A 72,089-nucleotide genomic window follows, 5' to 3' on the forward strand; every position below is an offset into this window, starting at 1 on the left:
ATCCTCGGCACTCCTGAAAAAATTAAACCAAAGATATATCCTTCAAGCTATATTACATGTAATCTCATTAATAGGATTGAAAGAACAACTAATGAACATGATACCACTTGCTCTAGGTGATTTCTTTTAAAACTTTCACATACATCTACATTGAGATCAACATCCCATTTATAAATTACCAAAAATGAAAGAGATATGACACTAGCACAAATAGATTACACAAATTCCCACTAAATGACTTACACACTCTAGTTTAACACCAACAATCGATGCTGAAGGAAATATTGTCATCATGTACCATGGAGGGTCAAAACATAGGTCTATACTGTAACCAGGAACTGAGAGGTATTGAAGTAAGACTACAAACAGCAAGAATGGTTCGAATACAACATCTCAAGGTCGGTTCATTACGTATGTAATCTTGTTCATTACGTCACACTCCATTTCCTCTTCGTTAACGAATCATAACATTTTTGTCAATGGACTGGCCCAGGCCAGAAGCACGTACGATTGAATCCGAACTGAAAAAATAGAGACTTTTAGAGTATCTCTACCTCTACGTGGTGGTAGCATATTCTTTAAATTTGAAGTTGAAATTTGAAGAATTTGGAAGTAAATTTTGACCGACTCTAGGTGGTCGCAAATTCCATTAACAAAAAATAACCCACACGACATTACCACTGTCGCGCGACAGTTGGAGTGTCGCATGTACAATTCTAAAACAACCCACTCGAAAAAAAAAAAAAAAAAAAAAAAACCATGCGACATTAGGAGTGGCGCTGACGCGTGGTGCTGGTCAAAGTCAAAAAAAAATTGGGATGACATTTGTAATGGCACGTGACATTACCAATATCGCTCCGTATCTGCATCCAAATTGCCAAATTTGAACGAACAGGTTATACGACCGAATTTACTACCACCTATAGTTGGAATTCCGAAAAATTCCAAATTATTTCTTCAAAATTGAAGATTTTGACAAGTGATACTACCACCTAGAGATGCTCTTAGGACTTAAATCTTGTTAATCTACTACAAAATAAAACTTTTACAGAGAGAAAAAGGAGTAGAGACCAAATTTGCAATGAGCGATTTAGGGTTAAGTTTTTTGATGAAGACGAACGAAAATTTCACAAAGGCTTGCGACAAAATGGCATAATCAGTGAATACTACTTGCATGCTGGATTAAGCTATTTTAAGAGAGATATTTCGTTATTTGTTTTTCCTATGCAAATTAGTTTTTACATTTTATTTACAAAATCAGGAAATTATTATCCGGTTGAGGACGAGGAGGATATTGTCGCCGTACAAGTCCCCAATGTTGCCCTGTTGCATCAGCTGTCTCATTCTCAGATCCTTCTTCCTCGTCTTCCTCTCCTCCTTCATTCTCTTTGTCTTCCTCATTATCAACCACATCATTTGGCACTGGTACAGTGTTCTCCTCCTCAACAACATTCTCCTCATTATCAACCGCATCATTTTGGACTTGTACAGCGACAACATTCTTCTCGTCCTCAACTGGATAATAATCTCCTGATTTTATAAATAAAATGTAGAAACTGATTTGCATAGGAAAAAATAATAATGAAATACCTATGTTAAAATAGATTAATCCAGCATGCAAGTAGTATTCATTGATTATGCCCTTTTGTCGCAATCCTTCGTGAAATTTTCGTTTGTCTTCATCAAGAGAATTTTTTTTTATGGAAATCAATTTCGGACAAAAAACCCAACCCTAAATCCAGGGGCGGCTCAAGGCAATCGAGGGCTATGCAAAGTTCCAATAAAATTGTTACATTTTATAGATATGATTTGTTTACGTAATTTCATATGAATGCAAATACTTAGTTTATTTAACAAAAAATTTATAAGATAACAATTATTGTAAAAATTGATCGTATCATTTTCTTTTTTGAATAGTCTCTCCACAAATATTTTTTTTTATAACAAAAAAATTATAATATAACAATTATTGTAAAAATTGATCCTAACATTTTCTTTTTTCTTTCTTGAATAGTCTCTCCACAATTTTTTTTTTTTTTTTTTTTTTGAATTTTTTTATTGATAAAAAAAACAAGAATACAAAGTGGAGTAGAAACATAGGAGTGTTGTGAGGAATGAAGATCCTCACATACAGAGAGATCCAAGACAAAACACCATAAATATATGCAGAAGAGTGGAAGAATAAAAAAATGTCCTACACCTAATACCGTATCAGATCATGGCCAAACAATAATGTCACAAACTTGAAATTTCAATATATTTATTTAACAAAAAATTACACAAGAGAAAGAGAAATAAGAAGAAAAAGTAGAATTCTACACTAAATTAAACAATATAGAAAAACCAAATAAGACAAAAAAATAATAGAGATAAGATTGAAGTGTTGGCTTCAATGTTGATAAATTGTCATAGGGTGATGACGAAGTTTAATTAGTTATGGAGACGTGCCTGTTTATTTGTTAGAGAAAGCGAAAACGCGAGGGAAATGAAAGGGTTTAATGCGATTTTCTAATTTATAATTTTTCAATGTAAAACCGTTTATCTAACGGATTAAAATAAATGAAAAATAAATAGTGAGTTTTTTTTTTCACAATAAAACAATAATGGACTTAGGACTGTAGGTGGGCTATGATATAATGGGCCTCTAGGGTTGCAGGGCCTTAAGCGGCTGCTTATTTTGCTATAGGGTAGAATCGGCTCTGCCTAAATCGCTCATTGCAAACTTGTTCTCTACTCCTTCTTTCTCTTTCTTTTTGCAGTAGATTAACAAGATTTAAGTCCTAAGAGCATCTTTAGAAAAGACACTATCTTAGTATCAAACACTAAATTTTCAATAATTTATTGTTTTTTCATCTTTAGGAGAGACATGTTGATGAAAACACCAAATCGGTGAAAATTTGGTGTTTGCTTTGGTGTTGTATCAAATCTATCAGCTTTGGATAAACTGTGCGGTTTTGCGAACACCGCGTGGGTTTTGGTGTTAGTTTGGGTCTGTGTCTCGTAGTGTTTCGAACACCAAATTTTGATGTGTCGTAGTTTACCGAAAATCACGTGGGCTTGGCTTGTTCTCTTGTGCGGTTTTACAAAAGACATGTGTGGTTTGGTGGTCGAATATTTGATGTTTCTCCTGAAATTGTTTGGCGTTGGTTTGGTTTGGTTTGGTATTGGTTTGGTTTAAATATTTTGTGTTTTTCTTTAATGTTCTTTAGTTTAAAATCCCAGATCTATTGTTCTAACAGTTTTTTGAGAGATTTTGAAAAGAGTTTTGCTCACACAACTCTTCTCCTTTTGGATCTCTCATATGGTTTGAGTAGCTCTGGCTTTTGGTTGTTCAGATCTGGTACTCTTTGCAGTGGTTTGAAGTCGACTCCCAAGAGTTTGATATTTCATTTTCGTCATTGGAAGCAAGTTGTGTATGGGTTGTGTTTGCTGAGTTACCCCTATCATTTCCTATTGTTCAAATCTCAGGTTTCGTCTCCTCCATTCCTAACGCCATGGTGTATAGATACCTTGGTAAGGATTAATGTCAGGCCACCACCGCGCCGCATTAGTGCACTTGGTGGGACACTTCCTTTTGGAAGTGTTAATCTGACGATTTGGATCTTCGGGTCTTGGTTTGTGACCTTTGGGTTTTTGTTTCGGAAGATATGGGTTGGAGTTTTGTGCATTGGAGGGATGAGAGTGCTGGTTGCAAGGTGGATACAGATAATGCATTTCAAGCTTGATGGTGGCGGATTGGAGATGATGCTTTTAGGAGAAGTTTACTTGGGTTCACTTTTAGAGCATTTGCAATGCAGGGGAAAAAAGGGGGTTTGTGACTATTTTCCCCAGTTCAAAACAAGGTGAAACCTTCCACCGAGATAGTGACTGACTTGTTAACTTCGGACGGGATGTTGAATTCCGTCTGGATTACAAAACTCACCAGACGGAATCTAACATCCCGTCCGGAGTCCCAACGGCTAGTTTACCAACGGTCAAAAAGTCAGAACGGTAAAAAACGGTCAAAATAAAAAACTTTTATATATATACAACATTTGTTTCATTTCAACTCACACTTCCAACAATCATATATCATATTTCTTATTCTTTAAAATCAGTTCTTAAAAAAAACAAAATATCAAATGGCATCAACTCAAGCATCTCAAGCAAGTGGTAGCACTCAAGCAAAAGCGAAAACTCACTTTAGCATGTCCGATGATCAAGCTCTATGTCTTGCTTGGATAAAAATTAGTGAAGACTCCATTGTTGGTGCTTTCCAAAATGCAAAAGGATTTTGGAATCGTGTAACAAACGAGTTCAATCAAGCACGTGGGTCGGATAGGTCTTCCGATTCAATTAGCGGTAGGTGGAAATATATTTAAAAATGATGAACAAGTTTGTCGCAATTGTGAATGTGGTGGAGGCTCAACATGCAAGTGGTACAACAATACAAAGCCGGGTAATTACAACTTTGTCAATTTGGAATTTATTGATTATCTTAGTCTTAGTCTAATTATTTCCGTCTTAGTCTAATTATCTTAGTGTATTTATTATTTCCATTTTAGTTATAGTCTAATTATTATCTTAGTCTAATTATTATTTTAGTTTAATTATCTTAGTCTTAGTTATTATTTTAGTCTAATTACCACTATTTTATTTTTTAGTTGTCCAAGACAAGGATGACGTACCAACTACAAGAAAAATCGGCTTTTTCACTTGATCATTGTTACGTTATGCTCAAGGATAATCCAAAGTGGAGTAACATTTTTGAGGCAAGGTCAAGCCGCCCCACAAAGGGAAAAGGTCACAAAAATGATGGTGAAGATTCAACTTCTAATTCACCAAGTGTTGGTGGAGTTGAATTGGAGGGTTCTCAAGAAATAGAGCGTCCAAAAGAAATGGAGCGTCCTCTTACATCGAAGAAAGCCAAGTCCAAAAGGAACCAATAAAAATCAATTGGTATGTTGGAGGGTTACTTTACACGTTTAGAGGATACATTTTCACAGGATGCAAATGAAACACAAAAATGCTTAGAACTTAGGGAAAGGGAACTTGCATATGGTTAAAGAACTGTGATGGCAAAAGAAAAAAAAAATCGGATTCAAGCAGAAAAAAATCAAGTTCAATTGGGAAAAAATCGGCTTCAAAAGATGCAATATGAAGCTAAGATTTTATGGACCAATACAAGTGTCCTCCATCCCGATACCGCTTTTATAATCGAGCAACAACAAGCTGAAATACGTGCTGAATGGGCAAGGGCTAGAAGTGGTTCTAGCTCTAACTAAGCTTATGTAATATCTAGTATTTTATTTTAATTAAAGCACTATGTATTTTAATTAATGCACTATATATTTTAATTTCAATGTCTTTTTAATTAATGCACTATGTATTTTAATTTAATTGTATTTTTAATTAATGAACTATGTACTTTTATGTAACTATTTTTTTTTTAATTAATGCACTATGTATGTTATGTCCAATATAATTATTTTCATAGAAATACAATTACCAATAAAATTAAAATACATTGTAATATAGTTCATTAAAACACAACTCATTAAACACATAAGAACTTATAAAAAATACATAGGAAATACATAGGAAATACGTTGGAACTTAATAGTTCACGTTAGAAAATACATAGGAAATACACTTTCATTTCCATTTTAATTTTCGCCTCCTTCTCCCTCATCTGGATCCGACCAATTTGGATCATAAATTGGTACCGGATCTGCTGTTTCTTCAATACCAGTCCAATTAAAAACATGTTCAACTAAGTCCTTTTGAAGATTAGTATGTGTAACTTCATTTCTGATCTTATTTTTGCTTCAATCATCTGATAGACAAAATGAAAACCATCATCTTCTGAAAAAGAGCGCGGTATTGTTTCTTTCCTCTGACCTTTCCAATTCCAAACTCCACTTTCACGTTCATTCTCAACAATCATATTATGCATTATAATGCATGCCTTCATTATGTCTCCAAGAACAACAACACTATGACAATGCGTAGAAGCCTTAACAATATGCCATCGTACCTGCAAAACTCTAAATGTCCTTTCAACATCCTTTCTTGCAGCTTCTTGACATTGAGTAAAGATCTTTTCATGCTTATTTCTTGGATAACGAATGGCTTTAACAAATGTGCCCCCTTTTGGGTAAATACCATCAGCAAGATAATATCCCATATCATAGTCATTACCATTCACATTAAATACAACAGCAGGAGCCTCACCTTTCTATAATGATTCAAAAACATGAGAACGATGAAGCACGTTAATGTCATTATGCGAACCTGGTAAGCCGAAGAAGCAATGCCAGATCCAATAATGTTTGGCTGCAACGGTTTCAAGTATCAAAGTTGGTTCCTTCTTGTACCCTACCTGTGTTCCAACCCATCCACTTGAACAATTCTTCCACACTCAGTACATACAGTCGATTGATCCAAGCATTCCTGGAAAACCCCTTGCCGCATTTTCAGCTAATATCCTAGCAGTGTCTGCCTCAGTTGGTCGTCTTAAGTACTCTTCCTCAAACGCCGTGATTATTGCATTGCACCAACGCTTCATAGATACATTTGCTGTGGAATTTCCAATTTGTAAATACTCATCCGTTGAATCAGAAGAACAACCAGTTGCTAATTGTGCAACTGCAGCTAGTCCCTTCTATAACCTATAAATTGCTTGCCGATCCAATCCATCCACCTTGTCTTTAAAGTAATTGTCGAATGATGCAACAGTATGCAACATATACATAAAAAGCTCTCTTGTCATCCTGTACCTTCGTCTAAACTTATGAGGAGGCCACCTACAAAGTGTTGTGAAGTAATTCCTCATTATCTTTTGTTTACTGAAATCACCACCATTTCTAAATGTGTACTCTCTGCCCTTCACAGATCCACCGCGTTTGTCTGTATCCACACCTTCAATTTTAATGGCTGCTTGAGTCATTAATGCCCCAGTAGTAGATAATAACTGCAACCTCCTCCTCCTCCTTCGCCTTATCATATCATTATGTTCATCTCTTATTCTTTCCATGTAGTCATCTTCTTGAAAGTACCCGGAAGACGACCGGTAAAACCCAAGGCACTAACTTCTACTAGATCCTCCCCATAACCTTTGGTTATATGCAATTATTTCTTCTCTAGACATTTTTCCTATTTTTAGCTTGGTTGTGGGGAAGAAGATGGCTGTTTGTTTGTTTGATCTAAAAGAAAGAAGAGTAAAACGAAATATGAAATGTAAGGTCACATGTGATACTTCGATTTTGGTCCACTTACCAATTGACAATACATTTTATCATATTTTTGTTCACTCTCCAAGTGACAACACATTGTATCCAAATGTCTATCCAAATGTACCCTCAATAATTCCAATGGGCCACCATCCCCATCCATAATTCCAATGTTTGGAATAGTAAAAGATGTAGTGAGAAGGACTTAAAAACCAGATGGGATGTTACATTCCGTCTCGGTCTAAAAAAACCAGACGGGATGTTACATTCTGTCTCGGTATCCCCATACACTATTCCTGTCAGAACCAACCTACCTACAAAAATGAATGATATTCCATCAAAATTTTCTGTTTCAACAAAGACAGTAAATTAGTGAAACGAATGTAAATTTTTTGGAAACATACGAACTTATAAATTTTTAATTTTTTTTGCCATAACCTCATTTGTTTTATTGACATATTCATATCCAAAACCTACTAATATACTTTGAAAATAATAAATAAGACAAACAACAATCATGAACAACACCCAAGTCTAACACAGAAACTCGATAAAAAAACTAACTTGTAATTTCTAAAAAATTTGGACATAACCTCATTTGTTTAATGACATATTCATATCCAAAACTCATCAAAGAAAAACCTGCTAATAAAAAAGTGATTACAAACAACAATCTCAAACGCCATAAGACAAGTAATGGCGCACAGTTATTACAAACTACAAAAAAATATCTACTGAGACCTCCTCCCCCTACGAGAAGGCTCGGTCGAAGAGCTCTCCCCCATACGTCGTTGTCGCCTCTCTGGTTGAGGTTGAGCTTGAGCTTGAGGTACTCCACTTCCACCATTCTCCAACTCTTGCACACGTCTCTGAAGCTGCAAAGTTCGATTTCGCTCTTCTTGTAAGTATTCAAAACTGCGACGAGAAGACTCCATGAAGGACTCACGCATGACATAACTGAGAGAGCTATAGTTAAGGAGCTCCGACCTTACTTCATCATGTTTAACAAAACAAATGCATGTTAGGGGTTATAGTGAATACTAATAATAACAAATCATGAATAAATTCAAATCATACTAACCTCGGCTAACTGCTAAAACTATACTGACAAATCTGCTATCATTGCGGCATCTACTGGTGGAATAGGTATTCTCATATCTTGCCCCTGAGAAGTAATCATGCTCCAATGCCAAAGGTCATCATCATCAAATATCTGTGGAGTTATTTGCGGCATCTGAATATCATGAAACACCACGGGGGCGTGGATGGGGCAACTCCACTTCTCCCTGGGGAAATGAATGTCGGGCCTCAATGCTCCGTATAACCCTTCAAAATTGGTGCCCCGTATAACGCACCTAGCAAGAGACCTCGATCAACCCTCTTCCAATATAAGTCATAGTCTCCCCGTAAAATGAAAGGCGATCGTCCGGCCACTCATTTGGGTTTGCTCTATAGTGTGAAAGAAGCGGCGGGAAGAATATCGAGGTCATCATATCTATGGGTGGTGGGTAAGGTATAACAATCTCTCCAGATACTTACCGCCAACATCTGTCCCCAAGGTACCATGCAGTGACTGACCCTATAAGTATCATTCGCCGCTGATAAAGGAATCTTGCTCTATGACACATATAGGATAGTCTACGGTACTCAGTGTTCTCTGGAACATCTGGAATATCCGCATAAGTGATCTGAAAGATGAAGGACTCGACCCAAGGTTGCCACTCAATTCGGGTAGCTCCTAAAAGCTCAATCTGCTGACAAGTGTTATGAATATTATGCGATAGGTCTCCATACCCCCTCTACCTACGATGAAGCCCCCATGCTTGAATACGTGGAATCAGGTCATGAGTCTCATCCTCTTCCAACCTTTTCAACACATGATGCATCACACAAAAATGTTCGTACCACCAATACTGCCATCAATAGATAAAATACAATATCAATATATATATAAACATGTCAACATTAATAATTAGATATATAAAATGAAATGAAACAATAACTTAATAAATAAGACTTATCGGTATAATCCAAACAAAGCCGCACAAATTGCCTTTAGTGGCTTTCGTCTCAACTGCGAGGTCTAGCCAGCGGTAAAGGTATGCCAAGATGGATTGACCCGGTCCATAATCCCACATTCTCTCTACGCCCGGGCAGTGACCATCCACCCGATCGTAAATAACTATCGATATCCAAATAATACTGCACCAACAAAGTAGAAGAGGAAGGCATGTACATACTCGTGGATCGACTCCTCACCAATATGATAGTCTTTCGGCTTCTCCTTGAGTCTATTCAAATATCTCGAAGTAAACCAACTCATATTTATAGCTCCTCCCTTAAACTGCTCAGCCGATAATCTCAAAAACCCGTCTTGCTCATCATCTTCAACCAAATCAAAATCTTCAAAGAAACTCATTGCCGTAGTAAAAACCTCTAAAGTTTCATCAAAAGGAACGACATCTCCATAACCAATTGGGATACCCGTGAGCACTGTGAAATCAAGAGGGTAAATGGAATGTGTGGGTAGTTTGCCACCACCGCTCAACTATCCCAAACAACAACGCTTGATCATTTTGTCCCAAATTAGAATTCAAAAAGTTCTCAAATGGTGTGGCGGATATAATGTCGGTAACCGTGACAAAATTAGGATCTGTTTTTTATTTCATACAACGCCACCACGACACAACATTTGAAAGTGCACAACGCACTTTCCATAGGTGTACTTCCTACATTCAACCAACACACAATACGATATAATTACAACTATTTTTTTTTAAAACAATGCGACAAATTCAAACTAATTATACAACAACAAACTTGATATAAACTAACATAAATAATAATAATTAACATAAAAAAAAATCAAAAACTTACTTGAGATTCCGCCACTTGATTTGCTACGTGTCGGACCGATGTTGACACTAATGGTGGGTGTTCCTCGATTTCACAACGCGGTGGAAAATTGAACTCAAGTTCAATTTTGTCCTCCTCGCCCACATTACGTGTTCTTGACGACGATCCTTTTTGCCCATTTTTTTTTGGAAATTTTGACATTTTCAAACCATCGGGAATGCTCTTCATGTGGTGAGGTTGGTGGAGATGCATTGGGGATGGGGTGGAGAAGTCATTAGGAATGGAAGTTTGTGTCAAAAGCTTGTTAATGGAGGCTAGAAAATCGCAATTTTGGCTGGGAAGGAAGTGAAAATGGAGTATGTTCGCGTCTGTTCATAGAGTCATCAGGTGGGATGTTACATCCCGTCTTGTTATAAAATACCAGACAGGATGTTACATTCCGTCTCAATAAAAAACCTCCAGACGGAATCTAACATCCCGTCCGAGATAATTTATTCACCTTTGCATTGCACAGCTTTATCTTATTTTTGACCGTTTTGGTGAAAAGGGGGTAAATAAGTGATGAGATGTCGGTGAATAATGGGGGAACTTTCACCTGCATTGCAAATGCTCTTAATAATCTGCTTTGGCTTATTTGCTTGTTGTATTTGTTGTACTAGTTTATGAATAAAAAAAAAATCTCTCCTAATAAAGATGCTCTAAAAAAAGTAATAATAACTAACAACACTTCTGAAATCAATCAGCCATAAAATATGGATGCGCTGCAATGGGTGTCAGAGCCATTCTATTTCTTCCACTTTCTAACATTCTTCTCCTACTTCGTTTTCCGCATTTCCATTTCACAATACCTCTCTCCACATTTCTCTACTCGTCTTATTCACCGCGTAATTAATTAATTATTCACCACTCTTTTACTCTAAATCCACTTTGTTTACTTATTATTATCTGATATTGTGTTTTTTTTTGGTCTTCAGGAAATCCAATCACTTTTGACTTTTTTGGTGTTGACTGTAATTAAGGTAAGACTTTTAAGATTAAAAAAAAAAAAAAAAAATTTACAATGTATATGTAATTCAATGCTTTGGATTTGTAGCTAGTGAAAGAGGAGACGTGGGAGGGATTTATAGCTGATGCTTTGTTTTTCGCAAAGGTATTATTATTATTATTATTAGTCTATTGCTTTAGTATGAAAGTTATCGCGTTTTATGGACATGGATGGATGTTGTTACTTTTGTAGGGATTTCTTATTGTAGTGACTTTGATATTGGATTTTCACTTGGCTCTTTGTTATGGCGTCAGTTTCTTTGGTAAGCATTTATGCTTTATTTAAAGGATGTTTATTAAGAAAAAAATATAAGCAAACATGGTTAAGTGTATGGCGTTGTGGACGAAATACTGTGGAAATAGAGTGGAAGTATATATTATGTCTTGTCGCATAACATCTTGAGTAAGGATTTTTTCTACATTTAATGGTTTTTATTAATGAAATATGAAACATAAAAGTTAAAGTAAACTATAGATCAATCATTAATCTGTGATTTGATTGATTTTAGTGTAAGTGATGCATTCTAGGGTTCTCCATATTGGTTTGTGTGTTGATAGGCGTTTTTAGAATATTGTTTGATTGCTATTTTTGATGTTTTTACAATAGATTATTTTTAATTCCGAAAATTAGGTATTTTAGTTTCTAAAATTAAGTCAGAAGGCTAGCTTCTAAGTTCATAATTCCTTCAGTCTATATATTGAGTTGTAGGCCTTTGGCTACACTTGGTTGTTGATTAAATAAATTTTGTTTTTGTGTGAGGAAGGTTTCCTCTCTTGTGTGTGTGTTTTTGCTTGATTAATTGCAGCATCTCTTTTGTGATTCCCTTCTTAATTTGTGGGTTTCAAGTCCGGTTGTCACACACAACAATTGTAGTGGCTCACAAGCAACTAGTTTGTGATTCTTCAGCGTCACGTTCATAGCCTTATTGCACTCAAGTGCATCAGTAAGCAATCAAACTTAGTTGAAATGGATGACAACCCTGGGCAGGTAACTGTTGGTAGTTGTAGCCATGGAACTCTATTACTATTGATTGATTGCCTATGTGTGTTCATTTTTTTCCACCACACAAACAGTTGACTCGCCGTCTAAGTAAGTGCGTCTGGCAATTAGCAGACTGTTGCACTTCAATTAGCACCTGATGTCAGGCAGGAAACAGTTTGTGTTGTTTTCTGTAATTCTTTCCAGAAGTTGTTGGTCCCCTTCTTTGACTCTTGATCCTCGTGTCTCTTTCTAGTAGCACTTTTGGGGTAAATGGTAGTCCGGAAGATGTCCCTCAGAATTGCATCTTGTAGAAGTGAAGATTATAACATGGTGTAGATTGAAAATCCACCTATGTGGTCTATGAAATGATAAACGTTTTTGTTGCCTTTTAAAGAACGAACTGAATGTGAAGGGTTCACGATCTGTACACTACAACGTTTAAAATTGTAATGGCTGCAGTTTTGAATGAGGCCTGTTGTCGAAGTTCCCTTGCCTTCAAATTTTCTCGTGTCTATTAAGGAAAATGTACAATTTTTTGTAAACAAGTGGCCAAGGTAATATTTGGATCTTAGGGTGTGTTTGTTAACGGGCAAACTTCTAGTGGGAAAATATAAGATTTGTCAGTGTTTTCCCATTATAGATTTGCCAGGCAAATCTCTAGTGGGAAAATTTCAGTTTGCCAGTGTTTGTTTGCAAAAATTTATAGTGGAAAAATATGAGATTTGTTAGTTTTTCTAGTGTTTATTTACATGGTTTTTCTCTAGTGGCAAATGATATTTCAACTTTTTGGAGATATTTTTTTTGGATTTCAAACTCAAATGAAATATAACAAAAAAAAATAAAAATTACTAAATAATTTAAATTAAAGACAAATTTAGAATGATTATGAGAGAATGCGTAACATAATATTAGCATTGAGAAAAAAATCTTGTAAAAGTGTATTTGTTTGCAGAAGATTCATCTTCACCTTGGAAATATCTAGGAAAGGTGGTAATAAAATAAAAAGTATATGAACTCTTTTTGGAATTTTATCGAACAAATAATGCATAACAGTTTACCAAAACTTAGCAGAGTAGCAGCATACGTAAAGTGATAATAGAATCCTTACAAAGATATTCATTATGGTAATGCATATCGGATTTGTATTCATTTACTTCATCAAAACCACAACTAAGATATGCGGCCAGGCCACATGCACAGAGTGATAGAGCCCCTCATGATCCAAGTCACCCTATCAAGTTCTAAAAAAGGTTAAGCATTACAATGTTACACAATATAAGTGCTGACACTTCAGTCAACAATTGACATAGCCAGACACCTTCAGGCCGAAGAAGGGAGAAAACCAAAACGAATCAAGGCAATGATGCCCAATGAGACCATGCCCCTTATGGATGACTTACTATACAACCCAAACACAGAAAAAAACTCGAGGATTAGACTTAGTAGCACACACATTCACGCAATACACCAGCAGCAGCCCAGTAGCAGCAGCATCGCAACACATCACCAGCAGCAGCAGCGCGCAGCACACCACCACCACTCCACCACACTAGCACACACACCACCACCACTCCACCACACTAGCACACACCACAGTCCACCACTACCACACACATAGCAGCACACACACCACCTACTCCAGCCCACTACACACTCACACAAAGACTCAACAAGCACACACACAACCTACTGCACCAACATCAGCAAACACATATAAAATCACAAACATATACAATAAAATATCCAAAAGTAACAACAATGCCACTTGTTCTAGCATAGAAACCGAAAAACAAGGTTGCATCAAAAGTAACAACATATAGTTCAAACATAGAAACTGAACAAATTAATGAAGTATACAAATTCATGTACTCAATAAATGAAACAAACAAATTGATACAAACATACATGCATGAATAACAATCCATACAACTAATGTATTCAACCAACAAAGCAATAACAATCAACCATTCTAAAAATAATTATAACCATTAATCAAAACAAAACCAACATTAATTAATTAAACTAGTATGCAAGTCCATCTATTCCAACAAAAACCTCGACTTCTTAAACTTCCCCACGCGACAAAGTGCACAAATAATCGTATTATAAGCATACACATCAGGTTTACAATGGAACCGATTTCATATTGAAGAAATGACTAAACGAAGTCCAAAAATCAAACAAGAACAAAAAACAACAACCACTAATCATCGGTTTAACAGTCGTGAACTACACTACAATAAAAAAGGCCTTAACAACAACCCATTCAAGATTCTATCACTTTGCATTGGTTCTCAATCTCTCAAACATTGGTGGGGGCCTTTAAAATCAAAACCAAAATGAAAGCAAACTAAATTAAAACCTAAAAAATGAAATTAAAACCAAAACTTATCTGACAGCGCGCAGTGAGAGCTGGAGGTGGAGCTGGAGAACAAATATTAAATCTGAGAAAGATAGAAACAAAAAAAAAACAGTGAAAAAATGTGCGACAGAGAGATTGAGAGAAAGAGAGACCGAGAGTTTGAGAGTTTGAGAGAGAAAGAGAGACCAATAGTTTGAGAGAGAAAGAGAGACCGATAGTTTGAGAGAGAAAGAGAGATGTGAGATGAGAGATGAGAGCGTGAGAGAATACCTGAGAAGAGAGCAAGTTGATCAAGCGAGAGAGGCGACAATGAGAAAGAGAGAAGAGAGATCGAGGGAGAGGGAGAGGGAGAGGGAGAGGTGTTTCTATTTTCCTTGCACTAGTGGGAAAATACTGGGTGGCTAATCCAACTTTGGGGGGAGGTATTTTCTATTTTCCCACTTCTAGTGGGAAAATTTGATTTGCCGGCTAATTCTAAATAGTATTTGCCAATGCCTTTAAATACATCCAAACACTGGCAAATGGTGCTTCTAGTGGGAAAATACAATTAGCCACCCCCATTTGCCAGTTAACAAACACACCCTTAGTGGTTGGTTCCACAGATTAGGATAAATTGTATAAGTGTTCATGAAGTAGAAATAGCTTTGGTGGCACTAAGTAGCTAATTTTGGTGTGTATATGGTATAGAAAATAGTTGCTACAAAACAAAACTAGGTAGCTTTGTATGTGAAAGATATTTGTTTGTATCATTGCTTCGGTTTTATATCTTTTTACTCCTATGTTCAGCAAGAAACTATTTCGAGCTACTAGCTGTTCGCATAAAAAATTTCCTTATCTAAAATCTGTCACAAGTCTTTTAGCATGTTTGTACTACTTTCCTTCTTATCTTTACTCGTCAATTAGATTGTAGGAATATTGAACGTGGAATTATTAGTGAAAGTAAGTGAAAGATCTCCATAGTTGTGGAAAACTACACATTGTTTGTTTTTAAAAAAAAAATTATTTATTCCTTTTTATGAAATAAAACCTTTAATTTCATGCATGACATCCAACGCATAAGCGATGAGCTTAGCCAGACTGGACACCTTGAAGCACCAATTTCTAAGCATGGAAAAGGCATATAAGGCACATTCTTTTCGAAGAAAAGACTAATTACGTGCTTGATATGCCCAATTTCTGAAACTGCTTGCAAACATTGATCCCGCTGCAAGGTGCATATACGAGTGACTTTTGGAGGATGATAAGGCTGCTAAATCTACAATAACCTTTATGGATCTTGATCAGAAATTGTATATAAGCAGCAACCATCTTCTAAGGAAATGTCTGGGGCTGTTAGTCAAGCACTCAAGCATATGGAGGAAAATCTGAAACATACGTATAACTGCTAGTTGAGCAATTTAAGACTTTTAGGTTGAAAGAGCCAAAACCTGTTTTAGATCATAGTGGTCACATAACCACAAATGCAAAAGAATTAGCTAAAGATAGCTGGAATAATAACTGATTTATTAACATAAGAAACACTTGTGTTCTAGCGATTTTTTTTTTCTTCTCTAAATTGTACTTGACTTTGATAATGAGATAAGTGTTAGAGATCAGTAAGAGAAACAAAATCATATATTTGTAGGGTTATTTGTTCCCCTATACATTTGTAATTCAGAAACCTGAAATAAGTTTTCTCGGGCCTCTCAATCTTGGTGAGAATTGGTGCTTTGCCATTACGCCATTGCTTAATTCCTTCCACTAAGAGAGTCCCTTTTTTAGCACCCTTGTCTGCTCTTATCTTCACTTCTATCCATGTACTGGTGATGTGCATCCAGGCTTTTTGCTTCTTGATCGTATCTCACTTGGCTCTGACCTTCCAACTCACGTTGTTGCTTTGAAAAGCCTTAGCTGTCGCCACTGAAGCAGTTTCAATCCGCAAGTGATGCAACCACATTTCCATGGATTTACTGATCCTCTCAACAAGGGCTATACTTTCTGCTTCATAGCAAGTAGTCACCTCCATGTCTCCATGTATGTAGTACGTACCAAGCACCATACCTTGACTGTCTAGGTAAACTACCGTCACATCAGTAATACAAACGATACAAGCAACCAGTTTGTGCTCTAACAGAAAACCTTGTATAATATGCCTCTTCCATCATGGTGTGGCAGGTGGCTCAAATTTCACTTCGTATTTGGTGCAAACAACACATCTGTAGGAGAAATGTAATTTCACTTTGCAAAAGAATTTTCACGATTCCAGTGCCTACGGTATTACAAATTTGCAATACATCTTATCTGTTATATCAATTTTATGGTCTCCGGTTTTAAGCTCCTTGTTTTCAACCAAATAATATGTGAATTTTGTCACGAAGATGAAGCCATGTCTTTTCACCTAGCATTTGCATGACAATCAACTAGCAAGGATTGTGGAGCAACATATATTCATGAAGTTTAATGATTTACATTTTACCAGCAAATGAAAATACTTCATCTGTTTATTCTCAATTTAGAGACTTTTTCCAGCTGACTTTTCTTTGGTGTCATTTTGCAGTGATATATGCTCTAACTCAGCAACCACTTCATGAAGGACTAGGTATGTAGTAACTTTTACAAATGTACACCTGTTGTATTGGTTTCAATTTAAGGAATTAAAAGTACGATGAAGGGCATTTCTATTTCTCCTCCATCCCCTCCCTATATCTGTCATCTGGACTTCTATTTTGTATATAAGAAGCATTTCTTGTTGGAACAGTTAGTTATAAAAAGTTTCATTCTTTATTGTATTGACTTTTTAGGTAATTCGAGTAAGTTAACACCGTTGCAGTTGGAAGTCTTATTGACAGAAGGCAAGACATCCAGATTTTGGCTGGTTAGTCCCTCAGACTTGTTCCAAAGCTTCCTTATATTTCTTGGTCTCTCTGACAGTTGATAACCTGGGTGGGATTCATTTACCAATTGTTAGAGTTCCAAGACATCTCCCGACCCCCCCCCATACAAGGCCGTAATTCCTTTTTCTCTCCAAATTTTCTTCTTCATTAGCAATATTTTTTACTCCAATGAAAGAAATATTTTAATAGCTGGGTGGAGCTGTAGTAACTTTTTGTAATTTGATTACTTGTCACATGTTTCTCATGCATTGAATTTTATCTCACTGACTCGACGGTTTCTCATACGATCGTGTCATCCTTAAAAAGTGTTATTAGTTACTGGGGAAAGTTCTCTTAGTATTAATTTAACTATTTAAAGAATGTTTTTTTCTTTTTTCAACCTTATGTCCAAAAGTATTTAATTTCCAGCAGTATATCCTCTGAAACAGCCATGTATGCATTGACAATTCGAGGAACTGCTTCTCGTTGGAAGCAAATCAATTAAACATTTGAGTTCAAAAAATGTCTTCAGTATGTTTTGTAAAAAGGAAAAAAGACCTAGAAACTCATTTCTCACAGGTATAACACAAATGCTATAACAAAATGGAAAAAAAGGAAGCCAATAGTTATCCACGTGTGTTGATCAAACCGTGTAAAGAATCATCATTTGCATTAACAAAGCCTTACTCCATGCATTTGTGGAACAGGAGGTGAAATGATAAGATTCTCTTCCAGTCTTCCATCATCCGTATCTTCCCGTTTCTTTCTTTGGCAGTATTTTCATTCAAAACATATATGTTCATTCTTTTTCTTTCTATTTCTCTTAATGCTATTAATAGTCTATTGTATTACTGAGGATCTTGAACCTGCACCGATGCATTCAGAAAACAAAGGCTCTCCTCTACCTCCCTAACTTTGTTATCTTTCATTTTAGTATTTCTTGATCTTATAAATGGATGAATGAAGCTTTATGCGTAGGAGAGAGTGAACTTTGGCAAAGAAATAAAGAAGAAGAGAAGAGACTAGAAGGAGAGGAAGAAGAAAATTCAGAAAGAAGAATGCTAAACTTAGTTGCCTTAGGTTGCACATCTCTTTTATTGGTACTAGCGTAATAGTGGTCACATACACAATAAAGATAAATGTTAACAGAAAGGAATCTTCCTTTAGACCATCGGAACATCAAAATTATAAGAAAGAAGAGAACTAATACAGGAATGTATATAAAGTTGGCAGGATAGAGATATATATTTGAAACTTATTAAGGGTTTTGACCAACATAAACATGTATACATACGGATAGCTCAAGCGTACGTGGATATTAACAATCAATGGCATTCTCATTGCTTTCCAGGTTGAATTTCAAGCCTCATGGTCATCTGCCTGCACACGTACGAGCCAGTACTTTTCTGATCTCTCAATAACGTAAGTTTCTGGCATTATCCCGTGTAAAAAATATGCTTCAATCTATTCATGTAAGCATGTTGTGTCATCACCATCATCCTGCATGCCTTGTCCCAACAGTGGGTTTGCCTAATCAGAAACTTGCAAGATTTGACTAAATTGACTCTTCCATTAGATTTTATTTTACTCTTAGCATCTCAGTGTCATTGTCAGCACCGGCCCTCCATCTTAAGTAATGACTGATAATTCCACATTCTTATATTGATAACTTCTACCAGATACTCAAACAAAGATTTGTCTTTTGGGATAGTGGATCTTGGTCTATTCCCAAATGTTGCAGAAAAATTTGGAATATTTTTAGGAGGTAAGTGTTACTCATCTCATCATACTCTTAAGCTTTAACAGATTAACATGCATCTTTTAATTGTACCACCTTATTTGAATAGCCATGTTACTTCATTTGAATATACTGATACACTGACTTCCAAGTTTTTCATTGACATTTTTTTTTCCTTTTGTTCTCCTGTTTGCGATCCTGCGTATAATCTTGTAGTGAACATGGGACAACTTCCGACTTATATATTATTTGACAATGGAGTGGAGGTGGAACGTTTCCCTACTGTTGATTTTGAAGGAAAATCTTCTCACCCACCCATGACCAAGGTATGTTCTGCACTCACTTTTTAGTTTACCTTTGCATTTGTGACATATAATTAATGTAGATTTAATAGCTATATACTTTGTATCATTCTTTTGCACATGATAGACCCATCTTGATATATATGTATGTGGGAAAAGATGCAAATGAAAGGTGTCCCTTAATAATCTATGGAGACTTTCACACTCCATATTCCCAAAAACAAATCTGTGCCTATGCTTCAGCAAGTTGCTTATGGAAGAAGTATATACGTTTCAGGAGTTGGGTCAAGAAACGAGCACTCTTCTATATGATCATCCATATCAACATGTCCTACTGGCAGCCTATTTCCAGTCACAGGATATGAGGCTCTACTAGTTTATGGGAACACATTGCATTGATCTGAATATAGGATTTGGTTAGGCACTCTTGACTGCATTTATGGAAAAACCCATTAGGGGCATTGCCCTACCAAATGACCATAGGCATTCCACTACACTGTTATCAACCTTTTCTATTTGGAGAGAATGAAATCAGTGTTCTAGTCTAAATTCCAAGATGCCCTGTCTCTTTTCTGCCTCCCCTTCTAAGGATCCCACTCTTTAGACCTTCTCTTGGACGGTTCAGCCCACTTGGCCAGTTGGCCATGAACTTTTTGCTGACCCCGGCCTTCACACAGATATCAATGAAAACATGGAACACTCGAGCTTAAATGGGAATTGCTCTTCAATGATTAGAATCACCAGTCATTATTTAGGATGAGCAAGTGCTCTCGAGTGCATGTCAAATCCTGAATTTAGTTTGTAAACACGTGATACTTCAGAACTAGTTAACATGTAGTGTTCAGCTTGCATATCTATTCCCGCCTAATCTGTGTTCACTTTGGAGTATTCTTTTCTTTTCTGTTGGATTTGAGTGTGGGAACGATGAAACATAGTCTGACACCCCACTTTTTTATGCAGAGACTTCTTTGCCAACATTTTGAGCTCGATCGACACCTTATCGAGTACATAAACGTGAAATAGACGTTAGCTTTTGAAATGTGTACAGATTTGTGTAAGATTAAAAATGGTGAAACATCAATGAAGCAATTTTGTATTGTTTGGAAATCAATGTCTAACCTGTATTTATTTATATTTTTCGATAATCAGTGTCTAACCTGTATGGCTATATTGTGTTACTTATGATTCAGTAACTGTTACTGAAATAGGCTTGCTACAGAGTTCAGATGCTCATAGCTCTAAGAATATAATCAGTCATTACATCACATCATATTAATTGGGTCTTAGGGACATTATAGGACAGCTTTTAGGGCTAAGGAAATATATATATATCATCTTGCCTACAGGCAGAAATATTTTACTGCAATGTGGGGTGGTTTCACGGGAAGTCAGCTTACACTCCAAGCAAGGTGCGTGCAACGCATTCACTCCCAAAATGTTCCCAAACAACAAAAAAGGCCTATGAATTTACTGCTTCCCAGGCTCTTTATTATTATTATTTTGGTAAAAGCTTCCCATTGCAACAATAAAATCGGTGGACCTATTATGATTGCCACAGCCCACACGCGAACTTGTGACACATTTGATCTTTTTTCTTGTTAAAAAACTTACGGCCCTGCGGCTATCTTTTTCCCTTCTTGGTTTAATCTCTTCAGTTTTGCTTCATCAGTGTATGTGTTAGGAAGAATATACTTCAGTTCACCGTTTCTTTGTTGGGGTTAGAACTGTGTAACCAGAGCGATCCAAGACCGACAAGTGATCCCCACCCATCACCCCCAACCCCACAACCCCCTCCCCTCACCTTGTTTAGAAAGGTTCAGATCCTGGGTAGATGTCTGGTAGGAGTCTTGAAGTCGGGATGGAGTCTACACAAGAGAATATGTTGAGCTCTTCAGATCAAGAAGAATTAACCAAAGCTAAACTAGAACAACTACAAGTAGAGATGAAAAATTTGTTTAGCTCAAAAGAAAAACATGTAGTAAAGATAGAATGCAAAAATATGGAAGAGAACACTTATGACCACACAACCATGATAGGTAAATAGTATGGAAGTAAAGTCATATCGTTACAAGAGCCAAACAAGGGGTAATACAAAGGTGGAAGTGATATCCAAAAGTTACTACAAGTTGAAATTTGAAAAAGAGGAGTTTGAGCATGTCATGAAGAATGGCCCTTGGTTGATACAAAGTTTTATCTTCTCTATCAAGAAAGGTATACACTTTGATACAGTGACCACATCGCAGAAGTTTGATTTGGTGGATTTCTGGGTCCAAATTGCTGGTCTCCAAAGAGACAGAATAAACGAAGAGAATGTCAGAAAAGTGGGGTTAAGCATTGGTAAAGTTAAGAAGGTTGATCTGGCCTGCAGAGCTGAATTTAAAACTCTGGTAACTAAGGTAAGAGTGCGAATCGATATAAAGGAGAGGCTGATGAAAGGTATAGACCTTTGCACTGAGATGGGGGAAATGGTTCAAGTTACCTTCAAATATGAAAAATTAGATATATTTTGCTATTTTTGCGGGTGCATAGGCCATGATATCCAGTACTGCAGCAAGAGAGCAGCATATGGTGTGGAACTGCGCAAACATGGAGGTTCCCCTTGAGAGATCAAGAACAACTTCTCCTTCATGTTAAGGGCTAATGTGTTCTTTAACGGAGTAGCTAGTGCAGAACCAGCATGTATAACTATCTCTGGCACCCCACAAAAACCCCGACCAGATCAAACCTCGGCTAGAAACAGGGGGTCCCCGGTGAGACATCTTTGGAATGGGAAAGGGCTGTTGTCAACACCACCAAGAGCTACTCCGGTCGATAGGGAGGCAGGAGTCAGAGTTCGGGGTACGGAGGAGATGGAAATCACTGTGGCAAAAGTCAAAACGGTAAGATTAGAAAATGGAGAAGGGATGTCAGTTACCGTTGGGGTTTCCAATTCAAATTCTATGTGTGGAGGTCCATTGACCCAGGACACAGTACAAACTGGATTAGGACAGGGTAAAGGAAAGCCCAAAAAAGGACCTGAACTTGGGCCAGAAAGTGAGTGTGGTCTTGAAGCTCATAGAGGGGTTGTGGTGGTCTGGACCCCTGAACTGGGGCGGATGGACATGGCTCTTGAAATAGGCCCAAGGACCCAAGATTTTGTAATAGGCCCAAAGTTGGATGATGGGCTAAAAGGTGGACGAGAGGAGGGATGGGCAATGCTGGAAGATCAATCTGGAAACCTAGGGGACCTAGATGCAGAGAGTGGTTTTTTGGGAACTCGCAAAAATCTGTGGCTGAATCACGCCTCGCCGAAATTGGGCGATCCCCTTCCCCAAATCATTATTCCTCTTCTTGAAAACTACGCGATTGATGGGAGAGACCATGCGTCAGATGTTGTTGAGAATGGGAAACCCAACTTTCGATTTATTGGAATACCATCATGAGGGAGAGGTTACAAAGTGCCGGTCTCTAAAGGCTCCAGAAAGGATAGAACTAAAAAATATATACAAGAGGCGCATAGAATCAGTGTCGGAAGCAAAAGGAAAATGGTGTGTGGGGTGCGTGCTAACAAGGTAAACATGGATGATGATGGATGGCGTAGGCATAGTGAGAGGCTGGCTATTAGACAGTCAAAGAAAGCTAAGAGAGAGGCTGATGATTTGAGAGCAAAAGGTTTGGGCCACTTGTTGATCCCTGAGGAAGCACCGCTCATTGCTATTTCAAGTGATTCGATGGAGTCAGTGGAACCATCAATATCAAACCATTCTTTGGATTCAAGTGGACAATCAGGTGAGGGATGGGGACTAGAAATCCCAGAAGATGAAATCCCATCAGATGCCTTTACAGATGAGGAAGAGAAAGACCCTTCTGAAGAGGAAGATCTGGACATGGTGGTGTTTAATACTGAATCACCAAAGGAGGTATCAGTGGGAATTGCTCCTATGGACCTCCTCCAAGGAAGTCAGGATGGGGGTGGATATGAATCCAATAGGAGTGGGACTCAATCTCAATTTGTTCAACCTTAGCCATTGGCTATTGATGACTCTACTGTTGTGAAAAACCAGGATGGTAGAGGAAGTCAACACTGTAAAAGAGAGAAGTATAACAAGAAAGGAAGCAACTCTGAGGGATACAGTGGTGATGGAAGCTCAAATGGGGAAAGTCTTGGATAAGGTGATTCTAGTCAGGATAACCAAGGGGAAGACAGTACATCACAAAGAAAGAATACTGAAGCTAAGGATGAAGGTATAAGCAGTGGGGGTCTACATACATCTCTCCCAGGGTTCGCAGTGGCTGTCCCATCACAGCCACCTCAGTTTCCATGACGATACTTGCCTGGAATTGTCGGGGGATTGGTACCACCACGGCAGTTCAACAACTAAAGGACCTGATTGGAAAGTTTGATGTAGATATTATATGTTTGTCAGAAACCAAGGCTAGTAAGGAAAGTGTAAATAAGTTAGGTAAAAAGCTGAAGTTCAGTGGGATTTTTGCTATGCCAGCCTAAGGCCTAAGTGGAGGTTTGGCTATTTTGTGGAAGGAAGATGTGGAGCTGAAAATTTTGGGAGCTTCTCGCAATCAAGTCACATGTAAAGTTTTGAATTATTTTCATAAGGATCCTTGGTTCTTTACCTTTGTGTATGGGGAACCAGTTGCACATAATAGAAATAAAGTGTGGACTGAACTGAGGGAGGTTGCACCTTTAGTTCCAGGTCCCTGGTGCCTTTTTGGAGATTTCAATGCTATCTCTAGCTTAGATGAAAAAATTGGTGGCAGGAGTAGATTAACTAAAAACATGCATGAGTTTAATAACTTTATTAATGACTTGGGGCTGGTGGATTTGGGTTTTAAAGGACCCAAATACACTTGGAGTAATAATAGAAAGCCTAAAGATCACATTCTGGAAAGGCTGGACAGAGCCATGGCTACACCTGAATGGCTAGGGGCTTTCCCTAATGCCCAAATTAGAACTTGGGCTAATGCTATCTCTGACCATATCTCTCTGTTCATCAATCTGGATAAAACATATGAGAAGCTGTCAAGACCTTTTAAGTTTTTTGACATGTGGCTCAAGCATGAGACCTGTATGGAGGTCATTGAAAAAGCCTGGAATTCGATTTCCCATGATATCCCGGATATAAACTTTCTGAATAAAATGGAAAAAACTATGAAGGACTTAGCCATGTGGAATAAACATGTCTTTGGTAATATTTTTACCAACATCAAGGCTACCCAAGTTAAGTTGGACTCAGTGCTGGCTAAACCCTTTAGCATTGTTAATTACAACAAAGCTAAAGGGCTCAAAGATGAGCTGCTAAATTGGTATACCAAAGAGGAGGATTTCTAGAAATAGAAATCATCTAACTCTTGGTTAAAGGATGGGGCCAGGAACACTAAGTTCTTCCATATTTCCACCATCTATAGAAGAAGAAAGAACACCATTGAGAAGATTAGAAATAATGAGGGTGAATGGAAAGAAGGGAGGAATGAGGTGGGGATTTCCCTAAATCAGTACTTTTAGGGGATCTTCACCTCAGACCATCCTGAGAGAAATGATTCCATTCTCAATTTGTTCCAGCCTTATGTGACTGATAGAGAAAATGAGATCCTTACTGTTGTGTCTAACAATGGGGACATTTGGGCAGTGGTAAGGAAGATGGGCAGTTATAAGGCACCTGGACCTGATGGATTCCAAGGCATCTTTTATCAAAAATGTTGGGATATCATAGGTCCTGCTGTGAATGCTTTTGTGCAAGAGTTTTTCATCCAAGGGACTCTCAATCCTGAGTTAAATGAAACTCATCTCACCTTAATCCCTAAAATTGATAATCCTGATCATGCTTCCAAGTTCAGACCCATTAGCTTGTGCAACTTTGGCTACAAGATTATCTCCAAGATTCTGGCAAATAGGCTAAAAAGCCTTATGAATATAATTGTCTCCCTATTCCAAGGGGCTTTCATCAAAGGCAGAACCATTGGAGATAATGTAGGGCTAGCCTGTGAAGTCTTCCACAATATGAAAAATATGAGGAGTAAGGATGATGGGTGGTTGGCCCTAAAGTTAGATATGGCCAAAGCCTATGATAGAGTGGAGTGGTCCTTCTTAGATAATATATTGGAGAGGTTGGGGTTCAATCATAAGTGGAGACATATGGTGCAGCAATGTGTCTCTACAGTCTCCTTTCAGGTCATGCTAAATGGGTCTCCACTTGAGAGATTTATCCCCACCAGGCAAAGGGACCCTTTATCCCCCTATCTCTTTATTCTTGTCTCTGAGGCACTCTCTAGGATGGTGGCCAAAGCTGAGCAAGAAGAGAGGCTGCATGGGATTAAAATAAAAAGGTATTCCCCTGCTCTAACTCATTTGCTTTATGCTGATGACCTCATCCTATTCATTAAAGCAAATATGGTTGAGAGTGGGAATCTAAAAAGGATTCTGGATGAATATTGTGAAGCCTCTGGCCAAAAAATAAACTATGAAAAATCCAGTATCTTCTTCAGCAGGAATGTCTCCTATAGACAAAAGATCAAGTTAAAAAGGTTCTGGAAAGTGAGAAACTTTGCCCATCATGTTAACAAGGAAGAAGTTTGAGGACTTTGACTACTTGGTAGATAAGATTCATAATAAGATTAGAGGTTGGAAAGCTAAGGTCCTGTCACAGGCTGGAAGAACCACTCTTATCCAAGCTATGATTCAAGCCACCCCTCTATATGCCATGTCAACTTATTTGCTCTCAGTCTCTGTTTGCAATAAAGTTGATAAGGCATGTAGAGACTTCTGGTGGTCTGAAAAGGAGTCTTCAAAATGTGTCCACACCTTGGGGTGGGAGCACATCTGTAAGCCCAAGGAAATTGGGGGTTTGGGCCTAAGAAAGGCTAGAGAAATGAACAAAGCCATGTTGGCTAAGTTTCCTTGGAAAGCTGCCACTGATATCCACTCTTTATGGACAAGGACTATGTTCAGCATATATGGAAAGAATTGGATAGGGGATAGGAAAAAAAAACCCTGACAAAGCCTCCTTTTTTTGGAAAGGCATCCATAAAACTTTCAATGATATCAGTGGTGGCTTGATATAGGCTATTAGCAATGAGAATTCCACATCTATCATGATAGATCCTTGGATCAAATGCAATGATCATCCCATAACTCTTGAGGAGTTAGGAGTGCAAGCTCCTGGTTGGAATAACATGAAAGTTTCTGAGATGTTCAAGATAGATAAGAGTGGGTGGGATGAGGCCAAGCTGAGCCTGCATCTGGACCCTCTCATCTGTGCAAAGATCTTAGAGATCAAAATCATACCACAAGTGAACACTGCGGACAAAATGAGGTGGGATAAAGATAGATATGGTAATATCACTGTTAAATCAGTATACCACCTTCTGAATCCTAAGGATGAGGTAGGGCAAAGCTCTAGCTGTAACCCACTCACCCTGAAACATATCTGGAAAGCTCCTATCCCAGCACATACACAGATGTTTTTGTGGAAAATGTATATGCAAATGTTACCTATGGGGAACATTCTTGCTGAGAGAAGGATGATAGGAGACTTCTCCTGCCCTTACTGCCTCAAGGAGATGGAATGTGCAGAGCATCTGTTCTTCACCTGTGATTGGGTGAGGACTTTGTGGTTTGGCTCACAAGTGGGAGTAAGAATACAAAAGGAACAACATCTCTCTCTCAGAGAAAGACTGGACCTAATCATGACCTGGTGTTGCACAGCAGATAATGAAAAGAGATTGGCTGGCACTCATATTGTGTTCTTACTCCAGCAAATATGGAAGACCAGAAATGAGGTCAAGTTTGAGAATAGGCAAGCTAACCGCGAAAGAATGTTAAGAGAGAGTAGAGTGGGAGCAGACAAGTGCTATCTGGCATACAACGAAGACTTTCTCAACCATAAACCTATTTTATCTTGTGAATATAAGAGTTTTGAGAGAACTTTTCCTGTCATACATAATGATAGCATTGTAATTAGATTTTATGCATCCTATTGCAGACAGACAGGCTGGGCTGGAGCAGGGGCTATTGCAATTGATAATGAAGGGAGCATTATTGGAGCAACAGTGAGAAGGTTCAAGGTTGTGGAAGCAGCAGCAGCTGAGTTGGAAGCAGCTGAAGTGGCAAGTGCTCTGGCAAAACAGTTAGACAAGCAACATTTTGTGTTTGAAGGGGATAACAGGGAAGTTATTGGAGCCTTACAAGACTGCTCATGTAGATGGGAATGGGCAACAGTGAGAGAATCTATTATGCTGACGGTGGCTGAGTTCAGGTCTTGGGAGTTTAGATGGATAAGTAGAACTTTTAATGGGGATGCTGATAGGCTAGTTGCATGGGCACACCAGCAGTTAGGATATTCAACTCTTCCAAGTTGTATGTTGGTTGAAAACTGTCGACCTATGGTTGTGTGAAGTTTAACCTTTATATAATTATAGGTATGATTAGCATAAAAAAAAAAAACACATTTTACAAACTTTGAATTGGTAATTCATTATGTTAAATAGTGCCAGCTCTACGAGCATTAATGCTACTGTGCTTTCTAGATCAACCTGCTTAGAAAAATGACCAAGCCGAATTATCAAAAAGCGCTTACACCACAACTCAATGGTCCCCAATCTTGGGAATGAGGTCTGGAGGTGATAACCATATAAATACGGTTGCTTAATTTGTTATATGGATACACTTTGGCACATAAATCAAGTTCGCATTGATATCACAATTCAGACTCCATTTTCCACATACAAAAACTAATGGGACTTTGCCTCGTTCTTTTCTTTAACTCTAAGTTTAATCTGAACGACATGCTCCCTTCTGCCCTCCACAAAACTTTAACATGACTAGCAAAGATGCACGTGCTTTGCACGCGATGTCTAATTTTTTTTCAAGGTGGTAAAACTTACCGAAGAAGAGGCTATTAACGAAGACAATTGTCATTGAACGTTGTTATATATATATATATATATAATAATTAGACTGTCCAAAACCATCATTAAGCTTATTAAGTGCAACATATATGCATGTTACATTGCTGATATCAGATATATATAAAACAATATAATTAAGATACTCACTTTTGATGAAGCACTCTCATACTTCATGTTGTTCGACAGAAGTGGCTATTGACAAAAGATTCTAGAGAAAACCCGAGCGAAAATAATATCCGAAATAAGAGTCACTCAAATAAAGGTATACATATGAATCAAATTGAATAAAGCGTTGATGAAACCAGACTCTTGTTCATCCTCTTCTGCGGCCAAAGCAATAAGCAGTGGTTTCTCTTCCTCTTCTGCGGGAAGTCGTTGTAAAACTGTCATCAATCCTTGAAGAAAAAAAGATTTCGGGTGGCAAGTGCAATATATGTAAGAAAGTGACGTCACTGTAATTATTCAAATGAATGCATGTACAAAGAAATTAAAAATTATGTAACACTTGCGTGGCTATTAATTGTGCTTAAATGTTATTCTTGTGTGCTGTGAATATTTGGAGTTGAGGGTATGTAGTTTTTAGATATCAATGCTTAGACTCCCTCAATGAAGACCTATCAAGCACTTGGTATGGCTAGTTGTCTAACTCGTAGCCTTAAGCATACGTGGAAACTTAAACCCTAGAGTCTAGACTATTTTGCTCTACGTAAATAAAAGTTGATAATATCGTTCAACATTACACAAAATACATATGCCTAGCAGTCATTCTAATTCTAAGTTGAATATATAGAAAGGAATCAAAAATCAGAATTGAGCTAGGAACAACTTTGTTGCACTGGACTGCAAATTTGCATGTTCAAGAGTTCCATTTCATGATATATGATATATAGAAGTGTGAACACAAAGGTATAATTGGTGATTTCACACAGACACTCACTTAATTGCAAGTTAGTTAATTCCAATTAATTTGAAATGGGTACACAGTGATTTTCAAGCCATTGCAATTCATATTCGAGAGGAAACCCAATTATATTAGATCTGTTTTAGTAGAATCCAAGTTAAAGTGATAAATAGAACTAAAGAGTCCATCAAACATGTAGCTCCCCTCCAACTGATTTGTCTCTCAATCAAACTCTGAGTTGCATAGCATGTTAAAACAATCTGTACATATGATTCTAAATTACTAACCTATTCAACATAGTACATGGATGCATCCACTGGAATTCTATATCCAATACGACAATACAATAGTCTCTATGTCTCAAAGCACTAAACCAAATTTTGAGAACACCGCCAAAAGAATACAAAACCATTTATAACGTGATTTGAGAGCGAAATCACAACATAATGGAAGAGGGGAAGAGATCGAAGGGACCATCTATACCCAACCCAGCAACAAAACCGCACTAAAAGACGAACCCATTTTTATGCAACTACCAAACCAACGTTAAGATCAAGAATACCAAACCAGTAAAAAGGAAAAAAAGAACAAAAAAGAAAAAAAAGTAAAGAAAAGGTAAAAAAGTCTAAAATAAAATAAAAAACACAAATAAATGCACCATACCTTCAAGCACTCAAGGCGTACGAATAAGAAAAAATAAATATTTAACTGGTACCGCTATAGACAACATAAATAACGCTGTCATACCTGGTAAGTCACTGAAGTAGTATATAAATTAACTGAAGTTGCAGGACATAGTTTGAATTCCAAACTTTTGCCCCGGTTCAAAGGATATATCAGCTTTTACAGTGATATAGATAAAGAAAGGATGCAATAAGGCTACAGAAAGTTAAATAACAGTATGCATGTATAGAACCTTTTAATGGCTACAAAAGGGTATTTGCTCTTTTCTTTTCTCCTTTCCTCTTATATGAAGTGGAAGAGAAGACAGCACAAAGAGTGAGTGGTTATTATAGAGAGAGAAGAGGGAAAGAGTTGGGGTTCTCATTGGGTTTTGGGGGCATGTGAGGTGGCCACTGGGAGTTGTCTAATGGATTTAAACATAAACTACTTACACTTCAATAGTATATGTCTGAAAGTTCCAAACCAAAGTCCGGGGACAATACTGAAAGGAAACAACACTACTTAATATTTTTTTTTTCGGAAAAAAAAATGTACATTCGAATTCGAATATAGTTCACGCATAAATAAAGCATGCATTCAAACACCAAAGGGCCACGATTAAGACAAATTTAAAGATATAACTGGTAACACTATAGACAATTTGAAAAACAATACCGTGATCGGCCCCATCTTTGAGAGCAATTTTTATTGAGTTGCTTACGCAGTCACCTCTGCTAGCTTTATATTGGCTTCTACTTATATTTCCTTCTACTAAGTCACCTACACCATCACTATGCATAACCACTCTAGAAATTCAAACAGGCACATTTAAATTACTTTAGTGCGTATCATCAACCTCAAACGTAGTGAACTCAAAATAAGGTAGGAGAGAGATTATCACCAATAATACCTATTTTGACAATATCAGTGAGAGCACACCTATAAAAGCATGCTCACAAACAATAGACCAATAACACAGAAAGGCATATTGGATGTACATACAGTCCAAGGTGTCTTGGAAAGCCTTTTCATCTCTTTATCAACACCCCACACCAACTTATCATCCAAAAAACAAAAAAAATAGCAGACCAACTTCATTTTAGATCAAAGAGTTGAGAAAATAGGGAAACCACAACTTCAATTGCTCCCAATTAGTATACCATTAAGCACATATAGTTATGCTATTTCATCACTATCTAATGTAGAGACTCAAAATATAGTGCTAAATTTAAAAACATGCCTGATTTTGATATGAAATACTCTTCAAGAGATTATCAAACAACCATTTCGACATTCAGAGTATATGTAAGATTATAAAAAAATAAACCAAAGTACATATAAAATAAATAAAAAAACCCAAGGTGGATTAATGGCCTTAAAAATATGAAGATTATATGGCTTTCATTTACCTACAATGCCTTTGGCAGCCTTGCAAATAAATCACACCATCGAACCCACCCCTTGATCACTATATATGGAGTAGTATTTATTCTGGAAGACTCATATGCCGTTGAGGAGCTATTGACCCTGTAAATGGAAGGCGTTGAGATGCAATGCAATCTTATGTAACACTTTTATAAAAAGGCTCATAGTATTGAGATCAAAACATATATGAAAATAAGGATTTAACAAATATATGAATAATCAAAGCTACAATCTAAATAGAGAAATACCATTAACCGTTTGTTAATAAAGAGATCGCCGTGTGTGATAGAAACCGCCCTGCTTTGATCTGAACCTTTCCAGGTTTCCTTATATGCTTTGTACAACCTGATTGTTACCTATATGATTTTTATTGTCGATTAAAACATTAACTCTTGTGTTTGAGAAGTTCAATTGTATTGAGTTGTCAGGTACAACAAAAGGTACTCTGGACTTGAACAATGTGAATTGACAGATGTTTTTCCTATTGGTATGTATCAACACGAAATATGCATGATGTCAACACAGCGTACAAAAGCACATGGAATTTCTTTCTTCCAATTAAACGTAATTCGTGTAAACAATGTTAATGACTTAATGACCTTTAAGAAGCCAGACATTACAATTTAAATGGTCATCCAATGGGACTGAATGACTGATACCTTTTACGTAGCTAGTAGAAGTGATTAACTAACAGAAACAGAGCTAAAACATACATACATTATAGTAGAAAAGTTTTACCTCATTAGCAGATATGAAGAAGCCATTTTGATCTTTATCAAATATCCTGAAAGCTTTTTTCAGCTCTTTGTCAGTGGCTTAGAGCCGTTATACTTGGTTCAAATGATGGACTGCTTTCTACTACTTCACTTATGCTTGGTGTCGCAGCTGCAAGCAAGGATCGGTGGGATATGATCCTGGTAGGAGTTGTTGTTGCTGTTGCTGGTGCTTGTAGCATGGCTGTTGGAGAATATGTGTCATTTGCTACTCAGAGAGATATTGAGGGGGTAGGTCAGACGAAAAACTATGATCCTCACTTGTTTGGCCAAGAGAGTATCCAACCTGAATTCATTCCTAGTCCAGCTAATAAGAGGAACACCAATTCCATGCTTGTTTTCCTGACATTGGCGGCCTCAGCAAAGAAAAACCAAGGCAAATAAGCAACTAACCAAAAGAGGATCCATCTATGCTAGATCACCTGGAAAATCGCCGATGTTTTGTTTGCCTTTGTTTTTGTTTGTATCTGGGGATATGTAATTCACATTACATCGTTTCCATTTCAGGGTCATCTTAAAGCTGTTAAATTTGCACAGTTCATGACTAACTGCATCTCCTGAATTTTATCAACTCTGATTTACTTGCAGAGACCGTAGTAGCAGTATGGAGGATCCAGATGGGACATTGGCAAGTGTTGCCCAGTGCATTGAGCAGCTGCGTCAGAGTTCCTCAACTCTACATGAGAAAGAAAGCTCATTGAAGCAACTGATGAACCTTATTGATATACATGACAATGCTTTTAGTGCTGTTGGATCTCATTCTCAGGCTGTTCCTATACTTGTTTCACTCCTTAGATCAGGATCACTTGGAGTGAAGATGCAGGCTGCTACAGTTTTGGGCTCTCTCTGCAAGGGCGATGAACTACGGGTGAAAGTATTGCTGGGAGGTTGCATTCCGCCATTGCTCGGCCTTCTCATATCCAGCTCCGAAGAAGGACAAATTGCTGCTGCAAAGGCTATTTACGCTGTTTCTCAAGGTGGGGCTCGAGATCATGTTGGGTCAAAAATCTTCTCAACTGAAGGAGTTGTTCCAGTACTCTGGAAGCAGCTAGAAATCGGACCAAAAGCTGGTAAATTGGTTGATAACCTATTGACTGGAGCTTCAAGAAACCTCTCCAGCAGTACTGAGAAGTTCTGGTCGGCAACAGTAGAAGCAGGAGGAGTGGATGTCCTTGTGAAGTTGCTGACAACTGCACAGTCAAGTACTCAAGCAAATGTTTGCTTTCTTCTCGCATGTATGATGATGGAGGACGCATCTACGTGTCCTAGGGTATTAGCTACAGAATCTACTAAACTTCTTCTCAATTGGATCGATTGGACACATGTCACCAGTAATGGAATTGCTATATATGTCGCCTAAGAGGTCTCCATTGATGAGGGTGATTTCAGAGGAAGAAAGAGTAGTGACGATTGACAATGACTATGAAACCTTACCGAACCCTATGAAGGTGGCTTGTGCATCAGGTTTGGCATTCTTGTGTGGCTCACTTTGACCACTGCTGTCAGTCATGATTGGCATCAACAGAATTCTGAAGCTTGTCATATTAAAACTTCGCTAATCATCTGTTGGAGTTCCTCATGCGCTAGGTTTTGATCCAATGACTGTTGCTAGCTCCTCAATAGTAATGTAACCTAAAGAGCAGATCAATTCATTGGAAATAATTCAGAAATACCACAAAAAGAAGAGACAAATATAGTTGAATTCAGACATACTTGCTTAATTAACACATTTCATGTTCTGCTCTTATGTTATAGGGCTGAAGAAGACATAGAAGACACAGAGAACATGTAAACCTCAAACCCAAGACACTTGTTGCCAAATCTCACTTTATCCGTGCTTAAAAAAAAGCAATGGCACTTTTTTGGGGACAGAAAAGCTAATGTGTCACAATTTTTTTTGGCAATGCATTGATGATGCTCTATGTAAGCTCTTGGTAAGTTGAACATGTCTTACCCAAGTCGGAAAATCTTTCCTATGGTTAGTTGGACGACACAGTATATCCCAGTGCATCCATCCAAAGGTCAAGCATCAGGGTTGTAGGTTTGTGAAACCAAGCTTTGATAAAGAACCCAAATTGGGAATTAAACGCCAGTAATAAAGAAATAAAAATAATAAATGCTTGTCATTGTAAAGAAGCTCGGTTTAAATATAATATTTGTTGATAGCTTTCGCCTTTCGCTTACAGAATGTGGTATTTCTACAGAATGTTAGTATCTGGATATCGTAATACATGCATAAACTGATAAAAAGAACCAAAGGTATCACAGGACATTGCGAACCAATCACAATGTCTAAGCTGTTGCTGGTGAGATTTAGAAGTTAGTCTATCAAAACTGAAGGCGTGAAGGAACCCGGACCATCAGTGTCAAATATAAACCTGACTTTTGCAAACCAAGTGAAGCTCTAGTTGGTATAGGAACGGCCGAACGGTAGTTCGCACACCAAAATGGTAGCCCGCATGATATGACCGTTTAATGTAAACTGGCAAAAGAAAAAAGTTTATCATCAAGAGGAAGAACAGTAATGGCGCATTTAAGTGATGGAAACTGTTGCTGCACAACCTATTCTTTACAAAATGTATTTCTTCAATAATATTGCCAATGACTATATGATATATCACATGCCCTGGTACATCAGAGTATATGCAACTCAATGTCTTGCTTGCGTGACTCGTATAATTTACCAAAAACACCATAAAAGATAGCGGGCTGTCAGAAATTACAGGGTGCAGTCAGAAGAAATTCATACTTGTATGTTTGTTAGAAAACAACAATCATATTGTGTTAGTTAATTAGGCGATAAACATTTTTTAAAGCCGGTACCTTGAGTTTAGACCATTAAACCTTGTACTCGTTGACACGAATCCACTTTGTAGATGACCACTTGTTGCCCTTAATCACAGGGCATCCACCTGGAATTTAGCCATAACACAAATGCAGGTACATAGTGGATAATTAGGAGAGAGGAAACTCATTTCACAACATGATCGAAAAGCTTGAAGACTACTTCACATAACAGAAATGCAAGGAGACGGTTATTAAAAAAATTCTACGTGAAGGACACAAATAATGATGGATGATGAGCTTCTATTTCAAAGAAGGGTCCTAAGAGAATGCATGATTACAGTTGTACACTGAACCTTAAGACTTTTATTTGCAATGGAACAAAAAAAAAATACCATGCAAACTTGAAGGATCTAGAGTAGCATCAGGCCACATGCTCCAGAACAGTAAAGCATCTCCCATCTTTGGCTTTACAGAAAGGCCTTTCTTCCCACATTCAGATAATTCATTCCACCAAGGAACAGAACTGAAGTTCCCTTTGGCAGCAGGAAACACTGTCTCTCCTCCTTCTTCAACGTCCGAGCTGTTTCAATAGGGAAATACAAAGAAACATGAGGGAGGACTACTTAGCCTGTTGGGCTGCTTTACTTTTAATGTTCTGGTGTTTGTAGGCCCTGCTTTCTAACGATATTTCTTTTACCCAGCAAGGGGTGGGTGGGTGGGTGTTTCATCTTGCTTTCTAATGATATTTCTTTTACCCAGCAATAAAAAAAAAAGGTCCTAATAGCCTCAGCCGAAAAAACCCCCAGTTAATCATTTGTTCACTTAGAATTCTAGAGGTTGACACTTAAGGAAATATAGGGAAATACAAATTATAGAAGATGTTATACATAAATAATAGACAAACCTCAGACTCCTTAGCCGCCTTCGCTACTTGCACTCTACGTCTTTGAGTAGCCGCTGCCTTTTTCAGCTGTTGCTCCACTTCAGTAAGCTTTTCTTTATGCTCTGCTCACCCAATAACCAAAAAAAATAGAGAAGCTTAATGGGAAACCAACAGGTTCATCTAAAAAAATTCAAAGGACGACAAAAAAAAGGTTAAAAATTGTTACTTGTAGGTGGAGCAGGAGGCAATCCATTTGGGAATTCAATCAAACTTGTCGATGCATCTTTGCCCGACTGAAGCGCTCGTTGACGTCTTGTAAGAGACATTTCCTTTTTCGCCCCAACTGATGAATAAATATAATCCTTTTGTAAAACGTCTGATATAAGTTCTTCTTCCACAAGATCCTTATTCTCAGATTGTCTTTCTGACCTTGACTTCTTACCATCTCTTAAAACCTTCCTTTGATGCTTATCCTCACCATCTGCATAATTGAAGTCACAATCAGAAGTAACCTTAAGACTCCTGAGTTTCTCAAGATAGCGAATCTCCTCATCATTAACACCATCATCAAATTGTTCATCTAACACACGCCGCTTGGGGACACGCCTGCTCTTACGAACAGGCTCCGACTTGTCTGTTTTCTTCCCAGCTACACCGGCCATCTCCAAGCATCTTGTTTTTCGAAGACCCCTTCTTCCTGAGACTAAAGCTTCCTCCAGAGAAATCCTTCCATAGGACTCCTTGCAAACCAGACACTGGTTTTGAAGTGTTATCAATGTCCATTGTATCCTGAACCCAGAAAATATTCAAGCAAAAGATTTGCTAAGATTTATAGATCTTTTTCTTCATAATGTAATAAAAAATGATTGAGAAGATAAATTATATTTGCGTGAAACTTTCGGCATTTGGCATATAAAAGGCCGTGTTCCTCAGCTGTCTAATAAATTGGGATTAATATAGGTAATGCCAATATCCATAAAGAAATTAGACAGGGGACCCATTCAACCTACTCGGAATGGCCATAAAATCTGAAAACTATTACAACATGGCTAGGATCTCAACGTTTTTGGCACATAGCAATGCAATCGTAATCATTATATAGATACCTTAAAAAGTCAAAAGAAATTTTCAATTGCTGGAGTTAGAAACTCAAACTTAATCTCACACCTAGAAAGATGACCATCTTTCGAAATTGTACAAGGAGACCTTTTCCAATTCTGTATTCCATTTGCCTACATAATTTGTAATATTAAGATAGGGAGGTTTTGATCTAATACTAACAAAAGCAGGAGGCATACCCTTATCCTAAAAATGTCATTGTTCACCTCGAAATAGTCCAACAGGTGGCATAGGGAACCAGTTTCTGAACAAAACAATTCACTTTGAGATTTGTATTTCTTGTACTAAAACAATAATTTCAAAAGTATAGCCTCCCTTAACAATTCTAAATTGTGGGCGCCTTTTACTTTAACCTAAGTGCCTTGGACTTTTTATATTTTTGATCGGTAAAATGAGAATTATATTAATAAAGAAAAACTATTACACGAAGAATGAGATATCCTACAAATGCAAGAAACAAAAGAAATACTAAAAGCTACAACTTGGACTTTGGAAGCCGATGAATCTGCTGTCAAAGCTACAACTGTTTTAGCTGGGAATTTTCTAATGTAGGTTAGGTCCTTTAGGGTTTGGAGTTAAGTGGAGAGTTTGGATAAGGAAACTTGTCTCGTTCCTGTCTTTACATTCTATTCTTCCTGGTTATTGGCTTTCTTGGCTGGCCTTGCAGCTCAACTATTCACAGAAGCTCATCTAGAGAGGGCATGTCGGCGGCACGTTGTGAAGGTCAGCTGAAAAGTGTTGGCAGAAATTTCCAGAGCTAATCACTGTCAAGTTAGCTCTCGTCCATCCAGCGCCCATACATGGTCGCTTTACCCGCACCACGTGTATGTGACGAGGTATATGGTGTTGTGGCTGTGCAGAAGCCTAGCTGGATAGTATTCAGACCTCCAGACCACTCATATCTTGTTGTATGTTTTGTCAAGCTAGGATGCCAATTGGGCTTAGTATTATGCGCAAGTACAAATATACAATGTTAGGTATCTACCTAGTCCATAGGCGCATCTTACAACTCTGATTAGTTTGCCTACTTCAGCTTTGGTCCTTATCATCTGGAATTTGACCTTCCATATGTCAGAGTACTCGTATTGGTCATAACTTTACCCTCTGCCCACATGAAGTCTTTATATACTTAAGGGCAGACAAAAAAAATTAAACATTACCAAGTTTGAGTTAATCAAAATGAAATTAAAAAAAAAAACGCAATTCAAAGCCATCAAATTAAAACGATTATGAAAGCAAATCATCACATTTAGGAAGCGACAAATGAAACTTCAGCAGATATGGAGAAGCATTTAAAATGGAAGCAACATAGAGGAGATCGAAATCTGAAACTTACTTCATCATGAAATCAAGCCATGCTTGGGGGTTCTTCCGAAGAGCATTCACGACTGGTGCATACTCGTGGGGCTCAAGTCCATACTCTGACAGTAGCTCTCCAACCTCAGCAGCCTCTGCAGTTTACACAGAAAGAATTTTACATGCTTGAATAAATTGAAAGAGGATGCATATTTTTCCTGCCAAACTATGTGATTATAAGCCAAACTCGTTGCATTAAAAATAATGAATGTATTAAAAAAATATACAAAGGAGAAGAAAGAAAAAAGACCTGTATCAGGGACACTGATAACTCTTTCCCATCTCTATTCAAATCCCCAACACCCTCAAAACCCTTCCCTTCATCTTCTACATCATCTTTTTAGCAGTGAATTAATCCAAACAAAAATCTCAAAAAAATCAAAATCTGATGAATAAAAGGAAATTCTCGTGATTTAGAAAATTGAAAGTAACAATCATACCTAATTTAGAGAAATAGTCAGATGGTTTTCTTGTCCATGGCCTTATAATTTTTCAATAATGAGAGGAGATTGGAGAGAAAAAGAGAAGCTAGAACGATGTAACTGGTTTTCTAGTAATGAAGTCGGTATAAATGTTAATAAAAGTGGTATTAATGGTGCGTGCATTTTATTTCCAACTTGAATTTACACAACAACTTGTATATCTATGTTTACCTCGCGGACAATTGAAATGGTGCGTGCATTTTATTTCCAACTTGAATTTACACAACAATCCCTAAAGGTATTATGTAAACTTAAGGGTATAAACGGAAGCAAAAACTGAAATGACGAAATAGTCCATTTTAAGGGCATTGAATCATTTGTTTTAATATTTGATCAAGGGTATTTGGTGGTAGAAAAAAGGCTGGTCTAATTTAAAAGGCCAGGTTAATTATGGTGTATTTTACTAATAGAGATAAGTGATCCATGATTAGTCCCATTGCGTGCATAAAATATTTCAAAATTTGTAATTGAAGAGCGCTTACAAATTTTCAATTTTGAGTCCCATGATCTAAAAACTGGGAATTACAAAAATCAGCTTGAATTTTGGGTGTTGACCAACCTTTGTGCAGTCCTCACACCTGTTCGGTTAGATTATCGTCCAGGTGAGTGGGGAAATTGACGATTGCTTCAACTTCCCTCGGATGAAAGAAGTCTGACATAAAATATACGTGGGCATTGCTGTTTTTGTTTCTTCGACAAAAATGAAACACCTCCACACCAACACAAATTTTTTTGGAAACAGAGAATCTACTACAGATGTTAAACCCTATAACTTAACTCTTCAGCAAGTTAAGCATTGTAGCATACTACACAAAAGCATCAATTAAGTAGAACGCCAGCAAAAGGTCGGGAACTAGCGTCTGGTAGCTATTGGGATTCCCACCATACTATCAGAGTATTACATAATCAAAATAACTTGGAAAGAACAATATCGCAATTGACAAACTTAGAAATCAGGTTGTTTGGACAGTGAAATCATTTTTTTAACAGAGCACAGAACATCATATCTGCATATATGATGTATTACATCCCAAAATGTTAAACAGAATATAAATCAACAAAATCAGTATGCCCTGCTTAGCTCACCAGCCACAAATTGAATAGAGATTAAAAGGAATCCCCACCACAAATTATAGAAAAACTATTGAAATCGCATTACCCCCCTGGTTAGGAAAGAAAAAACCTTGAAGTAAAGTCCCCCCCCTGCTTAGGAGACTAAAACCTCAAGTAAAGTTTTACCCCCCTGCTTGGGAAAGAAAACTCCTGAAGGAAAGTTTTAAACCCCAGCTTAGGAGACAAATCCTGAAGTAAAATTTAATCCTTCCCCATGATTCTCCAATTTTGCTTTATAAAATATACCACAGCTATTACGTAGAATCCAAAACTCCTTGTTCAAGGATATACTATTTCTCAACAGAATGGTTTTCTCTGTAGGATTATAATCACTTGAGCAGAAACATAATGCTAACCTAAAGAGCTGAATTTACAGTCTTTATAAAAACTAGCAAAATGCACGTGCTATGCACGTGGTTAATATTGAAGAATAAAGAAGAAACACAACAAATATAATAGTTTTAGGTGGATAGTAGATACGTACTTGGAAACTCACATTATAGTTTGCTTATTTTGCTGCATATCCTATAAATGAGAACACGTTGATGTAATATATCTTTTCCAAAACAATAAATAAATAACACATTGATGTGTGTAAGCACATTATCTAAGATTGAAAAGTTGTATATTTGTATATCTATGTAACATTTTCCAAGATCCAATTCATTTTAATGCAACAACCAGAAGGTATAAAGAAAGTGTTAACAACACATTATCATTGGCATACATCTTACAATTAGTATGACGTCTTGAATATAGTTTGAATACACTATTACATCCTAAATCAGTATATTGCATCTTCCAATATCTATGTGCGGTTACTGTACAAAGTCAGTGTACTTTAGATCCCACATAATTTCTAAAGGATCATCAGTCCTGTATTAAATAGTCTTACTTGGCACACACGAAAAGGAGAAGTGTAGGCTTATTTTAGTTCCATGCCCTTGTTGGTGGAAAGGTTTCATGAGGTATGACCGACTACCTCATTACAATTTAAAAACAATTAAGTTTACCATCTGCTCAAAATTTTAGTGTAAAATCATGTTATATGAGATGGTAAGAATAACTAAACATAAACCAAGGTCTGCTTGTAGTAGGACTCGGGGTATTCTTTCGGTCACCCAAATACCCAATCAATTTTTTCATGTTACATTTTAACATCTATAATTACAACATAGGGAGTTGGGATGTTCTTCAGTTATGACGTCGACACATATCCTAATATGTTTATGGCCAACTACCTTGCATCTCTACTACTTATTAACATTAACAGGACTTCATCAGTAAACCTAGGCTGACCTTAGTTGTATTATCTAAAAAACTCAAATGAATTATCATTCAAATTAGAGTATGTAACAACCGAAAAATAGAAAAGAAAAAAAACGGGTGGAAACCTCAACTAAATAGTATAACAGAGTAACAGACCTTCATGTACACAAACTTAAGTATATATGATATTGTGCGTGAAGACACGGATTAGCACCAGTCTACACCCTAAAAAAATAATAATAATAAAAAAACTCAGTAACCACATTGGCATTTATGTAAAAAAAATTTAAAGTTTGAATTTTCATGCGTTAGAAAAATTTTATTGTGCTTTATTTGACGGGAACCATTGATAAGAATTTCAAATTGACAAAACTGGTTTAGTTATTACATGGATACTTTTTGATAAGCACTTCGAGCTTTTTAACAGTTATATGTATCTAATATATTATGTATAGATAGCAAATGCGCACGCCCTTTGGGTGCAAATAGAATGAGTCTTTAAGAAACTTGATTATTTGTAAGCCAACAGGGAGCCATAGAGAAAGAAAAGCATAAACACTACGCATATGCGCTTTTGCCAATTTTATAACCAAACATGGTAAAATAGAACAAAAACAATCACTATTTTAGAGCAAAATATTTGTTCGACCACGCTTTCTCCAATCATTTTACAACAACGAATACAAAACAAAGAGCATGCTCAAAAAATAAATAGATGAAGTCCTTCCTTTGTCAATTGTCATGTGATGAAGTTGCAGGAACATTTGGTGGTCTAATAAAGTAGCACTTGTGCTAAGTCCATTAGATGAACCTGCAGTCCCAAATGGAACAGTAGTGTACACACCCAGAGATGTATTGCTCGATTTCCACCTTCCTCTTTCCTGACTGGGGAGCTTCACACTATAAAAGCATGCATATGTATCGCCAGTCCCACGTCACTCCATAACCTATTGGTGCATTTTCTCTTATCTTTGTTGGTCCCTTTGTTTGTTTGTTCTTATTCACCACCTGCAAGTATATGTGCTAATTAGACTACCATGTAAATAATGTGAACAACTAAATGTGCAAATGACGTGTAGGTTTTTCTTCAGAAGGCCATTGCATCCGTCATTCCCTTCGACGTGATTCCAGACTAATAAAACTTGTTATAAGCTTTTTTTCTTTTTTCTTTTGCTTGAGGGTTTAAAAACGTAATGTTGAGTGTAGTGCTATGGCCTCAAACCCAAAGCTACACCAACCAGGCTCTGTCATAAGGCTGGTTGTCATACGAATATTTAATTCAATAGAAGCACATTATTACAATATGAACTTTGGGCCGTAGGCACCTGCTGTCATAAGTACATATTTAGAATTCAAATAATACCTAAATCAAATATGAATAAGTTCAATGACATGAATGTTTTCATGTTTGTAGCGGCATGTGAGATTGTGAGTACATAGACAATGAAGTAAAGAAGTAAATAACAATTTGAGGATTTTAAAAAAGGTAATACAAACAGAGGGATACATTCATAGATTTCTAAATCGCAGGAATGACATTGATCTCATATGTGATTGAAAGACAATAAAACAAAGCTACAAAGCTCCAAATGAGCATCCGCATGGGATTGAAAGGCTTAGGGAGAAAATAGTCTCCACAGAGATGGCCTTATAGGATTTAAAAATAAGAGGTTGTTGTATTATCACTGCATATAGTACAACATAATCAGTTCCGTTGTTTCACAGCCAAAGAAAGGAACACTGGCTTGAATAGATGGAGATTAAAACTTCCCTTAAGTCATAGATATACATGTTCTCCACAATATAAAATATGTTAAACACGCATGCACTAAGCATAACAAACAGAATTGAATAACAATACATACATGGTAGTGATTTCATCGAAAAGCTTATTTGATGGTATTGATCCATTGAAATGGGTTCCAAATTTGAGATCTCTGAAATTGAATGTCATAACCAAAGTAAACATTCCCATCATCAATCACTAAAATGCAGCTTATCTCCACCCTTGGAAGTGGTGAGATTTACCATTGATTCATTCTACGATAAGAAACTAAAGAAGTTACCAGCCAAACACACAAACTTACAAGTAGCCAAGATTGGGTATTCTGCTTAGGTCTGGAACTGGTCCTTGCAAGCTGCAGTTCCTAAGACTCCTGGTAAGCCAAAAGAAGGTCAAGTGAAACAGTTTTTAAAAGAAGATTTTAAACAAATGCACCGGATATTGCTTTGCTGCATCGGATATAGCTTTGATGCGATCCAAGCATATACATCGTTTATTTACAAAAATTTAAAAATCACAGAAACGACATTGATCTCATATGCAATTGAAAGACAATAAAAACATAGCTACAAAGCTCCAAATGAGCATCTGCATGGGACTGAAAGGCTTAGGGAGAAAATAATCTCTACAGAGATGGCCTTTTAGGATTTAAAAATCAATAAGAATTGCATGACAAAAATAAAATGTAGCAACATTCTCGTTGACTAAAACAGTAGTCCAAATAGAATGGACGTGGTTTTAACTGATTAAATCATACAACAATCGTAGTCAACAATTAAGCATAGTTTTCACGAAAGCAAGAACTAATCCTACATGCAGAATACTATCGTAAGAAAAGAAGAAAAAATACCAAGGTACAAACCTATGCAATAGTGATAGAAATCTTTAAGTTCCATTACAACTTCGATCCTATAAAGCGGAAACACTCATTTCAGGAAAATAAAAATAAAAATTCCTAACTAATCGGAGAAGAAAAAAAAAGATAAACCTTTAACTATTATCAGAAGAAGATTTAACAAAAGCAATCTATGCCAATGAGGATCTAGATCAAAAGTATTGCATAATGTCACCATACAGTCTAGAAGCCAATGGAGTTGATAAAAAAAAAACAATTAAATTAAGATAAACAAAGTGGTGGTCTTTTCATCAATATGATGGTTTTAAATTGTTTCATTTGCCCCAACCCAAGGACCACAACTACTGGTTCACTTGCAACAATGTCTACCATCTCATCAACTTTCTGCAAGTATTTCTAAACACATTCAGACATACCAATATCAAAGTATTTCAAAACACATTCAGACATACCACTATCACAGTTCAACTAACAAAGAGAGAGCAAATGAGACGATGAAGTCAGATACATTTTCTTTACCACATAGATGTAGGTATAGACATGAGAGAAAATAGCAATTCCTTTAACATACCACATACAACATGAAGGTTTGCTGAAATGAGGGGTTCCTTTGCCTCCAACTCTCTTCCTTCTACAAAACCAAGTCAAATCGGCCAGTGAGACCTGCTATATGCTATGGAGAAGGCTCAAATAGCAGCCTTGACTGTGTTGTATCATGGTAACCTTGTAGGATCTCATTGTAGAGATCAATTAGGTAGCTCTCCAGCTCAAATTCTTCATGAATTGAGAACCTATCCAGCTGAGGTTCTGCCTGAAAAAAATGCAAGTTTGTTACGACTCATTCTCTATGTGCTATTATGGCATGTCTTGCTCTTACATCTGTATCATCAAGGCAAGCTCCTATAACTTTGACAGAGAGTGTGTGCTGTTGATTATGTTTTGAACATTTTTCTTGAATGCAGCCAAATATGATATATGCCAAAAATCTCATATTTGATGGCAATGTATGACACTCAAATAATGGTATTGGACCTAAATAAGAAATCATAAAATCTTTTATAAATATCATAATTACAGCCAATAAAATAATCGTGGCCTTAACTATGATGCACCAAGTTTCAATCTCAATAGCGATATAAGCTACATTATAAAATAGTGCAATTTCTACGTAATATCAACAAATCAAGAAGATCATGACCTTAGCTTCTGAGGAGTGACAACGCATAATGATCAATCTGTACTTATCTCATTGCAAAGTGTGTGAAGCTGGTCATAATGCCATCAAAGTACAATATATATTTTGCTTCAGACTAATTTGTATGAATTGAAAAACCACATCATTGTTATATTGGTGTTAACACGTACGGTATAAGCAATAGTGTTTTAACACATTCGTTGCATCCCTTGAGCCAATCATGCAAAATATAATCTATGAAAATAAAAGGAAGCCAATACTGATGAGTCATGATGTTTTCTTCTATACCCTATTGATAAATATATGTATAACGCAATAGCTAAACCATGTATATGAGATAAGGAATTGTTGTCATTGTAAAGCTCCCCGCCTACAACCAATTTCAAGATGAAACTGAAAGAACTATAAACGGGAAAAAGAGACTTACATTGTGTCTATGATCATCACCAAGAACTCCGTTGCTAAGAAAGTAGCAGTAGTAACTTAACAACTCTCAAGAACTACCAAGCTTAAGAACCTTTGCACAACACACCTGCTGATAAATGGTTAGTATGTTTCCAGTTTTCCTTAACAAAGGATGACACATGTTTATAGTGCAATCAAAACACAATCATGATGCTCAAATTCACAAACAAATTATCAAACCCACTTACTAATTGAAAACCGTATATACATTTGAGACCGTACATTTGATAGTTGAAAATTTAGGACCTGTCATAGTTTATGCTACCTACATTTTTTCTTTTCCTTTCTCCTTTTACTTTGCTGCGTTTTCCTTCATTAATAGAATTCGCACTTATGTAGCCAAAAAAGAAAAACCCCCACTCACAATCCCCATCCATGACCTTATTCATTTAAATTTGACTTATTTATAAAACCTACACAGGAAAAGCACCACTGAAATTTGTTGGAGCAAGCATTGTTAAGACTTACATACTCTGAGGAAGTGTTGAATCATCGGTGCTTGCATACAAAAGCAATGACCCTCCACTAAAACAATCTCTACATATGATTCTAAATTACTAACCTATACAACATAGTACATGGATGCATCCGCTGGAATTCTATATCCAATACGACAATACAATAGTCTCTATGTCTCAAAGCATTAAACCAAATTTTGAGACCACTGTCGAAAGAATACAAAACCATTTATAACGTGATTTGAGAGCGAAATCACAACATAATGGAAGAGGGGAAGAGAAGGGACCATCTATACCCAACCCAGCAACAAAACCGCACTAAAAGACGAACCCATTTTTATGCAACTATCAAACCAACATTAAGATCAAGAATACCAAACCAGTAAAAAGGAAAAAAAGAACAAAAAAGAAAAAAAGAAAAGAAAAGGTACAAAAGTCTAAAATCGAATAAAAAACACAAATAAATGCACCATACCTTCAAGGTACGAATAAGAAAAAATAAATATTTGACTGGTACCGCTATATACAACATAAATAACACTGTCATACCTGGTAAGTCACTGAAGTAGTATATAAATTAACTGAAGCTGTAGGACATAGTTTGAATTCCAAACATTTGCCCATGTTCAAAGGATATATCAACTCTTTCAGTGATATAGATAAAGAAAGGATGCAATAAGGCTACAGAAAGTTAAATAACAATATGCATGTATAGAACCTTTTAATGGATTGGCTTCCACTTATATTTCCTTCTACTAAGTCACCTACACCATAACTATGCATAACCACTTTGGAAATTCAAACAGGCACATTCAAATTATTTTAGTGCGTATCATCATCCTCAAACTTAGTGAACCCAAAATAAGGTAGGAGAGAGATTATCACCAATAATACCTATTTTGACAATATCAGTGAGAACACACCTATAAAAGCATGCTCACAACAGTAAACCAATGACACAGAAAGGCATATCGGATGTACATACAGTCCAGGGTGTCCTGGAAAGCCTTTTCATCTTTTTATCAACACCCCACACCAACTTATCATCCAAAAAACAAAAAAAATGGCAGACCAACTTCATTTTGGATAAAAAAGTTGAGAAAATGGGGAAACCACAACTTCAGCCATTGCTCCCAATTAGTAAACCATTAAGCACATATAGTTATGCTATTTCATCACTATCTAATGTAGAGTCTCAAAATAGTGCTAAATTTAAAAACATGCCTGATTTTGATATGAAATACTCTTCAAGAGATGATCAAACGACCATTTCGCATTCAGAGTAGATGTAAGAATAAAAAACCAAAGTACATATAAACAAAACCAAACACCAAGGTGGATTAATGGCCTTAAAAATATGAAGATTATATGCCTTTCATTTACCTACAATGCCTTTGGCAGCCTTGCAAATAAATCACACCATCGAACCCACCCCTTGATCACTATATATGGAGTAGTATTTATTCTGGAAGACTTATATGCTGTTGAGGAGCTATTGACCCAGTAAATGGAAGGCGTTGAGATGCAATGCAATCTTATGTAACACTTTTATAAAAAGTCTCATAGTATTAAATTGAGATCAAAACAGATATGAAAATAAGGATTTAACAAATATATGAATAATCAAAGCTACAATCTAAATAGAAATATACCATTCACCGTTTGTTAATAGAGAGATCGTCGTGCGTGATAGAAACCTCCCTGCTTTGATCTGAACCTTTCCAGCTTTCCTTATATGCTTTGTACAACCTGATTGTTACCTATATGATTTTTATTGTCAATTAAAACATTAACTCTTGTGTTTGAGAAGTTCAATTGTATTGAGTTGTCAAGTACAATAACTCTGGACTTGAACAATGTGAATTGACAGATGTTTTTCCTATTGGTATGTATCAACACGAAATATGCATGATGTCAACACAGTGTGCAAAAGCACATGGAATTTCTTTCTTCCAATTAAACATAATTTGTGTAAACGATGTTAATGACTTAATGACCTTTAAGAAGCCAGACATTACAATTTAAATGGTCGTCCAATGGGATTGAATGACTGATACCTTTTACGTAGCTAGTAGAAGTGATTAACTAACAGAAACAGAGCTAAAACGTACATACACTGTAGTAGAAAAGTTTTACCTCATTAGCAAATATGAAGAAGCCATTTTGATCTTTATCAAATACCCTTAAAGCTTTTTTCAGCTCTGGTCAGTGGCTTAGAGCCGCTATACCTGGTTCAAATGATGGACTGCTTTCTACTACTTCACTTATGCTTGGCATGGCAGCTGCAAGCAAGGATCGGTGGGATATGATCCTAGTAGGAGTTGTTGCTGCTGTTGCTGGTGCTTGTAGCATGGCTGTTGGAGAATATGTGTCACTTGCTACTCAGAGAGATATTGAGGGGGTAGGTCAGACGAAAAACAATGATCCCCACTTGTTTGGCCAAGAGAGTATCCAGCCTAAATTCATTCCTAGTCCAGCTAATAAGATGAACACCAATTCCATGCTTGTTTTGCTGACATTGGCGTCCCCAGCAAAGAAAAACCGAGACAAATAGGCAACTAACCAAAAGAGGATCCGTCTATGCAACATCACCTGGAAAATCGCCTCTTGTGAGAGAGGGATGTCACCAAAGATGGAATTGCTATATATGTCGCCCTAAGAGGTCTCCATTGATGAGGGTGATTTCAGAGGAAGAAAGAGCGTTGACAACCGACAATGACTATGAAACCTTACCGAACCCTATGAAGGTGGCTTGTGCATCGGGTTTGGCATTCTTGTGTGGCTCACTTTGACCATCGGCTTTGTCGTCCATGATTGCTACCGACATCAACGAGTTCCTCAAGCTTGTCATATTAAAACTTCACTAATCATCTGTTGGAGTTTCTCCTGCGCTAGGTTTTGATCCAATGAATGTTGCTAGCTCCTTAATAGTAATGTAACCTAAAGAGCAGATCAATTCATTGGAAATAATTCAGAAATACCACAAAAAGAAGAGACAAATATAGTTGAATTCAGACGTGCTTGCTTAATTAACACACTTCATGTTCGCTCTTATGTTATAGGGCCGAGAGGGATCACTTTAATGTATTAAGATTATATTGCATACAATGTTCAAGGGAAGATTTATTTGTGTGTACGTATCCATCATATAAATAATTAATACAAACCGGACAGTTCACATAGTAATGAAACAAATAACTGCACAGTTTGAAGTTTAAACACAGGACACAGGAAGAACGTACTCACCGTCTCCATCATTGTCAAATAAACAGAATTCCCGAAACTCTAAGGAAAAAAAAAAAAAAAAAAAAAAAAAAAAAAACTTAATGAAGCAGCGATAGATGGAGATATAAAGATCAGTCAAAGAAGAAATCGGTAATGGAGAGATTAGGGAGGTCAAAAGGGTTGGGAGATTTTGGGTTTCATGGTGGGGGTATACAAAATCCTCCAAAAAACGCACACTCATCTAGCCTGATAGCAAGTAAGGATTCATTGTGTAAATATGCTTCCAAATCCAATTAACAGAAAATAAAAGAGGAGATAGCTTGTCGGGGCACCTCTGTAAGTGTTTGGGATGGTGTCAGCTTCCGAGGCAGGTGATAAAAAGTCACTTTCTTCGGGACCCTTGAATGCTGGGAACTGTGGGAATTACTCAACCATAGTGACTATTGGTTGTCCAGAGAAAGGGAATGTTGCTGGAAAGCTTGTATTCCTCCCAAAGTCCCTTCAAGAACTACTTACGCTTGGTTCTAAAAAGTTTGGGATCATGGTCAGTAAAGTTCTAACTAAAGAAGGAGCTGAAGTTGATGAAATAGAATTGATTAGAGATGGTGATCATCTTATTCTTGTTAGTGATAGTTGAGCCTATGAACCAATCCAAACTATATGTAAAATTTAAATGAGATTCAATATTTCAATGTATATAAATGAAATTTTCTTCAATGTATAGCGCTGGGCTATTCCCAACATGTAAAGGAGATTCAATGTATATATGCTGAAATTTTCTTTGATATAACTGGGCTATGTAAGACTGCAATGTGTTTTTTTATTATTATGTAGATAATTTATAACAGAATCATCGAGCTTTTAGAGCCCAAGGGAAGTTTGGGATGAACTGGGCTAATTCCCTAGTCCAACTTCACAATTTTTCCTCCTCTTCAAATTAAAGTTTGACCTCTGTGTTAGAAACATAGAATAAATAAATAAAAATTGCGAAACAATTCATAGAAGCTCAAATAATACAACAAAGAATCTAGAAGGCCGTATTCAGACCAACCAACTAATAAAAATCTTATTTTGGTTTCGTATTAGACTGAGATCGTTTTGAGCTGCTTCCACCTAATTCAACCCGCCCAATTTCAATCTCAAGTCACAGGCAGGACACAAGCAACACTCACGGAAACCTTAATTTTTCTATATATGCATGTGAAAGGGGAGGGCAATAAACAACATTTTAACACTTCTTACAGAAATCGTCCGTTGGGATTATAATAATTATAGTTGGGCAGTCACGTATTGATTGGTATCCAACCTACTTAATATGTTCATTACCTACCACATATAAACATGTAGAATTTGTTGTTTCTGGCAAATATGTGGACTATTGTATGCTCCTCGCAATATTCAAGGCCGTAGTCGTAAACATTGACATTTCACCCAGGTTCCTCGGGTACCTAGAATTGAATCAGATACTGCATAATCAATTAATCATAGTTGGTCTTAGGGATATGATTTACTTGCTATCAATGTAAGGTTTTAGTTTGTTCAGTCTACATTCTGGCATCCATTTAGTGCCGTAAAAAACATATCATACTAAGTGTAAAGTGTTTATGTTTAACATTTCGTTTCGTACTTGATAGGTTCCTAAACTATAACCTCAAGAGTGAAGACTATCAGGAGCTCAGGGCTTAGCTTCACAATTAGAAACCTTCACAGCTTGACTGATTCCCTAAACCATATATTCATAGAGTACACAGTACACTTATCTATTTTGAACATCTTTCAGACTCTAGTCGCCGTCTAATGTAGATACTGGTGCTTTATTTACACGAATCTAAAGTTATATTCATTAGACGACATTTGAGTAAAAAGCACAGAACATGGTTTATCATTTTTATTCATACCCAGTCTTGATGAAAAAAACACATGAACGAAGAGGACGAAGAGATGCGCAAGAGCTTTAAATCAATATCGAAATCAAGTAATCAAATACATGATAAATATATTACCTTTTGAAATTGAGATTTTTTTCTGACCATGAAGTGTTCTTTACTATAATTAAAGAATAAAATATGTTTAATACAGTAAAATCAGGAGTTGATAGGATGCAATACAACCTAACTGTCAAATTTCAGATCTGAATGCATAGGCACAGCCCAAGTCTGATAACCAAAGCATGTTGAAGTTCTCCTTCAGTTGTCTACCCTATGTACCCTCACTCTCCCTTTAAATTTCCAGCACTACACTCTCTCATACTAATATACCAATCCCACTCTCCAAGATACTAAACACCGAAAACAAATGAAACTGATATGCAGCTATTGACATTCAACTTGTAAACAATTATAGCTAACAACGTAACTGAAAAACAGACACTTAATATCAATTTATCTAGTAAGCATTTAGCTAGTTGGGGATCATAATGATGTTCCAGAAAATGAATTATGGAACTGCTTCTAGACTAATGAAGCGAATACCAATTCTATAAACTCTATACGAAATATGTACGTCCATTCTAGAGGTGACTGGTTATAACTAATCTTTATAATCTCGTTCTATTAGGTCAATTGAACAAAGTAAACAACAAAATCACATATAGATATTGTACCATTTCAACTAACCAGTAACTCTAATTTTTTTCATATTCAATATAGAGATATATATAAAGAACGACTAAAGCAAACCTCGCCACCGTCATCGAGTACAAAAACCTCCCCATGTTCAAAAGGAGACATTGTACCAGCATCTATGTTCAAATAAGGATCTGCATGCATTCATTCATTCATGGTTTATTCATTCAGTAATAGCATCTACACAAATATAAATAAAAAGGGGTGAACTGAAATCAAGAAAAGATAAAAACTTTGTTACCTATTTTGATGGAAGTAACACCAAGACCACATGCTTTAAGAACAACACCAATACTACTTGCTGTAACTCCTTTGCCGAGTCCACTCACTACTCCACCCGTCACGAAAACGTACTTCATTTCTTTTGATGACTCACTTTGAGGTTTTACCTATTTGTTGGGTTTTTTACTTTGTGAAAGTACTGAGGCGGGAAATAAAAAGGTTAAGGAAGAGGAACAAAAAAATAAATTTCTAGAAGTCTCAATTCTCAAAGAGGAAAGCATATACTCATTCTACGTACGTATACCAATACAATATGAAGTATTAATGGCTTCAACTAGATAGTTATCCAATTACTGGTTCAGCTCATTTGGGAATTTTTTGATGGTTTCCTTCCTCCCATGTCGACGACCACGCTAGAAACCACCATGCATAACGGCGAAATTTGACAGAAGTCCTTCTTTAGTTCTGTTCGATCTAACAGGAATTGGAAGCATAAAGCAAAAATTAGTACTGGAAATTTATCAGCATACCTTACTCTGTCATCTTTGTACAACAATAAGGTAAAGTCAAATCCAATCTTAAATCTACACCTATAAATCTAAATTGGGGAAAAAAGAAAGAGAGAGCACATACAAATGAGTCTTTGTCAAGATCTGGAAAACCAAACATTAGAAGAATAGTTGGTTAGGTTGCTTAAAGAGTTGTCAAGATCTGGAAAACCACATCCAGGCATCCCACTCTTACATTACGTTACAAAGATACTTTGAATGAGTTCATGAAGAAAGGCGGGGAGGTTGAAAGAACTAAATTTTTTGGACTGTTTTTAAGACCCGGTATTAATGGTATTTAAGTGGGTATTAATGGTAAGGCTACCCGCGTACATTTCAATATAGGCGTGGATTTGGTTTTCGACCTGAATTTACATAAAACTCCTTTGTGAGTGTGTTTCAACTGAAGGGTATAAATAGAAATAAAAATTTAAATGACGAAATAGTCCTTTTTAAAGACATTGAATAATTTTTTTTATATTTAATTAGGGATATTTGGTGGTAGAAAAAATGCTGGTCTAATTTAAAAGGCCAGGTTAATTATGATGTACTTTACTAATGGAGATGTGTGATCCTCAAAAAATTTTAAATCATATGAAAACTTGACCACATTCCACATTCCACATTCCACATTCCACATTCATAGTTTCCAGTAACAAACTAACGAATAAGATATACTCTCTCAGCAGATGGTTTTCTTTCTTGGGAAGTTATATCACTTAAGTAGAAACACAATGCCAACCTAAGGAACAGAAACATACAATATTTATATAAATGTGCTATTTTTAAAATTTTCAAATTCATTCAAAAACTCAACAACATTCCACATTCATATCGGTGATCAACTGGCATTCTCTCTGATCTCAAACTAAAGCTACAAGCGTTAGTTCACAGTTCGGCTAGCATAAGCTGGAGTTGTAGTAGGTGCCTTCCCCGCGCCCGTGTACACCTCATCGGTCAGATCAATAAATTCAGTGTCTGCTCGATATCGAAAATCTATTGTATTATTTCTTAGTTTCACTTAAATTTGAAAGTTCATTATTGTTTCATTTAAGAATTAGTTTATATGAAAATATTAGAATAATAATAAATAGTTTCTTGCTTTCTCTTTTATATAAAAATATTGATTGTTTTTTTCGTTATCCCAAAAAGCCGGCGTATCGAGACAATCAGTTAGTTCTCTCACGAAAGTAATCGAGTTTATCAAGAGCCAGTCCAGTCAGGGCAGCGCATGTTCTCTCTGATCGTACACTTGAGCTGTGCCTGTACGCCGAAGCTATAAATACCCCGGAAGATTGTCTGATCAACAGCGCCTTGAACCGTAAGCCTAGAAGTAAAGCTTCCCTTCTCCTCTCCAACCCCTCCCAAGAACTGACGGACGGAAATGACTGAACAAGGAATTCTCTGTTCCTCTGCCGCTTACCGAAAGCACCTTCACTTACAGAACTTGACTTACTTCATCTTCAAAGATGGAATTGAACACAAGGAAGAGAGATTCAAACCTTTATAGATAAGGACCTCCCAGAGTAGCCGGCGGTTTGAGTTCGGCTTTAAAGGAAACGAGCGCAGTCTTGAATAACTAAAAAGGAATCCAATGCCTGGAAAGAGTACAGGACAAAGAACCAAGACTCGTGATCTGCCGTTGGTTTCATTCAATCCCCCAGAACCAGAACTTAACTAGCGAAAAGCACTTCTCTCTGAGCTTATCCTCTGAATCTCTCAATTAGCACTTATCCTTTCCCGTCACTCGATCAAAGGGGAGCATAAGCAAGTTCAGTGGTTGAAACCTCTGTATTCAATCGATGGGAACTTCGAAGCTGTCTAGGGCAGAAGCAAACTCATATTAGGCACTGCCGCAGCATCAACTGGTACAAGGAAGAGGCACGATAGCGAAAGATCAATTCATCTCAATCTACAAAAAAACATTGCCTTAGACATGCAACCCAAAAAGATAGAAAGACTGCTCGCTTGAAGAAAACTCTTTTAGAGCCTGGTACAAGCCAAGCCCCCTTGATTCGGCAACAAGAGTCGGTTATGGAATAGTCTTTTGGTCGGCTTTCCCGCTCTTGAGGACTTTATGACCGGTAGGTTTTATAGCGGACCTGCCTTGCTGACAGGGAGGATATGAAATAGATAGTTGCGCTTGCCTTCACTTATAAACGCTACACCCCCTGGCATGCTCTCGAAACTAGATTCGCTCGTTCTTGTCTCCGGCGATTAACCTATTCCAAAGCAGTCTGGTGATTAGCCTATCTCGCACAAGCCTTTGTAAACTCATTGTCGGGTTCTATCGTAGTGGAGGTGGTTGTTGTGAGGAGATCCTTGTGCCAGTGAAGATTGCTTACAGTGATCGGGAAATAAAAAATACAAAAACCATTGCTTTATTTCCAACACTCCGGATAGGCAGAAGGATCTATGTCTATCCCCAACTTCCTTTCAATCCACATCGGCAAATTTAGGCTTTCTCTACTGGGAGTCATCATATAACACCCCGTATTTTTATTTGCATTTTCCTATAATAATATTAATAGAAATAATAATAATGTAAATAGGAAACAGAAATAGGATATCCAGTAGTTCGGGTGAAAGCCCGTAAGTAAGTAGTTTTGGAAAAAAGCCCGTAAGTAAGTAGATAGGTTTAAAACCCTTGTTTTTCGGAGAGGTTTGAAAAACTAGAAAATAAGGGTTTCTCACGTAGAGTTTTGAGGAAAGAAAAAAAAAGGTGAGAGTTTTACTGAGAGAAAAAAAAGGGTTTGAACAAGAAAGATCGTTTATGGAAACTTCGGGCTTTGGAGGTTTTCGATTTCGGGAGCCGTTGGACCGCTCGTTTTAACCGTGAGTAGTCCGAAGTTTTTCTTGTTATATGTGCTTATGCTATTTATCCCAATATCTTGTTTCCCTTAATTGATCTGATGTAAACCTCTTTAATGGTGTCGACCGAAGTTATCACGAATGTCCGCAAGATCTTGTAAAACTCTGTTAAGGTGCCGACTCTGTAGACTATGTTAGATCGTTTTTTTTAACAATACAGTACATAAAACTATGACGAATTTAGCTTTGAGATGTCGAAGACTCGACACCGGTGACGATGGGCGTAAACCTCATAACCCAAAACGCCCTTTTCTTGTTTTCATTGAAGTCGGTCCTGTATCCATGTCTTTCTAAATTTCTTTTAAGTTGTCTTTGTATATGTGTGGAACTTTTAAACTGTTGTTGGGTTGAGAGGGATTGTTGAGGATGAATAGGGTGCTGTTGGGATGAGGATTGGGTGTGCTGTTGAAGCTCCGGAAGAGCTTCAATGGTGACCAAACCGTCCTGCATTTTTGATTGTTTGGCTTGGTTTTGTTTTGATGCGTTTTGTTTAGATTTTGTTGTGAGTTTAGGTTGTTGGGTTGAGAGGGATTGTTGGTGGTGGATTGGGTGTTGGAAATTGACAATTGAAGCTTGAATCAACCTTTAATGGCGTCGGTCGTTTTTTTCCAGTATAACAGAATCAAGTATTTTTTATATGGGTAGAGAGGGTTTTTCTCCCTGAACCAAACCGCTGGGTTTTTTTTACTGATGGGTGGCCGGTGGTGGCTGTGTGGTGGTCGGTGGTGGTTGTTTGAAAGTAGAGAAGAAGGAGATGAACAGTACCCAAAAACGATTTTGGGCTTGGGCCAAAATCGTGGGCTTATATGTTTATTTTGGATTTTAACATTTTGACCTTAAGATTAGACTATGGGCCTTAGGATTTGGGCTTTTGGGTTTTTGGAGTTTAGGCCGGGTTGACCAGAGTTGACTGTTGACTTTGACCAGAGTTGACTGTTGACTTTGACCAGGGTTGACTTTGATCAGTTGACCCGAAAATTTGACTTTTTCCCAAAATTACGATTCGGTCTATTAGAATAAGTCTAGGACTATTAGCATGTTTGACTTAGGCTAGGACCTTTATGAATATACTTTTGTACGTGTATTTACTGCTTTGTGATTTTTCAGTCTTTTGCGATACACAACGTTATGACACTTATACATTCATGAAATTAATAACGCGTAAACCAAAATTAATTGAATCAAGATATTCCTACGTTCTCTGAAATAATCTACACAATAAAATACAATAATGCGTAAACAAAACTTACCGCCCTTTTAGAACTCTCCACGCCTCAAGTCTTAGAATTGAGTTTATGACTGATGAAGTCATATGTAGGTGGGCATTTATTGAATGTGCCATAAATGGCCCGTTAGTGTTATATAAGGGTATTCATTGAATGTGCCATGAATGACCCGTATTCATTGAATGTGCCATGAATGACCAGTTATTGATCTGCCTAAAGAGGAACTAAGGTATTAAGCCTTCTGGGTTAGTTGTATTCCTTGAATGTACGGGAATGTAGGATTGGGTATTCCTTGAATGTGGCAGGAATGACCCAGGGAATTCATTGAATGTGCCATGAATGGCCCGTTAGTGATATGATAGGTATTCATTGAATGTGCCATGAATGACCTGAGTTTGCGTGCCCAAAGAGGCTGTGAAATATGTGTATGAAAGCCCAGAGATGGCTATGATATTGTGGTATTCGGTGGGAGAGAGGCACACATGAATGTGTGATTTGGCAAATGTGTGGAGTGCAAATCGTGGAGTAGGTACTAAAAGGTGGGTGTATAAGAAAAGTAATCGAGTAATTGACAAGAGAAATTGATTTGTTTATACGAGCGTGCTTGGGTTTACCTTTGAATACATATAGAATATCTACATCTGTTATATATACAAGTTCTAACTTTCTTTTGCGGGAGGGTAGGACTTAATAATATTTTGTCTTGAGGGGCCGGTCCTACCCTTATCTGTGTGGGATATCGGTAAGTGTAATTTAATTATTTAGATATTAAAAGGGAGTTATTAGAATGAGTTAATAAAATGGAGGTTAATAAAATGGAAGTTTTGCTTGGGAAGAAACTATGCCGTTTGAGATGACCGGAACTACTTGCGCCTTCCAAGCCGAGAATGGTTAGGTTATGATAGATTTAAAGTGTTAGTGGGATAAGTAAGAATTTGAAATGTTTATATGTGTTTAGTCTACTCATACCAAAGAAATTCAATTTGTTGACCCATGTTTGCTTTGTTTTTGGCAAACGTGGGTGTGTTCTTAGGAACATAGGTGGAAGGCGAACCGAACCGCGTGTGATTGGGATTAGGTGCCCGGAGCGGTCCGTTAGTTTTTCTTTTAGGTTTGATTTCTTTGTTGGAAGAATGTAATAACGTAGTTTACTTTTTCATGGCATGAGGACATGGTAGTGATGAACTTTATTTGGAGAGTTGTTTGATGTTTTGTTTGGAAGGATGTTATCTTAATAAAGAGATTTCGGATGATTATTGGGATTATTTTATTTTAAGTTGTTTCTTTTATGACATGGCTATTAGGGTTTGTATGTGTAGTATTCTCCGTCATAGTCTGGGTTTTTAAACAAGTGAACCTAGTGATGTTTGAGATAATTATATTTCAAATATTCACTTTGTTATTGTTTAGAAATTCGGGTTGTGACACATCATAAGGAGGAATGGGAATATGTTTGTTCGATAAGCCAAGGAAAAGGAAAAACAACCACCGGTTGGTTTTGACACTCAAGCGATCCGCCCTGCCAAATATCGATGCAAAGGTTAGATTTCACCACCTCTATCTACCCAACTAGTCCTATTTGATTTAAAAAATCCAACCTGAAAACTGTATCTCCCCCAGAAAACCCTCTACCTCCAAGCCCCTTTACTAGGTTGGGCAAGCTTGGATGCCCCTACTCCCAACAAGTTGCTGGTCGGGATCGTGGAACTATCGCTCGCCAATTTTCATTATCAACAAGAACATGAAAGCCTTCTCAACAAAACATGAGTCATATATATCTGTGAGGAAGGGAATCACTAAGAACAAAACCACTATATTTTTTATTGTAAAAAATAAAGAAATATGTAACTCCATTTTGTTTTAAGATTAAACGACAATTACTCCACAACCTAAAATTCCTTACAACTGTTACCCTCAGTCAATTACCAATTCTTTCAAATAAAGGTGTGTTTGTTAAATTTTAACTCATGGAAAAGAAAAGAAATAAAATAGGTGGTCCAATATGGAATAGAAACTGGGGAAAAAAATAATCATGTTTGTTTGCAAAAGCTATGGAAATGAATAATTGTATTGTTAAGTCATGGGTGTATTAGTAGTAAGTCCCTAGCTATCTATTTCATTTCCTTTCCTTTCCACAAAATTTTCAGGAATTAACTAAGGACACAAAACTTTTTCCATTTCTATGATTTTGTTTCCATATGGAAAAGCTCATTTCCTTTCTATGGATAAACAAACGCTTTAAAAACTATGGAAAAGGTGGACCACTCTTATTTTCCTTTCCTTTCCATAGTGTTTCCATCATAACAAACACACTCTAAGTGAATGACACAACTATTGAACACCTTGAACATATATGGGATGCCAAAAGCGTGTGCACAGATTGTAAAGTTTGCCCAATATAATGATTTTACAAATGTCATACGCCAGGCGTGTTGAGTGCCAAGTCATATGCAATGAGCCACTACAGGCCCGAGGAGTGGTTCCATGTTTGTTTGGCGATGTCACTTTTCTGGAAATGTTGCTAAACACATTGTCACACCCCGAATTTCGACAGAATTCGAAAAAACATGATTTGTTCACGACTCTTCGATCTCCGAGGTGTGACGCACTCTCCACTCCCAAAAACCCATAAACAGTTTAAATATGCAGATAATTAAAAACCAATAAAATTTTCAAATTAACAAAAGTTCTCTTCATTACATAAATTAACAAATGAAAATGCAAATAAGCTTATCTCAACTGAAAATCTATATCACCTCAAAGGAAAACAAAACATATCCTGAGATGCAACGCTAATGCAAACCACAAGCAGCAACCAATCTTCTTCAACACTAAACCTGTCAAGACTTATCAACTATGTTCATTTAATGAACATAGTTGATAAGTCTTACACACCCGATAAGCAAACATGCAAATCGGGTCAGCATTATAAAAATGTTGGTGTGAGTAGCTCTAACATACAACATATACTTATACTTATATATACACAATCTATAAGGCAGTTAGTTCCTCCACCGAGGCACCTTAACTTTTAACGACTAATACAATATCCTTAAGTACAATAATTAAGGCCGGTAGTTCCTCCACTGAGGCGCTTTAACTTCCCACTAATCACACAACAAACCATACAGATAAATAAATAAGGCATGTAGTTCCTCCATCGAGGCGCCTTAGGTTTTAACTAAACAAATAACCAACATATTACCATAATTATATTATTTAAGGCTTTCTTTGCGTGTCCCTAAAATCACGTCGTATCTATGTCTTACCTATTTTCCCTGACTACCACAATCGCTACCCAACGCCGAACATGTACATCCACATGCCTCCTCTTACATAATGTATCACTCGGGTGTGTAACTACCACTGCGGGATGCGCGACACCGTAACCCTCACACGAAAGCCATTATGTAAGTATCGCCACTATTCGGTATAAAATATCGCGCGTCGTTCTATTTTGGCGTAACGTAATAATCAAGTCACTATTCGCTACGCAAGAAGGGTCATTCGATTCAAACGCCGTAAGGGCCAATCATATTACTTACCGAAGGCCATTCAGATTCATCAAACGCCGTAAGGGCCAATCATATTACTTTACCCGAAGGCCATTCATTTCATTGAAACACCGGAAGGGCCAATCATATTATTTACCGGCGCCATTCAGATTCATCAAAAACGCCGGAAGGGCCAATCACATTACTTTACGCCGGAAAGGCCATTCAGATTCATTTGAAACGCCGGAAGGGCCAATCACATGAGTTGTGGTAGCTAGGTTCTAGGATTTTCGCTTTCGTAATTTATTCAAGTGTCATACATTAATGACTCATAATAAATTTCACTATATCACGTGCATGTCAAATACATTATTGCACTAAGCCACAATATATAGAAATATCTCAATTATATCTCATAACCACTTTCATTCTTTCACGTGCAATACATTATTGCACTTCTACGCCACACTCCCGGGGAAATATTCACAATTACTCTACTAGCATCTCACAGATAACGTAATGCAGTGTTTATACATTTATGTCTCCAAAACTATTCCATTCAATATATATATCCCAAATTATTATATAATGTCACAATATCAATGTCAAATCTTAATTAGATAATGACAACCAAATTTATACAAGCTTCCACAGCATTTTAGCATTTGATTTGTCCATACAATTTACAACATACAACGTAGCACAATTAAACAGTCAAAAGCCCACCATCAAAGCCCAATACTCAAGTTCATAAATCTAAGTCCGTATATAATTTAATACTGTGAACAACATATATATCAAATTCTTATTATCGAATTCTCCTCTAGTTACGTACAATATTATATTGCACTACACACTACTCACGCGTCAAATCTTAATTAGATAATGACCAACCAAGTTATACAATTTTCGATAATATTTTATTACTATATTTGTTCATATAATCAAATGTGTGAAAACCTGGAAAAAGTCAACATTTCATAGTCAATCAAAGGTCATATAGTCAACGGTCAAAGTCAACAAAGTCAACACGCCATTGTCAAAAGTCAAACCTGCCGTTTCCATGTTCGACGGGTTTGGTCATAGCCATGGTTCATGGCTAAGGACAATGTGCATGGCTCACTGCTCATGACCAAGGTAATGGTTCGGACCTAACCGCCAGCCCCAAATCTTAGAACCCGAAAGTCTAAAACCAACTTATTTATTCTACCTGACCCAATTGGGATCTATATTAAGTCCTATGGACTGGCCCCAAGCAATATTAGAAACTAGCCCAAAACAGTTAAGTGGTTCGGTCCAAAAATTGAACTAAAACCGGCCCAATCAAAACAAAAACTGATGTGGTCCGACCCAAAGGAAACTAACTAGTTTTTGGACCAAAGAAAACAAATAAAAGGTTGGCCCAAACAACTAACACAAACCGGCCCAAACAAAACTACCAAGGCCCAAAAACTGAACTCGGCCCAAGCCCAAGAGATGAAACAGTGTCATCTTCTCCAACAGCCACCACCAAAATCGGCCACCCAAAATTCGGCCACCACCCCTCACTTCATCAAACCGATTTTACTCCTTATCAAAAACCAAACACCTTTAATAAAAACAAAAACCCCCAAATCATTCAATCCCTATCTCCTTCAAAACTAGATCTAAAACCCATCGACCTCCATTAACGCTCCTCTCCGAGCTTTGGCCGCCCGCGATTCGTCGAAAATTTCCACACACTACAATCACTATACCCTAGTCTAGGTAAAAGCCCCACACTCTAATCATACTCAAAAACAGCCCAACCACCGGCGCCATTAACACACCTTCGGAGCTTCAGTAGCACCATTAACAACCCACACACACCCCCTTCACTACCCCATCACCAACAACCCTTACCAGTACACAACCCAAAACCCACCAACCAACAACAAAGTTTTCTTAAATAAAATTGGCAAGTTCTTGTCGGCCGCCATTAACGATTTCTTCGAGCTTTGATAAACCCTTTCCAGCACCCATTCCATTGACAATAACCAAACTTCAATACTACACTCCCAACATAAATCAACAAATACTAAGCCACAGTAAAGAAAAAGTGCAACAGATAAACAGAGAAACATGACGATTTCAATAAGTTGGACTTTAACTCCCTTAACGGGCATAAATGTTCGTCAGCCAATTCCGAGTTTCAACAGATTTTAATCAGTTTTAATAACGACAGTTTTACTAATAACAGGACGAATATTAATAACATAATAATTAACATATTTCGTGAAATAGAAAACTAATCTACTCACCTGTATTAAAACCCGACGAATCCCTCCTAGTCCAAGCCGTCGCGCTCCAACACTCGAGCAAACAAGTTTCTAGCTCTGCCTCCATTTTCATTATTTTTTATTATCTTAAAAACCCTATTCTCTATAACAATGTGTTTATATATTTGGGTTCGAAACCCAAGCCCAACACAGACTCAGGCCCAACAACCAGCCCACGTATCACAAATCCAATCCAGTGAATTTTTAAATAAATAAATAATTAATTAATTAATTAATATGTATTTTAAATACGGGCGTTACACACATGGAGTGGCGAAGTTTAATCCCAGAGAAATTTGGAAATTAAAAATGTAACTGAATGATATGACCTATGAAGTGCCATTAAGGCAAGAAAAATGGAGGAACGTAACTGAATGATATGACCTATGAAGTGTCATTAGGCAAGAAAAATCGTTACAAGTTTGTTGGATTTTGTTGGGAGTGTCGTGGCACATGCAATAATATAGAAACCCTAATGTGAAAAAAGAATGGTATACAGCCATAGTTCCTGATTCCGAACGAAACTCCGAATTTCGGTTTTCCAAAAAACTGAAATTTTAAATATAGAGTCGAAATTTCCAAAATTCCGAATGAATTTGAAACTCCAAATATGATAGAGTCGAAATTTAATGGATTTCGGTTTTTGGATTTATCGAATTCCGAGAATTCCGAAATCCCGAACTATGTATACAGCACCTTAAGCTATTTAGTGTAAACCTTAGGAGAAACTCAGAGACATGTGGCTAACCGAAAGCATTTAAGCATAGACTTCGATTATTGTCCCCTAAAATGAGACGTCAGCCAGGGTGATACCTTCTCTTTCATTACATATTCTTAATATATAAATTCATCTCTCAAGTGGTCAGAAATTTCCCAAGCACCTAAAAAGCAAGTCTATGCTTATAGTTCACAAGCGAGCTTAATACATAAGCCCCCACATCTTTGAAAGCAATTTCTTTTAAAGTCCAATATTTTATTTTAATTTTCTGCAAACACCCAGGGGTGATACCTTCCTTAGCAGGTGTATTGTGCATCATCATTCGCTAAATGCATGCTATTCCAACCAAGTATGTTTTCTCCCAAGCATAATTAGTTTTAGCTCAATACAACACACTTGAATTTAAACGTTAAAAAACAAAAAATCATCAAGTTGTATTGGTGCAAGTAATATAGAAGTAATCAACAATAAAATGGAAATTGTGATATGTTCAATAGCCCTCCTTTCTCTCACCCCTAAATTTGGTGGAAGCAGAAGTCTCAGATTAAGCAGTAGCAAGTAATAACATTAAAACTCACTGACAAAACTAATAAAATCCCTACTGCAATGTAGTAAAAACACCAGGACATTTAGATGGTAGTAGCAAGATAAGAAAAACCATGAACCTGGCCTCTATGGCTCAACAGTAGTCACTTGTTGCCATTCCCCATCAACTGCTTCCTTCCACAGAGTTACGTTGTTGTCTCCATCAGCCACAGCCAATATGTTTCCAGTCAAAGACCACAAAACCCTCCACACTGGGGTCTGAAAATCCTTCAAAACTATGCCTTCCCATTGATCCCCTTCCTTGGCGACGGTCCATATAACAACTTTCCCATCCTGTGAAGCACTTGCAATAGTCGACTTAGGAAGCCCCAAGTTAGGCGCCCACGCCACATCCCTCACCCAATCAGTGTGCATTAGAAGAGCAGGGAAACAATCCATCTTCCACACTCCATTAGTAAGCTTCACAGTATTGTCACAACCACCGGAAACAAGCTTTGTTACTGGCTCAAGCGATCCATTTCCAACAAAAGCACCAGGTGCCAACGCCGGATCCCACGAAACAGAAGTCACACCAGCAGGATGAGCTTGACCAATCCGAGTAGTATTCCCAACCTCCCTCCATCAGCTCCAGCAGTAAGAACCGAGATATTCCCATCCGAAGATCCACATGCCAACGCTAGCCCAAGTTCATGAGGAGCCCAACAAATAGAATTCACCGACACCTTATGTTCACTAAACACGTGAGCTTGACTCCACTCATTCTGATTCCCTTCCTTCCATATTATAACCCTCCCATCATAAGAAGACGAAGCAAGAAGCGACCCAAAGAGGTGTAGCAAGATGCTACACCTCTCAACATAGCAAGAAGCGCCCACGCAACCTGCCAAACAGGTCCTTGGTGACCACTCAACGTAGCAAGATCAGGGCGGCTCTGGGGCAAGGCCATCTAGGCAGCCGCCTAGGGCCCCCACAGTTAGGTCAAGAAAAAAGGCCCCTAGGTAAACAATAAACACTTGTATGTTACATACCTCCCAGCCAGCCCAAGCCAATACTTTCATGGTCCAAGCCCAATAATTGAATCATCTATTCATGTATTAGATTATAAGCCCAACGATCTACATGGTCCAAGCCCAAAAACTAAATCATCACTCATTCAATTCTTAAAAATGAAGAGGAATGCATACGTTGGAATGAAAAAAATGCAAAGTTCCAACCCACTGAAGCCAAGGCGCTTGCTGAATGCTGATAATATTACAAGTTTACACCGAAAACCAAATTAAAGGTTTTGTAATTGAATAGGCCCTATATTTTGTGCTCGCCTTGGGCCCCAAGGAACTCAGAGCCGGCCCTGAGCAAGATGCTGCGAAGCGGTACTACTCACACCAACTATCTTAATCGTAATATCCAAAGAGGCAGTAGCAATACGCTTTCCGTAATAATCCATTACCACATCATGAATTGTGTCCGTATGACCCGTTTCTATTTTCTGACCCGGCATATCTTCGTTTATAAATTACACAATTTTAACACAATGAATAAAATACAATCAAGATAAATAAAATGGACAATTTTAACCTCTATAAGTATAGATCAAGCGTCAAAATATAAATCAAGTATCCAAATCGGGTAGTAAAGTAATGAGATATGAGATTGATTAATAATAGGATAATATTATATTTAAACAATATAAATGAATTATTAGGAAATATAATTGTTTAAAGTGGAAACGGTTTGTTTTTTTTTTTCGTACCTGATATTCGATTTAGAGGAAACGTATGAAAAAAATATTCTTGTTGACGTTGAGATTGTTTTGTGAAGAGATGGGGATCTTTTATTTTATTGTGATTGTGATGTGATGATGAAGTGTTAAATTGGCGTGGTTTCCAGCTTTTAATTGGTCAAATCTCGTGTCAAAAGATGGTGGGCCGTTTCTTTGGTGATCCAGAACTTATTCAAGCCCAAGTCCATCTAAGTATGGATATTATCCAGAACCTACTCAAGAACAAGCCCAAATTCTTGTTTCTAAAGGCAGGTGTGAAATATAAAGGTGATTGAATCCCAAAATCTACTCGTAGGTGAATGATCTTGATATACAATATTCCACTAGTATATGATTTTGGATATTCCGTACTCGTAGGTGCCATGATCTTCACAACATTCCATGCTTCTTACCATATCCCTCTTGCCCTACCAGATTCGACTTTTCTTACCTGCTTGAATGATGTGGTATCCAATATTTGTCGATGGTGTTTTATCAACTTCATTGTCAATTGTTTTGGATTAATATATTAGTTCTATAAAAGCCCTCAGTCGTTGTTTTCAAATTAATTAGTCAAAAACTAAGTAGGCTTATCTAAGCTTGGGATAGATTAAACATGCTGTTACAGATATTGGAGAAAACTTAATAAGCCTACATAGAAGCTATTGATTTGATGTGAAATTACCCCAACGCATAGAATATATAGTGTTTAGGGATTGGTTTTTTTTCATACAAACTATGCTTATCTACTAAGCCACACTAAAATGATAAGTGTGTCTGTGTGTGAAATGTACCATTTGTGTGACAATTTAAAAATAAATAAATGAACAGTGATATGATCGAACTCCACCTTCAATCGACTCTAAACCATAGTTTCGAATTTTGGAAGTCTTGAAATTTTGATAAATCTAAAAATTGAAATTTATTAAATTTCAACCCCTATTATATTCAGAATTTCAAATGATTTCAAAATTTCAAATATTTCACCTCTATATTTGGAATTCCGTTTTTTTTAAAAACCGAAATTCCAAACGGAATTCCAAAGTTTTGTTTGGAATCACGAACTATGCTCTAAACTAACTCCACCACCAAAGTATTGATACCTAAAATAAATAAATTAAGAAATACCCTTTAACTTTAGCATTTAGTTACAAAAAAAAACTTTAGCATCTTTATCACTCTATTTATTAGTTTAAAGTATGCTAAATCAATTCACAAGAAACAACCGATATCTTCAAATTAGTTGAGTCAATTGCAATGGCAATTCAGCAATTCAGTGATTGACAATTTAACAAATTTTCAAAATCCTAGCTCGTGCTAACTGCTGGCATCACTAATATTAAATTGGATATATATCAAAACTATGAACAATCGCATGCTTATAATTCTAGTAAAATAGTAAATGACTTATATAATTGAGGACGCACGACCCCATCAATCAAACATTCAAACTTAGAACTTGCTCAAGAACGAGGTCCATTTTACATAGATTTCATCCAGCTGTTATGGTCTATTTTTCACCCTCTTCTTTGGGCCCATCTGCACTATGCTCGGTTTTAAACTTTTCTTGTAATCGAGTTAAATATCACCGGTGTGCCAACTGCCGCTGTCATATCAAGGGTGGCGCAAATTAACGGAGGAACATTATAGCACCGGCCATAATACACCAATTTAGTAACATTGTCGGGCACGCCATGGCCCGTCACCTTTTCTTATTTTTTCACTAAAAACAGTATACAATTCGAAAGCCCTACCCCAGTGTTTGTGCGCACGTTAAAGCCGTGCCGCCGCCGAATTTTCCGCCATTTCATTTTAAAACTTACCAAACAGGTCCACGTCAGCATCCAGCTCTTCCCAACTCTATTTCCTACTGTTGGGTTTTTAGTTGGGCCCACGGTTTCCTTGTCGGTTCACGGCTTCACGCTCACTTCACTTTTCCCGCTTCCCACTAACCCGGTTTGGCGTGCCCTTTCCACACTTTTAAGTTTTAAAACCCGATTGTATTTCAAAGAAACCGTATGTTTGCATGTATGTTATTCATGATATATGTGAACATCATACATGGAGGTATGATGGTATATGCATGGGATTTGGTGTCAGGCTTTTTGCAGCAATTTATACTTTATAGGGGATTCTGTTAATCATGGATGATCTATGCATTGAAAGACTGGTGGTGGACCGGAGTTTGTTGTTTTCTCTAACTACACATTAATGCTTCATGTCATCTTAAAAAAAGTTGCATCTATTGAGCACTTAAATGGACGAACCTACTTACAGGCCTTACTAATAGGCATTCTACCTCTAAAAACGACTGTCAGCTTTCATTTCAAGCTGCTTTTAAGTACTTTCTGTTGGAAGTTTCATTCAGTCAAGCGAAGACTCGGGTCACTGGATCTCATTTAGTTCCCGTTATTGGAAGTCTAACCAACACGCATTTAACAGGGAAGTCTACTAGTAGGTTGCCTAGACTCTTAATCAGGTTATTAGGATATCCACTGATATACAATTATACGATGGCAACTGAGATTCCGAATTTTCCGACTAACTTCCGACAGTGAGGAAATTTCTACAGGCCCATCCGGTTTTTTTTTGGAAAGCGAGAGGCCCATATTTGGATTAGGATATACTTGCATTGGGATTCTCTAAAAGATTTTTATGCTGACGGCCGACGCCTTATTATAAATTAGATCCCACTCCAATGACACCGTTAATCAAACTATGTTACTGCCTCTCAGGTCCCAGTTATCACAATTGCAGCGTGACGGGACATATATGCCATTACCAAAAGAGGAATTGTACAAAAACGTCCATCTGATATTATGAATTTTTCTCTTTTTAGAGTTTAAAGTCACACCAGAGAGGAAAAGATAATAATGTCATATCACGTGTCAAATAGTAAGGCCCAGAGAGTTTTGTTGTTAGAACGACTCCCTAGAAGAATGTCTTCTGGGGCGACTTTGACAAGCTGAAAAAGACCATTTGGCAGTACTGGTGGACCCAAATTAACAAAAGGACCCATAGTTTTTTGTTTTTCAAAGGAGAGATAAGATATGCTACGCGAGTGCAGTCTGTAAAATTGCACTGGCGACAAACATGTGGGTCATATTGTGGTGGAGACCCGACTTTGAAACTGTTGGGCAACATGGACAAACAAACTTTTAACACACGTTAAGACAGGTGTCGAACTGTAGAGGGTTAGGTATGCTGTTTACGAATTTGCTGGGAGTGTAAAAACACGTCCCACACTCCCCACTTACTTTTCTCAACTAGGTCCACGACCACCATGCTAAGTCCCGTTGACGTATGCTGTTTTTCAAATTTCATTTTCTACATTGCTTCACAATCATTGACTATGTTTGACCTGTAATGGTTTGAAGTTTGAACGTCCTGCTGTTATAATTTGAGAGTCAAGTTGTTCTTGGAGAGCAAGTCCAATGGAATGTTATATGGGCTGCTAAAGTGTCATATAACACCCTAACTATAAAAATGTCATTTCAATAGAATTGCTAAAAGAGTCTTAAATTTGGAAATAGTCATAAACCAAGCTAAATTTGTGGTCTTGTTTAGCAGCTGCCATAATAAATTTCGAGAGACGGACGATATAGTTTTTGTCGTCTGTTATCCAAACTTAACAGCTGTTAAAAAATATGATTGGAATAGTTTTTTTATTTTGGGCTGCCAAATATAGCTTGGCATGCTTTGCTTATGTTGCACCTTTTAGCAGCTCTCCGTTGGACTTATTCTGAGACCAGTTTAATAGAGAGTTATTTTAATGGGCAGCTATAGCACCGTCACATATGATTTTTAGCATTTTTTATTGCCTAACTAAATTTGAGAGGTAAAAAACTCAAAATGAGTTCCAATAAAGGCATTGAAGATGGAGGTGCTAAAAGGATACATACGTCACAGTTTATGTCGTCCATCCATTAGTTGAAAACTTAAGTTGATTTTTTTTTTTGGACAGATGATACACTTTCTGTCGTCCATCGAAATTTAATATACGGACGGCAGAAATTGTATCGTCCTTCTCCTGAAACTTATTATGGTAGTTGCTAAACAAGGCTACAAATTTAGTTGGGTTTATCACACCAGCCAAATTTAGGAGCCTTCTAATAGTCTCATTGGAATGACATTTTGGTTTTTTGGGTGTTAACCTTTAGCACCCCATTGAACTTTGATAGCAGTCCAATTGGTGTTATAAAGGGATGTTAAAGGTCATATAGCACTACAAAAACCAAATAACCATTTCAACGGGGTTGCCAGAAGGGTTTGAAATTTGGTTGGTGTGATAAACTAAATTTGTAGCCTTGTCTAGCAGCTGTTAAAAATAAGTTCTGAGAGACAGATAACATAGTTTTTGCCGTTCGTGCGTTAAGTTGCAACTTTCCAGTCTGTACTGTTCAACAGACTGTCACTATTCACAATATTGCTCACTTTTACTATTCACAATTACTGTTCATGTTTAAGTAAATGGTGACATACGATAAAAAGTCTACTATTTAGCCACCAATTCCAAAAGAAATCTATTAGACTTGTTTTTTATGTTTTGGCATACCAAATTTAACTGGGCTGCTAAAAAATTTTAAAATCCTATGTAGCAAACCCCCCCGGGATGTTAAAGGTCATATAGCACTACAAAAACCAAATAACCATTTCAACGGGGTTGCCAGAAGGGTTTGAAATTTGATTGGTGTGATAAACTAAATTTGTAGCCTTGTCTAGTAGCTGTTAAAAATAAGTTCTGAGAGACAGATAACATAGTTTTTGCCGTCTGTGCGTTAAGTTGCAACTTTCCAGTCTGTATTGTTCAATAGATTGTCACTATTCACGATATTGCTCACTTTTACTATTCACAATTACTGTTCATGTTTAAGTAAATGGTGACAGACGATAAAAAGTCTACTATTTAGCCACCAATTCCAAAAGAAATCCATTGGACTTGTTTTTTATGTTTTGGCATACCAAATTTAAGCTAAAATATTTAAAAATCCTATGTAGCAAACCCCTCCCCAAATTAGACTTGCTCTAACCATAAAGTTCTAATCATATTTTGAAATATCCATATTTTATTTTGTTTTTATTATTTTTGTGCAACTTAAAATATATGTCGAATTTTAACAATTTGTAATCGAGCATAAGAGGTCCTCCGAGGTAGGCTGTCAATGGTTTCGATAACCTGATAACCGACCCGAACCAAACCGATAAAAAATGGTTTGGGTTTTGATAATTCGGTTTCAATTAGTAATGGTTTCAATTTTGAGTTATGATAAGATATTGGTTTGGTCCTGGGTTTTCCCTCACCCGAATTGATAATATGTCATTTTAATAATATTTATGATTAATTTTGTATTTTTGTATATGTTTTATCAATTGTATGGTTGAAAGGATTCAATTGATTTTATAGTTTTTGGTTCGGGTTGGTTTGGTTTCGGTTTGCAATATATCTTATTAGTTCAGTTTTGGATGAAATATAATATTATCATATCGGTTCGGTTCGGTTTTAGGTACCCAATTATTTTATCGGGTCGGTTTCGAATTTTCCAGAATCCAACCCAAACTGATCCATTAACATCCATACTCATAGATAGGACGGTTAATGAGTCCGATTCGAGCCGGACCTAGGTGTGACAGTGTGTCCAGGCCTGGTCCGATAACAATTTTGTTATGACCAAAATTCTTTGCTTGTCATGAGAGTTGAATTGAACCTCGATCTTATCTATGGCAACCACAACCTTATCCAATAGGGCGCAAATTCTTTATGTTCTAACTATGTTAAACTTTAACTAATACTGATCAAGCTTAAAAACAAATAAAATCCACAACTATAACTATCAAAATATCATGTCGGGCTACTAACAGACTGGACATAGGTATATCCATAACTGGTCCATTAAGGCTATCGAGCCTAATTTTAAGTCTAAGTCCTTATATTAAGGGTCCTATTACTGCTAGACTCCAATTTGTGTTGGGCGGACTCCCACAAAAAAAACAATTATTACAAGTATGTCATTGGTTTAAAAAAATCTAAAAAAAACAATTATTACAAGTATGTCATTGGTCCTAAAAAAATTGAATTTAAAACCCCAAACTTAAACGACCCAGCTAGGTCGTTTGGACTAAATCCCAAACGACTTGGCCACACCGTTTGGGACTTAGTCCTAACGATTCCGCCGTTTAAGAAACTTACACCCTTCACGACTTAGTCCTAACGACCCGGCCACACCGGTCAAGAGCCCAAAAAACAGAACTTTGAATTTTTTTTCAAAGTTCAAATCTCAAACGATATGGCCACATCGTTTTGAACTAAGTCCAAACGGTGTGACCATATCGTTGGAGACTTAGTCCAAACGGTGTGGCCATATCGTTGGGGATTTTTCTAAGTCCAAACGGTGTGACCATTTTTTTATAAGTCCAAATCCCAAACGACATGACCACATCGTTTTGGACTCAGTCCAGACGGTGTGGTCATGTCGTTTGGAATTTGAACTTTGAAAAAAAATTTAAAGTTCTGTTTTTTGGGCTCTTGATCGGTGTGGCTGGGTCGTTTGGACTAAGTCCCAAACGGTGTGGCAAAGTCGTTTGGACTAAGTCCCAAACGATGTGGCCAAGTCGTTTGGGACTTAGTCCAAACGACCTAGCCGGGTCGTTTAAGTTTGGGGTTTCCAATTCAATTTTTTAGGAATCAATGACATACTTGTAATAATTGTTTTTTTTTTAATTTTTGAAACCAATAGCACATTTGTAATAATCGTTTTTTTTGGGGAGTCCGCCGACAGTAACAAA

General features: G+C 37.1%; 5 protein-coding genes and 2 pseudogenes across 20 annotated transcripts in view; 4 read left to right on the forward strand and 3 right to left on the reverse strand.

Moving 5' to 3' along the window:
• LOC147511608 (protein VAC14 homolog) overlaps positions 1-580 on the reverse strand; it is an 11,050-nt gene extending 10,470 nt beyond the window's left edge. For 2 of the 3 annotated variants that reach the window (XM_086603263.1, XM_086603261.1), the window contains exons 1-2: positions 244-580; positions 1-13 (exon numbers count right to left, since the gene is read on the reverse strand). The exon at positions 1-13 is cut by the window's left edge and continues 80 nt beyond it. The gene's annotated coding sequence lies outside the window, so the exon portion shown is untranslated. The remainder of the gene's footprint in view (positions 14-243) is intronic. The other variant, XM_086603264.1, reaches the window with a different exon arrangement.
• A 10,043-nt stretch (positions 581-10,623) lies between these two features.
• Positions 10,624-20,454, forward strand: LOC147511609 (Thioredoxin superfamily protein). Its single transcript, XM_086603265.1, has 10 exons — positions 10,624-10,951; positions 11,042-11,086; positions 11,161-11,217; positions 11,305-11,374; positions 16,992-17,033; positions 17,236-17,309; positions 18,659-18,729; positions 18,987-19,072; positions 19,262-19,371; positions 20,308-20,454. The coding sequence occupies exons 1-10, from the start codon at positions 10,820-10,822 to the stop codon at positions 20,368-20,370; spliced, it is 750 nt and encodes a 249-aa protein (XP_086459391.1). The 5' UTR covers positions 10,624-10,819; the 3' UTR covers positions 20,371-20,454.
• A 938-nt stretch (positions 20,455-21,392) lies between these two features.
• Positions 21,393-21,950, forward strand: LOC147511610 (uncharacterized protein At4g02000-like). The gene has a single exon (XM_086598517.1). It carries the CDS (start codon positions 21,393-21,395, stop codon positions 21,948-21,950), a length of 558 nt encoding a protein of 185 aa, XP_086454643.1.
• A 4,483-nt stretch (positions 21,951-26,433) lies between these two features.
• LOC147511611 (uncharacterized) lies at positions 26,434-32,394 on the forward strand. Its single transcript, XM_086598518.1, has 2 exons — positions 26,434-27,697; positions 32,039-32,394. The coding sequence occupies exons 1-2, from the start codon at positions 26,434-26,436 to the stop codon at positions 32,392-32,394; spliced, it is 1,620 nt and encodes a 539-aa protein (XP_086454644.1).
• LOC147511612 (uncharacterized) lies at positions 28,314-38,781 on the reverse strand. Of its 14 annotated transcripts, XM_086603276.1 has the most exons (11): positions 38,596-38,778; positions 38,406-38,491; positions 38,136-38,250; positions 35,907-36,469; positions 35,702-35,802; positions 34,834-34,922; positions 33,965-34,719; positions 33,445-33,642; positions 31,976-32,194; positions 31,226-31,339; positions 28,314-28,643 (listed from the first exon to the last, which is right to left on the reverse strand). In XM_086603276.1, exons 3-6 carry the CDS (start codon positions 38,141-38,143, stop codon positions 34,908-34,910), a joined length of 687 nt encoding a protein of 228 aa, XP_086459402.1. In that variant the 5' UTR covers positions 38,144-38,250; positions 38,406-38,491; positions 38,596-38,778; the 3' UTR covers positions 28,314-28,643; positions 31,226-31,339; positions 31,976-32,194; positions 33,445-33,642; positions 33,965-34,719; positions 34,834-34,907. The 14 variants fall into 14 exon arrangements, with proteins under 14 accessions (XP_086459402.1, XP_086459406.1, XP_086459399.1 ...); XM_086603280.1 differs by lacking the exons at positions 28,314-28,643; positions 31,226-31,339; positions 31,976-32,194 and having other exon boundaries at positions 32,432-33,642; positions 35,907-36,023; positions 36,123-36,469; positions 38,596-38,781; XM_086603273.1 differs by lacking the exons at positions 28,314-28,643; positions 31,226-31,339; positions 31,976-32,194 and having other exon boundaries at positions 32,432-33,642; positions 34,389-34,492; positions 34,573-34,719.
• On the forward strand, positions 32,615-33,370 carry LOC147511613 (protein CELLULOSE SYNTHASE INTERACTIVE 1 pseudogene; annotated as a pseudogene).
• A 24,629-nt stretch (positions 38,782-63,410) lies between the features above and the next one.
• Positions 63,411-65,381, reverse strand: LOC147511614 (protein transport protein SEC13 homolog A-like; annotated as a pseudogene).
• Between the last annotated feature and the right edge of the window lie 6,708 nt (positions 65,382-72,089).

This window comes from Coptis chinensis, chromosome 3, assembly GCF_015680905.1.
Source record: "Coptis chinensis isolate HL-2020 chromosome 3, ASM1568090v1, whole genome shotgun sequence".
NCBI lineage: Eukaryota > Viridiplantae > Streptophyta > Magnoliopsida > Ranunculales > Ranunculaceae > Coptis > Coptis chinensis.

Excerpts from the sequence above, each read along its gene's own strand:
- LOC147511610 (XM_086598517.1), top strand. The coding sequence starts at position 21,393 with ATGGAAGTAAAGTCATATCGTTACAAGAGCCAAACAAGGGGTAATACA.
- LOC147511609 (XM_086603265.1), top strand. The coding sequence starts at position 10,820 with ATGGATGCGCTGCAATGGGTGTCAGAGCCATTCTATTTCTTCCACTTT. Across the intron at positions 17,034-17,235 it reads ACCACTTCATGAAGGACTAG|GTAATTCGAGTAAGTTAACA; the intron begins GTATGTAGTAAC and ends TTGACTTTTTAG. Across the intron at positions 19,073-19,261 it reads ATTTGGAATATTTTTAGGAG|TGAACATGGGACAACTTCCG; the intron begins GTAAGTGTTACT and ends ATAATCTTGTAG.
- LOC147511612 (XM_086603276.1), bottom strand. Across the intron at positions 35,803-35,906 it reads GCCTCCTGCTCCACCTACAA|AGCATAAAGAAAAGCTTACT; the intron begins GTAACAATTTTT and ends TTGGGTGAGCAG.
- LOC147511611 (XM_086598518.1), top strand. The coding sequence starts at position 26,434 with ATGATAGATCCTTGGATCAAATGCAATGATCATCCCATAACTCTTGAG. Across the intron at positions 27,698-32,038 it reads ATATTCAACTCTTCCAAGTT|CTCTTTGTCAGTGGCTTAGA; the intron begins GTATGTTGGTTG and ends AGCTTTTTTCAG.